Source organism: Neolamprologus brichardi, unplaced genomic scaffold (assembly GCF_056152115.1).
Source record: "Neolamprologus brichardi isolate AB-2024 unplaced genomic scaffold, ASM5615211v1 NODE_ptg000031l+_length_7269946_cov_1, whole genome shotgun sequence".
Taxonomy (NCBI): Eukaryota; Metazoa; Chordata; class Actinopteri; order Cichliformes; family Cichlidae; genus Neolamprologus; species Neolamprologus brichardi.
In genome coordinates this window covers 3,939,233-3,996,866 of record NW_028270136.1, presented here as the reverse complement: position 1 = coordinate 3,996,866, position 57,634 = coordinate 3,939,233, and the positions used below count along the sequence as shown (strand labels likewise).

The 57,634-nt window shown below is 40.4% G+C and overlaps 2 protein-coding genes and 1 long non-coding RNA gene across 5 annotated transcripts; 2 read left to right on the top strand and 1 right to left on the bottom strand.

Moving 5' to 3' along the window:
• Positions 1-2,606: 2,606 nt before the first annotated feature.
• On the top strand, positions 2,607-3,401 carry LOC148094715 (uncharacterized). 2 transcript variants are annotated; one of them, XR_015718441.1, is made up of 4 exons: positions 2,607-2,688; positions 2,803-2,909; positions 3,052-3,220; positions 3,343-3,366. It is a non-coding gene; the product is annotated as an uncharacterized LOC148094715 (long non-coding RNA). The 2 variants fall into 2 exon arrangements; XR_015718440.1 differs by having other exon boundaries at positions 3,052-3,401.
• A 1,693-nt stretch (positions 3,402-5,094) lies between these two features.
• LOC148094714 (uncharacterized) lies at positions 5,095-6,903 on the top strand. 2 transcript variants are annotated; one of them, XM_087837354.1, is made up of 6 exons: positions 5,095-5,162; positions 5,313-5,367; positions 5,515-5,626; positions 5,717-5,825; positions 5,897-5,967; positions 6,480-6,903. In XM_087837354.1, exons 3-6 carry the CDS (start codon positions 5,528-5,530, stop codon positions 6,537-6,539), a joined length of 339 nt encoding a protein of 112 aa, XP_087693480.1. In that variant the 5' UTR covers positions 5,095-5,162; positions 5,313-5,367; positions 5,515-5,527; the 3' UTR covers positions 6,540-6,903. The 2 variants fall into 2 exon arrangements, with proteins under 2 accessions (XP_087693480.1, XP_087693481.1); XM_087837355.1 differs by lacking the exon at positions 5,313-5,367.
• Positions 6,904-29,224: 22,321 nt separating this feature from the next.
• LOC118455325 (uncharacterized) lies at positions 29,225-53,464 on the bottom strand. The gene is made up of 15 exons (XM_087837303.1): positions 53,452-53,464; positions 42,161-42,217; positions 41,792-41,851; positions 41,162-41,221; positions 40,975-41,058; positions 40,776-40,869; positions 40,595-40,630; positions 40,443-40,475; positions 37,509-38,102; positions 35,399-35,416; positions 35,112-35,129; positions 34,681-34,775; positions 32,694-32,735; positions 32,429-32,476; positions 29,225-30,149 (listed from the first exon to the last, which is right to left on the bottom strand). Exons 2-15 carry the CDS (start codon positions 42,200-42,202, stop codon positions 30,099-30,101), a joined length of 1,275 nt encoding a protein of 424 aa, XP_087693429.1. The 5' UTR covers positions 42,203-42,217; positions 53,452-53,464; the 3' UTR covers positions 29,225-30,098.
• Positions 53,465-57,634: the final 4,170 nt, after the last annotated feature.

The window sequence follows — 57,634 nt, the reverse complement described above, 5'->3', positions numbered from 1 at the left end:
GTGATAAGTAAGGCGGTCAATGATTTTGTCCTTTTCCAAGTCTTGAAGGCAAGCTATAACTTTCTTTTTGTAGCTGCTTGTGGGGTCTCGCTTTAAGGCTTCGTAGGTATTGTTGTCACTGAGGAGAGTAGTGATCTTTGTATGGTAGTCTGTAGTGTTTAGGACCACGGTGCATCTTCCCTTATCCGCTGGTAAAACAGTGATGTTGTGGTCTTTGCTCAGGGAAGCGACAGCCTTCTTTTCCTGTATTGTGAGGTTGGACGGAGGGACTTTGGCACTGGAGAGGGTTGCTGAGACTTTCATCCTGATTTGCTCTGCTTCTGTCTGTGATAATTTATTAATCCGAATGGCAGATTCTGTGGCTGTGATGAGGTCCACTATGGGCAACTGTTGTGGAGAAATGGCAAAATTGAGACCTTTGGCTAATACTCTCTTTTCAGGTTCAGTGAGATTCCTGTCTGAAAAGTTCTTAACCCATTTCTCCTGACTGTCTTCAGGTGTGTTTTCTTCTATGGGTTGTGTAGGTTCAGATTCAGAATGAGGAGTGTGTGTTTTTGAAAGCAAGGTGTGAAATTTCCTGCGTTGTCTTTCTTTTCCTTTCGAGTGTTGGGCCCGCTGAGCCTTGTCCACAAACTTGTAAACCTCTTCTAAGATTGGAGAGGGTAGAAGTGTTTCCAGTTCCTGCAGAGTCTGGCTGATCTTGATCTGGAGGGCATCTATAGTGAAATGGACTATGAATCTAACGCGCACTCACACCCTGGGCCATCTGACCTCAGGAATTCGCATGATAAGGTGGGGCCAGGTTTCACAATGAACTCACCCGAAACTCTGGCTGATTGGGACCCACACCCAGTTCCACACCTTGGCTCAGGCGATTAGAGGATCATCAGGGGGTCCTTTTGTCCCTCTGTGGGGGGACACTCCCACTAGGGTTATATCTGGGACTCCCCACCATTTGACCTTAGAACTGAAGAAGCCTCTCGGATGAGAGGTGAAACGTCTTCAAGTAACTTAAAGAAGTCCAGACGCTTTTCTTTGCAAGCTCCTTTGACTACGATGACCTGGATGACTGAGAACCTTCACAGACATAAATAAATATGGTTAATTAGTGATATTACAGTAATAACCTGTAGGCCTGGCAGAGATTTAAAGACGCACACAAAGTATTGTTGCTAAATTGTTTGTTCGTTAGAGAATATGTCATTAAGTGTTTTGGTTTTTTGGGTTGTTTTTTTTACAAATGAGAATGTTGAACATTTACGTGAACTCCATAAATATTTTTACCTTAAAGATTCTGGAATGTGACCAATGTCAAAAAGTTGGAAAACCACTGACTGCTGTGCAACCGTTGCAGTGTATTCAGGTAAATATTATGCCCCGTTTACCCATCAAACTATGCTTGTAGCTCATATTCATAAAGGCAGGAGGGTTTGCCAACTAATTTTAACCATCAATGTTAATGTGTACATTATACAAATTGTTATTCAAATTATTAATTTGTCCTTGATGGGCAGTGTTGGGAAGGTTACTTTTAAAATGTATTCCATTACAGATTACAGATTACATGCCCCAAAATGTATTCTGTAACGTATTCCGTTACGTTACTCAATGAGAGTAACGTATTCTGAATACTTTGGATTACTTAATATATTATCATGCTGTTTACAACTACATGAATGTACTATTGCTGTGATTTATTACTGTTACTGAAGGTCCGCGGCTCCGAACCGTAGTAAAGGGACCTCTGGCTAATACGGTGGGTTCTGTGTCGGCTCGTAGCTGAAAACTAGCTTTACTTTGTTGTCTGGGTCAAGTTTGCTAGCAGAGACAGAGAGAGGCGTTGAAAGGCTGCTCCAACAGAACTTATTGTTTTTGGAGGAAAACACGAACACGGTGTACAGTCGAGTCTTAATAGCTTACTTACAACTGGGCTCGTCAGGCTCTCTTCTTGGCTGCAGTGGTTATTATTATATTTACATGCTTCCAGCTCCCGTTTTTGCTCGATGACAGCTCGTACTTTTCCTTTTTCTCCCTCCCTCGCTCACAGACACATAACGGGTATGGTAGTCCATTCTCCCTGCAGCATGGACTACACTGCCCATGATGCTACATTCTTTAGAGCTATACCTGTAGCATTCTGCCTGTTAGCTTAGCACAACAACAACAAAAAGGCCTCTCTCACCCAGGAAACACGCAGAGAGAGAGCGTCACCCTGTAACCATGGCAACCATAACCGTGCCGCCTGGAACAACAGAACGTAGCTGTCAAACAAAACCCAAACAGTCCTGACCCGCCACAATATGAAACAGGGAAGTACCGCCGTGTAATCCATTTATTTCAACAAAGTAACTGTATTCTAAATACCACCTTTTTAAACGGTAACTGTAACGGAATACAGTTACTCATATTTTGTATTTTAAATACGTAACGGCGGTACATGTATTCCGTTACTCCCCAACACTGCTGATAGGTGTCTGAAGTGTGGGAACTTATTGGTATAGATCTTACTGGACCTCTTCCTAAAACTTCAAGCGGCTTCCAGTATATACTTACTGCAACTGACTACTTTTCAAAATGGGTCGAAGCTTTCCCATTAAAAACAAAACCCAGCACTTGTGCTCCATTATATATAGACATGGCTGCCCCAAAAGGATTTTGTCAGACCAAGGCAGAGAGTTTGTGAATGAAGTAAGTGTTAAATAATTTTCAGTTACATTTTTTAACTTTACTTCACTGGGGTCAAAGATTTTTTCTTGTGTGCTTGTATAAGAAGTATAAGAACCTTGTCCTTATCTGTTGAAGCTCAACTCTGATCTTTGCAAGTTATTGCAAATTGAAAGAAGTGTCACAGCAGCATACCATCCACAGACCAATGGTCTAGATGAAAAGACCAATGACAACATAAAAAGGTATGCCTAATTTTTATCTATCAGTTTTTAATAACATTACTTATGTTATTCAAACTTAATTGTTACTTAATAATTTATTAATTTCTTTACTTCTAATTAAACTTTCATTACTGTCTTTACATATTTCTATGCCTGCATTTAGAGCCCTCCGAAAAATGGTGAATGACCAGCAGAATAACTGGGATCTGTATCTAGATGCCACCCTGTTTTCACTGCGGTCAAAAGTACACACCACAACAAAATACACACCTTTTTTTCTGATGTATGGAAGAGAGGCAGTATTTCCATCAGAAGTGCCTGCTCAAGTGCCGGTGAGTGTTTGTCAAATTCTATGTTAGAACTAAGAATTGAAACCATTTAAGAAAAAACCCAGTAATGTCTTTATGAATATGATATCATCTTGTTTTAATTGCTAATATCTACAAAATTTTAGATTTCCAACATCATTCTGCCAGACGACAAAAGGTACAGTGACTATGTGCAGTCTGAAAGTGAAGCGCAACATGCAGTTAATGAAACTGCACAAGAAAACATTGCGAAGTCACAAGACAAGCAAAAGGTTGCATACGCCAAGCGGGCCCTGAAAAAGTACAAAAATGTTGTGTACAATGTAGGGGATCAAATTTTGCTTCTAAATATGAGGAAACGCGGGCGAAAAGGAGGAAGACTTGAACCGGATTTTTCAGGTCCCTACACAATTGATGACTTCAGTGGAAAATGTGTTAGACTGAAAAATGCTGAGGGAAATACTTTAAAAAGTCTATACAGTATTGACCACATTAAACCCTATAGAAGAAGCCACCCTGTCCAAGTCTCAACTCCAACTGAACCTGTTGAGAGTAGCCCATCTTCTGAGATGTGGCCTTGCAGTCCTCAGCATCATCATGAAGCGCTGCAAAATAACAGATCCTCTGTCATTCAGTTTGCACCAAAAACAGCTCAGGTAAAATCAGTCCAAGCACCAGAAGAGCTTGTACCAGTGACCCCCCAGAAACCCAGCACGCAAGAAAAAGGTGGCATAGCTAAAAATCTCTTTCTGACCGGTTGGTCAATTGTTGCCAGTTTGGCTAGTCGAATGGATAGAATGTTTTATTTTTTTCTCCCCTCTTGCTAATTTTGACCTGTTGGTCCAATTTTGGCTAATTTCTGATTTACATAAAGCCACTCCCCTCTGGCATGTTTATTTTGTTGGCCCGTTGGCCCTTGTCTGCTTGTGGCCCGTTGGCCCTTGTCTGTTTGTGGCCCGTTGGCCCTTGTCTGCTTGTGGCCCGTTGGCCCTTGTCTGTTTGTGGCCCGTTGGCCCTTGACTGCTTGTGGCCCGTTGGCCCTTGTCTGTTTGTGGCCCGTTGGCCCTTGTCTGCTTGTGGCCCGTTGGCCCTTGTCTGTTTGTGGCCCGTTGGCCCTTGACTGCTTGTGGCCCGTTGGCCCTTGTCTGCTTGTGGCCCGTTGGCCCTTGTCTGCTTGTGGCCCGTTGGCCCTTGTCTGTTTGTTGGCCCGTTGGCCCTTGTCTGCTTGTGGCCCGTTGGCCCTTGTCTGTTTGTTGGCCCGTTGGCCCTTGTCTGTTTGTTGGCCCGTTGGCCCTTGTCTGCTTGTGGCCCGTTGGCCCTTGTCTGCTTGTGGCCCGTTGGCCCTTGACTGCTTGTGGCCCGTTGGCCATTCACCGTGATTTTCAAATGGCAACTGTTATTACTAAAGAAACGTATCATATTTTGTTTTTTAGTGAAGTGGCTTTGGGCTGCAAAAGACACCGGGCGTGTGGAGGCAGTCGTTGGGCCATACATATTGTATGACTCTTCTTTTCGCACACTGGAGGACAGTGGGTGGCTTTCTGATGAGGTAAGTGAAGTAATCATTTTTGGTCCTAGTGGTGGTCTGTAAAATTAATCTTCTTTTAATCCAAACAGGTCATTGATGCATACCTGCACTGCCTCATTAGGAAACAAAAGGCAAGTAAGAACGTATGCCGGTTATTTCACAAAAGTATTTTATACAATTTTGTAATCTTTAAAAAAAAAAAATCTTGCATTTTTCAGAAACCCGTGTATCAGTTGTCTTGCGTTGTTGCAACCTCTCTGTTTTCTGGGAAGTTTAAATATGTCAGCAAGGTAATGTAGATGTTATATTGGTTATATAGTGTATGTTATGTAAATAAATCTAAACCTTTATAAACTTATAAATATTCCACAGACGTTGTTTCCGGGTGAGGACATTTGGTTGTGCCCACTGAACTCTGGTGCACACTGGATCCTTGTGGTACATGTTCACACCTGGTGTGTTTTTTCTCTTTTTTGTTTTACTGTTCTTTTTAGCAGCATATTCTTATTTTGAAAATGCTTACAATTGATTATGTTTACTTAAGTGAGTGTAATACACATATTCTACTAAATACAATTTTTATTTTAGGTTGTCAAAATCTCCTCACAATCTGTACTGCTGTTAGACCCTCTTGGAAATGAAGGTTGTTATGAAAGGAAAGTTATGTGTAACTGGAGATATTCATCATTCATTAATTATCTGTTTTGGGTTGTTTGGTTTGTGTTTTTTTTTCTTTTTATTTAGAGTTTAATGCTGGCTACATTTTAAAAACTTGTTTTATTTTTATTAGGAATTTTCTGAAGATGAAAGGAAAGGAAGAGTCCCGAGTGGATTGGAAAGTGGAGACTCTGCCACACAACAAGCAGATGGACTCCAGCAGTTGTGGAGTTTTAGTGTTGAAGGTATTTAATAAGCAATTGTATTTAATTGTATTTATTGTATTTAACTAGAATTAAGTTAATCAATTGCAATTACTGTAACATGTTTTACAGTTTGCCGAACACTACCTTCTGAGTGGAGAGGTTACTAGGGTGCTGTCCACTCCAGAAGCCATTGGGCTGCACCGCACTCAAATTGCTTGCGAACTGCTAGAACATCAAAGTAAGATGAGTCATGTGCTTTTGTTTTGCAATAGCACTTTCAGTTTTGTTTAAAAACCAGTGTGTTTTTAGGTAATGCTGATGACTACTGTGTGGTTTGTTCCATGCTGGAAGCCGATCCTGAGTCCAGTATGATTGAAATGGTAAAACAAATAAACCACAAATGCAATATACAGTGGCTTGCAAAAGTATTCGGCCCCCTTGAACTTTTCCACATTTTGTCACATTACAGCCACAAACAAGAATCAATGTTATTGGAATTCCACGTGAAAGACCAATACAAAGTGGTGCACACGTGAGAAGTGGAACGAAAATCAAACATGATTCCAAACAATTTTTACAAATGAATAACTGCAAAGTGGGGTGTGTGTAATTATTCAGCCCCCTGAGTCAATACTTTGTAGAACCACCTTTATCTGCAATTACAGCTGCCAGTCTTTTAGGGTATGTTTCTACCAACTAGAGACTGGTAGAGACATTGGTCTTTCACGTGGAATTCCAATAAAATTGATTCATGTTTGTGAATGCAATCTGACAAAATGTGGAAAAGTCGAAAAGCCGAGTACTTTTGCAAGCCACTGTAGTAATTATTTTCTCATCAAATTCATAATGTTGGTTAACACACGTACACCCTCCCCCCTTTCTCCCTCTTCAGGTGCAGTGCGAGTTTTGTTCCAGATGGGTGGTCAACTACCTGTGCGACAAATGTGCATAATTTGTACACTGTTTCTTTTTCAGTTCTTTCTCCCTGTGTTCTTTTGGATCTATAAATGTCAAATATATGTATCTGTAAATATATACTGTAACTATAATGGAGTGAGTTCATTGTCAAAGTTTATATAGTCAGGTGTTCCAATCACTTCAATGGTGACAGCTGTATAACTTAAGCACCTTGGCATGCTGACTGCTTCTACAAACAAGTGCCAAACCATGCTACTGTTGTTATTATAAACTAGAAGCATAAATCTGACGGGAAGAATTACGTGCCAAAACATGCTACCTTTGTGAATGTGACCTACAAGCACACTTTAATGGGTAAAAAGAAGTGTCAAACCGTACTGGCTTTATGAATATCAGCTACAAACATACTCTGATGGGCAAAGTTGAGTGGCAAACCGTCATACCTACTTAAATTTGTGCTGGAATTATTGTTTGGCAGCAGAAATGTGCATAAATTACGTACAGTAGGACATTTTGCCAAAGTAGGGAAGTTTGTCATATGGCAGCGTAAAATTATCCTACTGGTAGGACGTTTTGCCAAAGTAGGACTGTTTGTCAGAACACCGGTTCCGTTTCAAGCGCAGATTAATAGAACTACGTTTTACTAGCGGACCGAAAGTGTTACTGACAGGAATCTACAGCGTCTTGAGCTGAATTAAGACTTCAGAAGTCATTCGTCATGTCGAATGACCAGCGGATAAACTCGCAGGTTGGTAATAAATGTATTACATGTATAAGAACAAGCATCATGTTAACAAATGATAGCCGTAAGGTAACTTTTATGCTTATTGTAGCTGCTAGCTAAAAACGCTAATTTAGCGTAGTTTGCCCTAAATTCAGCTTTGACAAACAAATCGACTGTTTCTAGTAGAATTCCAAAGTTGTCATCTTGGATCCTCTCAGAGTACCCCCTCTGTATGCTTGCAGAGACCCCTACAGTAGGGAAACATGCAAAACAGTGTCCAAACCTTTCATTTTGTTCTGTACATGTGTTCATGTGGCGCTACACCTTGTTTAGGAAAATTGACTTTTGATATGTTCATGTGGCGCAATGGCCTTTGATGTTGTAAAATAACTGTAAATAAACCTTAGATAAGACATTTTTATTGAATTTGTCTAGCCTTTTACATAGCATTACAATTTTGAGATGAAAAAGAGTTTTACTTTCATAACCAATGGCACAATTTACCCCGCACCGGGGGCAAGTTGTGCCACAAGACCACTTTTTTTCAGAAAGCTATATTTCTTAAAAACTATATTTCAGATCCACAGTGATTGTTTCTCTGGAAGTTTTGGTTGGAAGCTTTACCGTCATGGCCTCACTTTAAAGTCACTTTAAGTAAAAACTCACCCCACTCTCCCCTACAGTTTGTATAAATTCACACTGAAGACCAAAATACTCGTATGACACACATGACACACGCACTAGGAGGAGACAGGGGCTGACCTAGGATGAACAAGCAAAAGTACCAGATATACTGTATATACTCAGGATATTCAACTAAAAACTAAATATTTTTATTTTTAAGTATATTCAAATTTCATAGTACAGAATATCTATTTTACCTGCACTTCATATTCACTTCACTTGCATGATAAAAAAGTAATAGCAAAACATAAACCCAGTGTATTTAAAATTCAATACTGCATGATGTCATTTCTTACAATATTATTTCATACTAATAATATGTGTTAACATTTTCAAATATGCACTGCTTCACTGTTTAATAAATGTATTTCCACTTTAATTGCTAATTATTAAAATAGCATTAAATCCATGTTGTGGCTCATTGCTGTTGAGCGTTGCCATGTGTGATAGTCACTATTGAAAGTAATGTGCTTCTTTTCATGCCTACGTGCCGTGGATGACAAAAGTTCAAGGATCACTAAAAACACAGACAATAAGTTGTTGGCAGGAGCTCAAGAATTCACAAGCTGTCAAAAATAATAGAAATGTCTAACAGGACAAACTTTTGTCGCAATGATATTTTTACATCCAAAGGGTGAAGAGCTGAGTTCACAGTCTCATTTGAATATTGCGGTGAGAGAGAAACCTGGCCAAAAGTAAGTAAAGTCACTCAGGAAGCAACTTCTCTTCAGGAAGAGCAGTCTGAGGATTTCCTTCCTGAAAAAGGACATCAGTTATGTGAACCTAGTCTAGGTTTTTTCTTCGCCTTGTATGTAAATCAAGAAACAGACAGCTCCTGTTTTCTTGCAAAACAGTCTGGAGTGGAGTCTTTCCATTCTGCAGGAAGTGCAGGGCAGTGACCAGTTCATACTGCAAGAGCCCACTTTCCAGCTCAGCAGCCATACCTGGTGACACTTTTGGCAGTTCAGTGAGAAAAGAATTTAGGAAATCGGTGTCCCCTGTATACTCAGATTGGAAGAAAGTTTTACAGAAACCAGCAGCAAGTAGGGAATCTATTATCTTCCTCTGCCCGATTCTCCTCTCCAATTCAAAAAAAGAAAAGGTGAGAAGGAGTATCCATCAGGGTGACATTCTGAAACCTACTGCGTACCACAGCAACCCTAGCAGACACGAGCAGCAGATTCACTAAGGCGGACTTTTTATTTTTAAGGACCTCAATATGCCCTCGTTATCCTGAATCTGCTAAAGACTGCCGCTCCACTCACTCCCTGACATGAACCCGTCTCTTCCAGTCAGCAGCATTACCCTCAGTACTGTGTGGTTCCCGGACAAGGGTGGCATTCATTTTTTTAAGATTTCAATTCAATTCAATTTTATTTAAGTTTGAAGCCTAATCTTAAAAGTAGAGATAGTGTCTGTCTCCTGAATCCAAACTGGAAGCTGGTTCCACAGAAGAGGGGCCTGAAAACTGAAGGCTCTGCCTCCCATTCTGCTTTTAAATACTCTAGGAACAACAAGTAGGCCTGCAGAGCGAGAGCGAAGTGCTCTAATAGGGTGATATGGTACTACAAGGCAAGTTTATTTATATAGCACAATTCAACAACAAGGTGATTGGTTGGCCCGCTTCAGGGGTCACAGGAAGTGGAGGCACTGCTGGGCCTTTTTGGTGATGGAGGGGGTGTTGGTGGTCCAGGTGAGGACGTCTGAGATGTGAATTCCCAGGAACTTGATGCTGTTAACAGTCTCTACCATGGAACCATGGATGCTGAGTGGTCTGTGGGTGGAGCGAGTCGTCCTGAAGTCGACGATCATCTCCTTGGTTTTGTCCACATTCAGTGACAGGTTGTTTTTGCTGCACATCTACTGAACCTCATCTCTGTGCTGAGTCGTCGTTGCTGTGGATGAGTCCAACTACGGTTGTGTCGTCAGCAGTGTTGGTCAAGTTACTTGAAAAAAGTAATCAGTAACTAATTACTGATTACTTCCCCCAAAAAGTAATCCCATTACTTTACTGATTACTTATTTTCAAAAGTAATTAATTACTTAGTTACTTAGTTACTTTTTAGAAACACGATTTACAACCTGAATAGGTGATAAAGTGATAGATCTTTCAGCCCAATTCTACTTTTTCTGCATAATCATCATACAAAATGTAATCAAATGGAAAAGTCTCTTTTTAAAACTTGTTTTATTAGTTTTAATCTTTTAACTTTATGCATCAAGCAAACATTTAATTATCTGCAACATTCTCTTCAAGATTTTTTTCAAGATTTTCTTATTTAATCACTAGTGTGCATATATTTATATTTATAGATACATATATATTTAGTCATCTTTTCTCTTTACCATGTCTCTCTAATATTTTGCTCCTTTCTATTTTTTTATTTTATTTTATTTTATTATATTTTATTATATTTTCTCCTACTGTATCATGCTGCTGAGTGACTGCTGCTCGTCAAACACATTTCATTGCAATGTTGACCCTGTGCTAACTTGCATATGACAAATAAAACTGAAAACTGAAAAGAAAACAACCTTATTTTAAAAATCCTGCAGCTATTCAAATTAGCCACACCGTGGGATGTAAGGAGCTCTCTGATTGGTTGGATCCAACAGCTAATCCATAAGTTAATCCCTGAGCGAACAGGAAAAGGAAATGGAATTTGAAATGCAGTTTATTAAAGTGCAATTGGGAAAAGGGGTTTGAAATGAAGTATATTAAATTAGAATTCAAAAATGGAGAATTTATTCTACAATTCATTATTTAAGCACAGAATTCTTTATTTCGATGCACGTGGCTGTTGTGGTCCTCCATACTTTAGTAGAATGTAACAACCACCCACCAGCCTCATCCAGATGCAGGATGAATCTTTAACTGAAAGCGAGCCTTTATTTTGGTGGCTGTACAAAAAACACTTCAAAGCAACGAATGAAGGGATGAACTGAAAACACTAACAAAACTAAACTGGGTGAAGCTACACAAAAGAACATGACGAACAATGACAACCCTAAAAAAAACCTGAAACCAGGAACAAGGAGCCCGAGCCATGAAACACTGAGGAGGAAATGCATAAGCAACATGGAGGATGACGAATCAGCAACAAACAGATGGCAACAAACAGGCTTAAATACACAGCAGGACAACAAGAGAATTGGGAACAGATGGAGACACAGCTGGGGCAGTCAGATCACTTATCCAATCACTGAGAATCACAAAGCTAGAAACACACAAGACTAAACTCAAAATCAAAGGAAAACCAAACATAAACACCGGGTCACCAGACCCAGGACCATGACAGATGTGGCGTGAACCGCAGACTTTAGCATAATTAAGAGTTTTGTAGATATTAACAAGTATCTTTTACAAGGCAGTAGTTGATGATAAAGTTCCAATCATTGTTATTGAAGTTCAGCCAACAGGTTTCGGAATGATACATTAGGAGAAAAGATCTTTGTTAAAGGCATTTTATTCTCTCTTTTTGCGTGTATAGAAGCATATATGTTGAATATAAAATAAGAAGCCTTTCTCTCAGAATCAGCAGCACCAGAAAATAGTGTATGTAAGACTGCAGCAGTATCACCATGAGTGTAAAGATTTACCAGAGGCACTTTGCAGTTTTACAGCCTTAATCACTCAGGATCAAATTACATAAATGTCAGCAGGAAACCACTTAACCACATACAAAAATAATCCATCCTTCCTGCCTGAAATCACTTCCTGAAATCACTACAAACTTTGACACAATTCCTACTGCCGATGATATAGAAGATGCTGAAAAGCAAAGGCTCCTTTAATATAGCAATGAAGTCTACTCAGCGTGAAATTATTTGGTGTAAGTTACACTGCAGTAGTGTTTAAATCAGCTACATTAATCCTTTCTAAAAGGGTCATGTGAATGGCATTTTCTATGTATTTATTATCTAAATACACTTTTTCATAGTTTACAGTATAATTTCTGTTTGATAATCGTCATAATAATGGTTTTTCAGGGGGGGTTATGCTCAAAGTATATATTATGACAATAGGCACAAACCCTGATACACTGTCAACTGTTACCCATCAGATGCGTTACTCAAAGGTAACCGTGTTGACATTCCTTGCTCTCTGGCCCTGCTGCTAATATTCTAGTTGCTAACATGTGATATGATATAAACCTTGTCTGTATTTTTTAAGATCTAAGGTCTAAAGTAAGTTTACATGGACATGCTAGTAATGAGGTATTAACTCTGACAATCAGAATCAGGTGATGAGCATTTAACCCTCTCTAGGCAATAATTCTTGAATATAATAATTCTGTATTTAAAATTCCCTCCACTGAAACAATTGAAATAAGTTAGTATTGGCTGTGCAACTTTAGGGCAAACTGTTACTGTGTTGCAGGGGTTTTGCCAGTGGGTAACATGCTGGCAGAGGCTTCTCACACACAAAGTGAATAATGTATATTAATGTTTTAATGATTATTGAACAAATAATGCTGAAACTTATACACAAAAAGACACATCGCAGTGTTGGTATGAATAGCAAAACCTGACATTTAATTGGACAGCACGAAAAAAAATCTAAATCTACCACAGCTTCTGCAAAATAAATCATAGAGCCTGTTGACTGTGAAATGTGGCAGTGTATGGAAGTGGTCAGTGCTGAAATTGCTAAATAATAGCTGTAAAAATGAAATGTACACTTAATTGTAGCATAAAGAGTCTATCCACCCAGGAACTATCCTGCTGACACACCCAGGAACTCATTTGGTCAGTTATGTTGAAACATCTCCAAAAGTCCAAGTGACTTCTTCAGTCTCAGCTGACAGCACACAGCAGGTTCCACTGTTCCTTCAGTGGGCTGGTTTCAGTTACTGTGCAAATGTACTGTTTATAAGATTGGGGAAGCCTGCAGTCAGTTGAGACTGAAGAAGTCACTTGGATGATGACGAAACGGTTCTCCCAGAAAACGCTACGTCAGGATGAACAGAATCAACTTTTGGAGAATTATTTTTCCTGGATGATTGAGAATGCATCAAGACTTATGTTGAAACACTTTCTTAATTAGCTGAACTTTCAAAAGTCAGTGCTGGGACATAAAACTGTGCCTAGTTCTTAGAGAAGGGTGACAATAACAAAAACAACAACACTTTAGAAGTGACTCTGTCCAAGAATAAAGTTTTGTTTTGCCTTTCATTGTGAAAGCAAAGACGCGAACAGTATCTGATATATGAATAGTGGGAAGACAAACTGAACATGTTACATTACAAAGAGTTGACCTCTGTTAAAACTGCTGAGCAACTCTTTTATATTTCCCCATGAGTTTTGCATGACTGCAGTATTTCCTTTATTGTGTGTGTGCGGTCCCACAGTCAGGAAGAAAGCATGTGGTCACGGTTTCATGTTTTGCCCAAGGCCCTCTCTAACGCATCTGCAGCCAGATCTTTTTAAAGATCAACTAATTCCTTGGCACTGATACTGAAGTCCCGCGAATGACTGAATTCTGCTTGGAGTAGACTTCACAGGACAGCATACATGTGTCTTTGTGTTTGACACTAGTCTGTGGCACGAGATTATAGCAACCAAGCTTTCTGCACATTCCCGGGTTTCAATTTGTGCACAAAGGAAGTTTCAGTACTCAGCGGTGTGAACAGTAGCGGTTTTAGATACGGGCGACATGGGCGGTGGCCCAGGGTGGCATCGTGGTGGGGGGCGGCATCACGGGCATCGGCAAAAAAAATAAAAAATGCTCGTACTCATGCTGCCCCGACGTCAGCCAGCGCATATTGGGAATGGTACAGGCACCGATTGGTTTTCTATCGCCCATTTGCTGGGAGTAAGGGCGCCCTTCGTTTGCAAGGTGCGCCTGCTGCTTGCGGCACAGAGAGGAGAGGGCGGGGCGGCGGGGGATTCTCTGGCTGGCTGGAGCAGCGTCTAATAACCAACTCGCAAAATAAAAATAAAAAAACAAACAAACCAACAAACACGAAAACACCAGACATCATGATACAGACTTATAATTTGCACCGATGTTTTTTCGAAATTCTATACACGAAAAGTGAGCGCGAGAGCCCTCGGTGCGCCTGCTCGCTGCTGAAGTCAAAGTAAACTTTACTGTCATCTCCGCTACATACAGTCCAGTATATAGAGAGACGAGACGACGAGGCTCCAGTTACAGCAGTGCAAGTAAACAAACAATAAATATAAGAAGAGTAAGAAAATAAATACACACTTTAGGACTCGGGGTAAAGGGATCAATAACAATTTTAAATTTTAAATTTACAGTTTGATGATTTAAAGTCTCACACACAACCTGTCAAAAGGGGAGGGGGGCGGCTGCTTCCAAATAGAGCACATTTCATTTATAATGTTGTAAATCCAAGCCCATCATGTATTCATGATTTGAATCCTGGGTTGTGCGAAATCCCAGAAATAAACCTTAGACAAAGTGAATCTGTGAACTAAGGTCATGTTGTGGTGATCCTGGGGTTGAGGAATGGGTTTTCATACTGGAGTGCAAAATTATAACCAATGAAAGATGGACAAGAAAAGTTCAAAGCCATCAGGTGCTCAGTTTAGAAAAAAGAGAAAAGAAGAGGAGAAACGAGCAAAAGATGCAGGTAAGCAGATGTGTGATTGGATAATGGCAGGTCATCCTGAACCAATCAGAATCAGAATACTTTGTTAATCATTAAAGAAATGATGTGTGTTACAGTTGCTCCAAGAAGAAATGGTAAAAATTGTAACAGTAACAGACTAAACTCCAAACAATACATTATGTTACAGATTGTAATATTAATTAGTCATTGTCAGTTGTTGATGTGTCCTGTTCTCATTGTATGACGAATTATGATGGCTGTTTGGTGGCAATTTGCATACTCTCTCCCTCTTCACATGTGTGTGTGTGTGTACACAACAGTTTTATGTTAATGTACAATCCTTCCTGTGTGTGTGTGTGTGTGTGGGGGGGGGGGGGGGGCGCCAGAATGAGTGTTCGCCCAGGGCGCCAAACAGGCTAGGACCGCCACTGGGTGTGAAATTGTGATCATGGCACATACTCAGTTTCATATTCTTACAGAAGTAAAAAAAAAAAAAAACCCACAAAGATGAGCAAGAAAACTCATTAACTTCCTTTAAAGAACATCTAAAAATCTGATTTAGATAAGAAAGAAAAAGAAGAATGATACTTTCTCACACATCAAAAGAAAATTGATTTACTGTATTGGTAAATGGCCTGTATTTGTACAGTGCTTTTCTAGTCCCTAAGGACCCCAAAGCGCTTTACACAACCAGTCATCCACCCATTCACACACTGGTGATGGCAGCTACATTGTAGCCACAGCCACCCTGGGGCGCACTGACTGTAATAAATCTCACAGCTGATTTACAGTCACAGTAGCTGCAGGCTGTGACTTGCCTGCAACTACTGTGATATTATAACAAGATGGTTGTTTTGATAGCTTCTTTCTTGGCAGAGAGCAGCATGGCAGACAGATGAATAAAACACAGGTCTACTTCAAATAACTTTCCTTTTTGGGTGTCTGCCTCTCCTCACAGGTCTGTGGATAGAAACCTGTCTTTACAGAATAAAAAAACAAACACAAGTAATTTCTAAACCGCCTGCAAGGATAAATCTTTCATCAGAGAACGCTGAATGATCTCTGACTGACGCACGCAGAAATATAGACACAAACGCCCACACGGACACGCACAAGAAAGAATGAGCGAGCAACATGTTTGAGTCAGTGATGAAGAGCTGGCACTGAACACTGTGCTTTCTGTCAGGGACTGATTAAACCCAGCTTTAGGAAATCAGCCATTCTCAGCAAAACTGCGTAAAAAATCTTCTTTCTCTGACAGATGAGGTGCAGGATTTCACACATATTTCTATATTGAGTCATTTATTACAGTCAAGAAACTTGTCTTATGTTCCCTAGCTCTGTGTTGTGATTTACCGTCCCCCAAAATATAATAAGACTTCCATTGACGATTTTGCTGACCTTTTAGCATCTCTTTAATTAAATTATGATCGTGTTCTTATCACTGGCGGTTTTAACATTCACATTTGTTGTAAAGGTGATGTGTTTGCCAAGGATCTTTTAGCCTCTTTTAATCTCATCCAGTGGGTTTGTTTGGCTTCGAGGGTCCTCGACGTCTTGTTCGCATAATCAATCCTGCGACTGTGGCTGAATTTTCGGCTGCTTTCTCTAAATCTGTTCTTCCTGACATTGATCGCTCTACACCCTCTCCAGTTGATGATTTTGCTAACTCCTTCCTCTCTACATGCTCTTCTTTACTGGACGTTGTGGCCCCTATAAAGGTAAAACGGCTTTGAAGCTGCCCTCAACCATGGTTAAATGACTCTTTACGTGCTCTACGACACATTTGCCGCCAAGCTGAAAGACGGTGGAAAAAAGATAAGCTCCAGGTGTCTTTTGACATCCTTTGCAGGACCCGCCTGGAATTCCAGAAATCTGTTAGGTTGCCTAAGGCAGGTTTCCTGTCGGCTGTCATTACGGATCACAGTCACAATCCTTTGCTGTTCCCTTTATACTTGTTATCCTTGGGCCGTATCTTTGATAAATACAATATTTCCTTTCATTTTTACACGGATGACATTCAAATCTATTTTGAACTTGCTGAGGATGTCACGTCGTCGTTGCAACACTTTTTTGATTGAATTTTTCTTTATTTGAATTTGGGTGAAGTTGAAAACTGGCTACTGAGCAATTACCTCATTTTAAATGATAAGAAGACAGAAATTGTAATCTTTGATCCTCCCTTCCCTTGGGCTGAACTAACTGGTATATTTGGGCCCTTTGCTAACTGCCTTTCTGATACTGGCAGGAACTTTGGTGTTGTCTTGGACAGTTCCTTCAAGTTGGACAAACATCCTCTGTAGTTGTATCTGGTTTCTATCAATTACATCTAAACTCCAAGGCCAAGCCCTACATACCACGTAAGGACCTGGAAAAACTTATCCATGCCTTTGTTACATCAAGATTATATTACTGTAATTCCCTTTATACTGGTCTCCATTCTGCCCTTATTCATAAACTGCAGCTCGTTCAAAACACTGCTGCACGTCTCTTAACTGGAACTGGTAGGTTTGAGTCTATTACTCCAGTTCTCTCCGACCTGCACTGGCTCCCTGTTAAATTTCGTATTGATTTTAAAATCTTATTGCTCACTTTTAAACTCATAAATAACACCGCGCCCAGCTATCTTAAGGATCTCCTCAGCTTTTATACCCCTAGGAGAGCGCTTAGATCAGCAGGCCAAAGGCTCCTGGTGCAACCTGGATCCCGCCTTAAGACCGGAGGTGGCCGCGCATTTGCCTCTGTTGCACCCTACCTCTGGAATAATCTTCCCCAAGCTATCCACGCGTCTGATTCAATTCAATCTTTTAAATCTCGATTAAAAACGTATTTATTTAGCCTTCCCTGCCTGCTAGACCTTGCATTTTTAACTGCACTGTAACTTTTTTTGCTTTTATTAATGTTTTTATGTTTTAACCTTAGCCTTTCGACTTGTGCCTACTATGCCTGGTATCATTGGTTAGTTATGGCTCCCACCTGTTAGTATATTCTATTTGTACTTATATTATTTTTTTATTTATTTGTATTTATTATTGCTGTGAAGCACTTTGGCATACACCTTGTTTTGAAATGTGCTATATAAATAAAATTGTATTGTATTGTATTTCAGACTTTCCTTTCCTCTCGTCTTTCTTGATCATTACTTCCTCATACACTTTCCTTTTTGGGTCTCTGCCTCTCCACACAGGTCTGTGGATAGAAAACCATCTTTACAAATAAAGGCTGCTTTTCACAGCAAAAGCAGCAAAACATAATAATAAAATAAATAAAAAATAATGCAGACTTTAGTGACTCTAAAACATTAGTGTAAACAAATAAATGTGCTGTACATTTACTCTGGATGTCTGCATTTCCAGGTGGGCTTCAGCTTATGACAAAGTTCGACTGCTTTACATACAGGACATGTTTATGACCACAAATCTGCAAACCTTTGATCCAGTTTGAGCATTGCTCAGTCTGACACTGGGGAGAATTTGCTGGGGCGTTCATTCTCTGGGAAACTTGCAGCTGTTTTTAATTCTTTCAACATGTAGAAGTGTTCTCAGTGTAGAGTTCATAGTATTTGAAAATGGCCTGAAGATCTTTTTCCAAACTGATGACTGACAACAGTTGCTTATCTAAGATAATCTGACGCCTTTGGCCCACATGCCAATGACTCACACCAGCCACTGGGGATTATGTGGCTGCTAATGGAAGCAGCAGAATGAATCCTAAAGTGTTCAGGGCTGTGCTCTCTGCTCAGGTTATGGGTAATAGCAGTAACTGTGATATATTTGTTGAAGGTGAAAAAGTATTTTTTTTAGAGATGCACACTATTAAATTTAAATATTACTATTGAAGTTTATAAAAGTGTCTTATTTTAAAAACTGGCATCACTTTATCAAGAATTTCCTGAATACACATATTGTCATCAGCGCAGCCACATTACATTTTTATAGTTTATAATATAAGTTTATAGTTGAGGTTCTGCTTAAAAACTGCCTCCAAATTCATCAACAGTCTAAAACTAAAATCCATTTTTTGTTCAGCTCGGTTTTTTTTCTGTCAAGCCACATTTTAGCACCAATATCATGCTTCCAAAACCAAAGCTGCCTCCGTTTGATGTGGATAGATAGCTGGTCAAGCAAGATATTTTTTAGGGAGGGTCTCCTATTTACTTACATTTTGATATCCAGCTCATGCTTCAGCCTTGCTTCCTTCTCTAACATAAGAATTTTCTCACAGAGTCATTTTTTGACACTTTTGAATTCAGCTTTGGACATATGCCACTGATCAAACAACTTCACGTCTTAAGGTTTTAATTTGAGTATGGACATTGAGTCTCAGGATAAATGGACTATCAGAATCCTGAGACTCAATGCCTTGTCCATACTCAAATTGACTATCGGAATCTGAGCACCACAGGAGATGAGGACAATAGTGTCGCAGGAATTGGATCATTTTCTCGAAGGTTTGATAAATTGAGTAAAGTGGACACAAGCTCAAAACAAAATAAAACTTTAAATGTTTAACAAAGTTTATCAAGCAATACGCTGGGAAGAAAACCCCCACTTGAGTTCCTCTGTGATCCATTTTAATACGGATCCCTGCAAGGGACATGGGAGGAAAAAAATTTAAGACGGTGTTCCTCCCGGCTGTAGTAGGTCTCGACCTCCCGTTAGCTTCGAGATGGTGGGTGTCAGATCTCCGAAAATGTCGGAGCACTTTTGCAAATATGTGATGTCTTGTAAACCGAGCAGATATCTGACGTTTACACAACTACATTCACGCCTCAAAATATCTTAAAAGTGTATTTTGTGACCCAGAAAGAGTAATATTACAACTAAGTAGCTGCTGCCATTGTTGGAATTCAACTTTTGTGAGATCTCGCAAAAGTTCATCGTAATTTTTTTTCTCCCATGTCCCTTGCGGGGTTCCGTATTTTAAGCATAGAATCCCCTGAGTAATAAAACAAAACGTGACCTCCACAGCAGAGTATTTCAGACTCCTGGCACACTGATCCCAATACTGAATACTCCCTCCACAGCTTCTCTCTAAATATTTACAAAGTGGAAACTCTCATCAATGTCCCGAAAGATAAGAGCGCCAGAATATGCACACACACACACACACACACACACACACACACACACACACACACACACCAGTGTTGGGTAAGTTACTTTAAATTAGTAACTTAGTTACATTACTAGTTACTTCTATCAAAAGTAACTCAGTTACTTCAAGTTACTCGTTACTTTCAAAGTAACTAGTTACTAGGAAAAGTAACTTTGGTTTTACTCAGAATTCTCTTGTTAATGTGTTGCTTCCATAACTTTGCCAGTCTTCTAGCTTGCTTACTTTCCACAAGTGCACTGTGCCACCTACCAATAGAAAGGAAAAGATAATGTGCATATTTCCACGAGAGAAATCCCAGCCCTGGACCGTCATTGACTGCTGCCATGATTCTAGCCTATGTCACAGCATCATGTGCGCCTTTTACATCCAACACAAAAACTGCAGTCGTGGTGCTTTGATTGTACTCAGAACTCAGAAATTCTGCCTTCTGAATAGGAAGATGTAGGTAACACCAGACTGCAGATGAGCTGCATACAGGGCTGGACGGGGACAAAAAATTGGCCCGGGCGTTTTGACTAGAGACTGGCCCACCATTATAGGAAAAATCATAAAGCCTTTGAATGAAAACAAACGCTGTTGTGACAGTGATGTACACTGTTTTGATGGTATATATGTATCAATCTATCAGTCGTTTGTTGTAAGATTCAGATAATTATTTAATAACAGCTAGACATTTTAAATGAGAATAAGAAAGAAAAGTATTTCTTTGTGCCCACCTCTCCCTGTTAATGCCCTACCTGCCCCCCTGGCAAAACTTTGCTAGATCCGCCCCTGCACAGTTACCAGCTGTCAGCTACTTAGAAAAGAATCCTGGTGTTATTTGTCTCTCAGAAACAGTTCATAACTTCCCTTCAACTCATTCATGTCACCTAAAAGGTAAACCTGTTTCTCCATCACCTGTTCAGCTCTGATGATTCAGTAAGGACATCTCCAGGTTTCATCTTCATGTTTCCCTCTCACCAGATATACAAACCGATATCATGACCAGCAGCTTTACAGCTGTGGCTCCAGCAAACATCAGCTGATACTAGAAATTAATATTAAATAAATTCTAACAACAGCTGATCAAGCTTAAACGTGCTGCTGTTGTTTAGCGTGACATCCGCTGGTTTCCTCTTTCTGGCGCAAAGTGGGCGATAAATAAACAAGAGAGAAAAGCCGATCAGCTGATCATTGATCAGTTTCATGATTGAAGTAGAAACAGGAGAGGGAGGGGGGAGAATGAGAGAAGAAGAGGCAGCTGTGCAGCAAAGACACAGAATAACTCCAGCTTTGTGTCTTTTTCATTGTAGCTGAAGTCCGGGACAAACTGTGTTCCTTTTCAGCTCAACACGAAACACGCAATATTTTCTCTGAATACAAGACGATTCCATTTTTTACAGGACGGTTGGAAATGGACGGTTGGAGGTTAATAATTAACCTTATGAACAAAATAAAGTTCAACATCATTCATAGCACCCACCCAGCTGTATAGAAACTCCGTCATGCTAGCTAGTACGCAGCAGGAAAAGTCAGCATAACGAAAATAAACTCCACCTAAACTTGGTTTATATCTGACCCAGATAGACTGCAGGTCATAACTTCTTACCTGAAGTTCAGTTCACACTCGGACCAGCGCCCGCCTCGGGTCTCTGCTCCAGCCTCCCCTTTCCCTCATCCACCTGCTGCCTCCACCACTTGCTAATGTTACTGAATCTGTGGAAGCTCTGCGATAGGCACCACACGAAGTAACGAGTAACGACCTTATCTAAATCCCAGTAACGATCAACGCGTTCCTGATTTTGGCATAATAACTAGTTACCGTGCTCGTTACTACAACAATAACGTAGTTACTGTAACGCGTTACTTAATAACGCGTTAGTCCCTACTACACCGGAGCCTCATGCGGTTCTTTAGTCCTTATGCTGCGGCTCCACGTGGTTTGGAAAAAAATTACAAGTATTTAACTGAAGTGTATTTTATTTGCGTTAGTTCTTTTTAAACTTGTAGTTCTAAATTGGAAGATTATTGTGATCTTGAAATATAAAAATAAAACTATGTTATTATTTTTCATCGCTCAAAATAAGCGTCACACTCGCATAAACCATACCCGCCGAAATGCCGTGCATTTATCAAGACTTTCAGGCAGGCCAAGTGGTAAAAACGAACATCGCTCACACCTCACAGATGACAGCTTAGTGACTTCGTACAGCCCCGGTCTGCAGATGCTATGCGCAGACGGTCGGGAGCAGAAGTCCCCTTGTCAACATACCACGGCAGACCCGACGATGTTCGCATGAACATGCTTTTTTCTTTATTGACTACTTTTCCCACAGCCAGCTGTAGTTTTACAGCTCACAGCCCGATACAGACCAACACAACAGCAGAAACTGGGTCCAAATGGCTCTTTGGGTGTTAAAGGTTGCTGAGCCCTGCCCTACACTGACACACACATACAGAGAGAGAGAGATAGTTGAGGGAGAATGAGCTTGAGGAGGAGAGAAAGGCAGATATGGCAATAGACCGGCAAGAACAGGACCACGACACAAAAGCGCAATCACACAACACACACACTTGGTTGGTGGCATAGCCTAAGGCTTACCAGCACAAAAAGACTGTGTGTAAGATACAAAGACATTTTTGTCAGTCAGAAATTTAAATTCTACACAAAGGCTTTAACTAAAAATTCTTTTTTAAGGCTGTCATTACATGGGTCAAACTTAGAAGGCAACATTACTGTCTGACAGAACAATAATTGAAGTGTATGGAAAAGTCCCCTTCTTGAGGCTTAAATACCAGTTCATCTGTTTAAGGTCAAAGTTCAAGTCAGTATTTAAATGTAACCTTAATTAGCTGATTCTGACCACCCTCGACTGAAGGTGTTGACCCTCCACTTTTTATTTGCCAGCTATACAGGATATTAGGATTTGATAAGGAACTTAGTATTACAGAAAGCATCCTGAGGGTTGTTTCTGGCTCCTAGCCTAAAAGACCTTCCAATGTGATGCTGTTTGGGGGTTGTCAGGTTTTTCTACCTTTGCTTGATTGGCTAGTTTGAACCAACAAGGAAGTCAAAAATGCTGTTTAACCAATGCAAATGTACCAAATGTTGGCACCTGGAGAGAGACAGACAACTTTCAGAGGCAACAGCGATGAGTGTTGTCGCAGCATATAAACCAACCCTCACATTTAGTCAGTATTTGTTTAAAATCAAATAAACACACTTAAGGCACAGGATCAAACAATAGATTCCAGGAAATCCAATTACAGGATCATATGCTCCAGTGTGTTGTGTAAACCTGAAATCCTTATCCTTAGCACAGCTCACATTTCACAGCCATAATGGAGTGCAGATCTGTTTCATCATCAGCAGTCACTATGTCTACATCACTACCACCACTCCCAAAGCTGTATTCTGCCAAATGATAAACATCATCCTTTCCTTTTTGCTAAAGCATATAGTTAGGGCTGGACCAGGTGACCCTGAATCCTCCCTTAGTTATGCTGCAATAGATGTAGGCTGCCGGGGGATTCCCATGATGCACTGAGTTTTTCCTTTCCAGTCACCTTTCTCACTCACTATGTGTTAACAGACCTCTCTGTATTGACTCATATCTGTTATTAATCTCTGTCTCTCTTCCACAGCATGTCTTCTCTCGCCCCTCCCTGAGCCTGGTTCTGCTGGAGGTTTCTTCCTTTAAAAGGGAGTCAAAGGAGCTTGCAAAGAAAAGCGTCTGGACTTCTTTAAGGTTAACTCGTTGTGCTTTAGAGATGTGTATATCTTAATAACTTACTGCTCTCAGAGCCTCGAGCTGCTGACCATTAAAGTCAGGCCTTTTTACGTCCCGAGGGAGTTCAGCTCAGTTCTCCTCTCAGCTGTTTACATTCCCCCACAACTGATAAAGCTAAAGCTATGGACGAACTGTATAACATCATTATTGGACTTGAGAACAAAAATCCAGAAGCTGCCTTTATTGTGCTGGGAGACTTCAACAGAGCCAACATGAAGAAGGTTCTCCCCAAATACTATCAGCACATCTCCTTCCCCACAAGAGGTGATCAAACACTGGACCACTGTTACACTCCATTCAAAGAGTGCTACAAACCCCTCCCCTGCCCAGCTTTTGGTAAGGCAGACCATTGTTCCTGCTGCTGCTGCCTGCATACAGACTGTTGAGACAACGCCGGTCTCTGCGATTCTTTTGGTCCTGGTAGAGATCACGCTGAGATGTTTCCATGTTTTACACAATCCTTTTATTACCCATTATTCTTACAGATGCATCTGGAGATCAGCACACTGCATTCCTATGCAGTCCTATGCTAAAGGCTGATCTAAAGAACTCCACACAACAGTTACAGTTATAACCTCTGGTCTCCTCCCCCCTACAGTAAACACCCCCACAATGGAAATACACTAGTACAGTGGCCAAGGGTGCTGACACCCTGACCCCCATCTCCTTTTAAGGTAGTGTCCGTTTGCCCTTTGTCTGCCCCTCACCCTCAGTAACTCTTGCTTCATGCCCTGGGGGTGGGGGTTGATTGTCCTCCTGCCCTGATCCTCAGTTCTTTGTTCCTATCCCAGGCCTTTTTTTCTATTTTGTATTCTTACACTCATTAACCACAATATTATAATGTTGCAAGCAATCACAAACTATATTCTCTTTAACTCTGATGTATATTAAGGAATCTATTCTCAACAAGACAAAGGCTAAAACAGGAAAAAACAGTTTCCAGGGTCATCTACAAACGGGACAGTGAGGCTGAGGAGGTCCTACAGGACTGCTTTGACACAACTGACTGGCAGATATTTGTGGATGCAGCTGATGGCAACATCAATGAACTCACAGACTCTGTCATTGGATATACTGGAAAGTGCACGGATGATACCATCACAAAAACCACTGTCTGCATATATCCAAATCAGAAACCCTGGGTAAATAAAGACGTTTGTGCGGACCTCTGCCTTTAACTCCGGGGATGCTGATGCTTATAAAGCAGCCAGGTATGACCTCTGAAAGTCCATAAAAAAGGCCAGAAAGGACTACAGGAACAAATTGGAGTCCAGCTACCACAGCTTTGACACCAGGCGACTGTGGGATGGACTGCGCTGCATCACTGACTACAAGAAGGTCAACACAGTCAGTGTTCAGCCCACGGCATCTCTCGCAGACGAGCTCAACAACTTCTATGCTCGTTTTGATGCAGACAACAGAGAGCAGATCCTCGACCCTCAGGAGGACAGTGAGGCTGCAACTTTAACTCTGAAAACAGAAGCTGTGAGATGGACCTTTAAAAAGGTAAATCCTCACAAAGCTTCAGGACCGGACGGCTACTCAGAGTGTGTGCAGACGAGCCGACAGAGGTGTTCACCAACATCTTCAACCTCTCCCTGAGGCAGTCAGTGGTCCCCATGTCCCTCAAAGCATCCACCATCATTCCCGTTCCCAAAAATTCAGTGGTCTCCTGTCTGAATGACGACCGTCCTGTTGCACTGACATCAGTTATCATGAAGTGCCTGAAACGGCTGGTCAAAGGTCACATCTGCTCCTCCCTCCCTGACACACTGGACCCTCTTCAGTTTGCCTATCGGACAAACAGAGCCACAGAGGATGCCATCGCCCTGGCAACGCACACCACCCTCACTCACCTGGAGAAATATGCAAGGATGCTCTTCATCGACTACAGCTCGGCATTTAACACCATCATCCCCTCAAAACTTGCCCCGAAGCTCGTTGACCTTGGGCTGGGAACACCGATCTGCAGATGGATTCTAAACTTCCTCACAAACAGGCCCCAGGTGGTGAGGGTTGGTAAGCACACCTCCTCACCACTCGTCCTAAACACAGGTACGCCACAGGGTTGTGTGCTTAGCCCCCTCCTTTATTCCCTGTTCACACACGACTGTGTTGCTAAACACGAGTCCAACATCATCATCAAGTTGGCGGATGACACAACCATCATAGGCCTCATCACAGGCAATGATGAGACGGCCTATAGAGAGGAGGTGATGGCGCTGTACGAGTGGTGCCTGGAAAATAACCTGACTCTCAACATCAGCAAAACTAGAGAGATGATAGTGGACTACCGGAAACGACCAGTCAGAGAACACCAGCCCATCCACATCAACGGTGTCAAGGTCGAAAGGGTCAGCAGCTTCAAGTTCCTTGGAGTCAACATCACCGAGGACTTCTCCTGGACCCTTCACACAGACACTGCTATCAGGAAAGCTCGCCAGCGGCTTTACTTCCTGAGGAGGCTGAGGAAGTTTACCATGAACGCCAACATCACCTCAAATTTCTACAGGTGTGCAATTGAGAGCTTGCTGACGAGCTGCATCACAGTTTGGTACAGAAGCTGCTCTGCCAGCAGCCGTAAATCACTACAGATGGTGGTGAAGGCAGCAGCACATCACTGGCACGAGGCTTCCTGCCATTCAGGACATTTATCTTCAACGATGCCTCCGTAAAGCACACAGCATCATCAAGGATGTGTGGAGTGCAGAAACAACAAAAACAGCCTTTAGTCAAAACCCTGACAGTGAGGACATTTGTAGCACAGTAACACATCGATGCTAAGTAAAACAAACACATTTAGTGGCGTGTGGTGCTGTGGATCCCAATAATGAATGCCTCGATTTACCAGCACAGAGATGTTAGAGCTGTTCATGAACTAATTAACACTGATGAAAGGGGGACATGGATCACCTTGTTATACTGAGCACAGGGGCGGTCCATCCTAGCCTTCAGTCAGAGACTATATAGAGGCTGTATCCCAATTCAGGGTCTGCAGCCTTAAAGGCCGCATTTTAAGGCCGATTACGTCACAGCGACGCGACGAAGACTGTCCAAATACAAAGGCTGCTCGAAATGCGTCCTTCATTTCCCTGAATTTTAAGGACGTGGCGGTGTAGACTTCGTGGCCCAACATATCCCAGAATGCATAGCGCGGCGGTGGGTGTGGATAATTTTGGCGAAAAAAACGGCAGAAGAGGGGCGGCTGAAGAGTAAACTTTTAAAGTAAGCACTGAATATTATGTTACTTATTTATGTGCAAATGTTTAATAACAAAGAACATTAAAACATTACTGTTGGCCACATGCAAAGTCATGTGACGTTAGTGACGTTTGTACTAACTTGGTTTTAAAGCCTTTACTTTAAATATACGCCGTTCAATAGCTGAGCTTAATCTTACAGAGAAAGTGATGATTTCATGGATATTTAAAGTCAGCACTGAGACAAATGTAGTAATGCCACATATTAAAAGAACAATATTTGTCTCTTATATATAATACATATATATGCAGTGTCAAAGGAATCTGTCTTTGAATGAAGATTTAAGGTGACAGGAAATATAAATAAATACTGAAGCTCAGTATTTGAAACAGAGTCATTCACTGCTGTAATAACTAATAATGATTGAAATAATAACTTTAATATTGGCCATATTATATTTACATTACCAAAGTGAGATGACTTTAGTCTCGTGAACAACATTAGCTAATTGTTATTTACTAACTAATCTTAAATGACTGTTCAGTACAGAAGTGAAGCCCAATAATCATGTTTCACAGTCCTGTGGTCTCAGCCTCAGATACTGATCAAATCAAAGCTCATGTAGAAACAAACAAACGAACAAAAGATTTTCTCCTTTATTTCTGTCAAACAAAGCTGTATGAAACGTTTCCAGCTGTTAGTATCATGGTTGCTGGGCAACCTGGGCAGCGCGACGGAGGCTAGACCGTCCATTTCACTTCTGGCCTCAGCGGTCTTTGAGTACGCGGCCCGTGTGGACCGTTAAGGCTGCAGACCCTGAATTGTGATACAGCCAAAATGTCCTGCAGTTCTCCAGAGGGCTGGTAATGAACTAATCACGTGATTCAGGTGTGTGGACCCAGGGTGAGATCTAAAACCTGCAGGACACCGGCCCTTGTGGGGTTTGGGGACCCCTGGTGTAGATGATTCCTTAATGTGGCTGTTTCACTTAAAGAAATGTTTTTGTTTGATTTTTCTTTTTTATTCATTTCTTATTTATTACTTGGTTTTAAATATAGTTTTTTATACACTTTACAAGTCTGGCTCCTGTGCTCAGATATGTTCACCGGGTCCGCTCTAACAGTTGTGCCAACCAGTGACTCTATTATCTGCTTACATTTTCCCTTTTTCTCTTTTCAGTCTGGACATTTTTGTTCCACACCAAGGAGTATGTATGGGAATCATAGATGCCTGTCTAAACTCACATCTACACATTCAAAAAAAACAAAAAAATACTCCTACTCAGTCTTTATTACAAACACAATAAATAAAGTGGTTGGCTTAAAAAATATATAAAAATATAAATTTTTACATCAACAAAAACTAAAATATATTCCACAAATGCATCAAAAGCCAAAAACTGAAAACACAGAACCATGTCTACAGTCTTCCATATGTGAGGCACAGATATGTGGGATAATTACACATATATAAGAGTGGACCAAGTAAAGCGCTATACAAATACAGACCATTTACCATATAAGAGTGAAATAACGTGACAATATGAAAATGAAAAAGTGCAGAGAAGCTTTTTTCACATCTGTTTGTTTTTGCAGTGATTTATGAAAATAATAAAAGCATTGTGGTAGGAAATTTTCTATTTATACTTCCATGAAACACAAACACATTCGATGCATGTATGAAGACTGTACAGTGACAACTTATCTAGAACAACTGTTAACAGATAAGATCACATTTTAGGGGTAAAGCTAACACAGCTGGCTTAGAAAAAGGTAAAAGTTCAATTTTTTTACAGTGGCTTAGCTTAATGTGCATCGTGCAATAAAAAAATAATAATATTTAATTTTTTTTAGGCACCTTTAGCTTTTCAGCTGAAGCGTTATCACAACATAGCTATTAGAACCTGGTAGAGAATGAACAACACTTTGGCATTGCTGTTAGCAAGCTTGGCTGGGCTGAAGGAGACAATATCACGAAGTGAATACTGAGTTTGCGCATTTGCGCAACATCTCTAAAGTTAGAAATATCCTGTCTCAGAGTGACGCTGAAAAACTAGTTCATGCATTTATTACTTCCAGGCTGGACGACTGTGATTCATTATTATCAGGATGTCCAAAAAACTCACTGAAAAGCCTTCAGTTAATCCAAAATGCTGCAGCAAGAGTCCTGACAGGGACTAGAAAGAGAGAGCATATTTCTCCTGTTTTGGCTTCCTGTTAAATCCAGAATTCAAAATCCTGCTCCTCACATACAAGGTCTTAAATAATCAGGCCCCATCTTATCTTAATGACCTTGTAGTACCATATCACCCTATTAGAGCACTTCGCTCTCGCTCTGCAGGCCTACTTGTTGTTCCTAGAGTATTTAAAAGTAGAATGGGAGGCAGAGCCTTCAGTTTTCAGGCCCCTCTTCTGTGGAACCAGCTTCCAGTTTGGATTCAGGAGACAGACACTATCTCTACTTTTAAGATTAGGCTTCAAACTTTCCTTTTTGCTAAAGCATATAGTTAGGGCTGGACCAGGTGACCCTGAATCCTCCCTTAGTTATGCTGCAATAGATGTAGGCTGCCGGGGGATTCCCATGATGCATTGAGTTTTTCCTTTCCAGTCACCTTTCTCACTCACTATGTATTAATAGACCTCTCTGTATTGAATCATATCTGTTATTAACCTCTGTCTCTCTTCCACAGCATGTCTTTATCCTGTCTTCCTTCTCTCACCCCAACCAATCACAGCAGATGGCCCCGCCCCTCCCTGAGCCTGGTTCTGCCGGAGGTTTCTTCCTGTTAAAATGGAGTTTTTCCTTCCCACTGTCGCCAAAGTGCTGCTCATAGGGGGTCATATGATTGTTGGGTTTTTCTCTGTATCTATGAAGCGCCTTGAGGCGACTTTTGTTGTGATTTGGCGCTATATAAATAAAATTGAATTGAATTGAACATACTTAATACATACAAGGAATAGAAAAAAAGCCACCAAACCTTTTCCCAAACATGCACACGAACAGGCAATTAGTCCATTAGGCATAAAAACGTAACGTTTTCTTTTTTGCAGTCACACTAAATATAGTAGTCTGCACAACACTTTAACACACAGAGACACACACATATATATGTTTACTGACTACATGCATAATCTGTCTTTGTGTTTAAAATTATTCTAAATATGACAAAAAACCAACTCGTTGCTCGTGTTAAAACAGATTTCTGCAGTGCACTTCTTCTGGTAAGACCTTGGTCACTTAAAACCAGCACAGCAGTAAAACATTTTGCATGAGGCGGACAGAAAACCATCTCGATGTGCGACTGCAGAGCAGTTACATGAACAGGCGTGCTGCGGCTTGTTTGGTCTCACTCTTCTTTACATTGGAAGCGTATCCACCTTTGGGCGCAGAGGCCTTCACAGATCACCTTTACTTCACCTGGACTGTTACGAAGCTGTGTACGGCAGATCCTCGTATCCAGATTTATCCAGATTCTCAGCAGCTCAGAACTTCTAATGGTGTCTATTTGGGCGAGGGCTTTAAATGATGGTGTTTTCAGGTGAATTTATGATGATGGAACTCTCGGGCGTCTGTGTGACAAAGAGCAAGAGAAAAGCATTTAGTCTGTGTGTTACCAAGTCAAGTGTGTGCTTGACTGGCGAAACACATGGCTGATCATTTTTAATGGAGGTTTCTGTGGGAGAGTGACTGTAGTCAGCTCTTATCAGTCCCAAACATCTGACTGAGTAGTCCATATCTTTGGGTAAGCTTTCAAATGGAGCATCCTGGGCTGTGTATTTGAACTGTGGTCTTTTCCCAAAACCTGAGTAGTTTTGTTGCTTAGACCTCCATGTATCAGACAATACAATAGAAATAGAGAAACAAGTGAAAGTACATTTAAAATAAAAAGTCCAAAAGACTTCAAACAAAATGACTGTGTTGAAAGTCTTTTTCACATCATGATTTCTTGGGACTGTTATAAAAGCATACATCTTTTATAACTTTATGAAAACAAGTATTTGGTGCACAAGTTTGAATTTATTTTGGACTTTCTCTAATCCGCACCGTGTCAGAATTATACATGGATGCTCCAATATATAGATCAGCCACTCTTATTAATATTAATGTAAATGTCCTTTAGCCACATCAACCAGGTGCTTTTCATAGCCAAGAACCGTCTAATGGCTGAATGTTTGAACCCTCTTCTTGGCTGAACTGGTAGAGAGTCATTCGTCTCAAATTCTGTAGAATTTTAGCTTTAAATATCACACATACTTTACATACTACATACTGACATTTTCAGTGGCCCTATCAAAATAAACCTGGATCTGTAATTTGGGACATTTAAAAAAATGTCTGCGTGCTGACAAGTTGAAAATATGAAAAAAAAAAAAAAAAAAGATATTTAAACAGACACTAGTAAAAAAAATAGTAAAGTCAGCTTGTGATCATCTCTGATCAACAGCCTTATTAAATGCAGAGTAGTTTGGGCCCATTAGCAGGATTCATCATGTCATCACTTAAAGACCAGATGTGATGGCTGCACTTACAGCCACACAGTGGTAACACCCACCATGTTAGTGTAGAGGCTTATAAGTAACATTGCATTAACATTTGTCTTTCTTTAAATATAAGAATTAATTTACAGGACAATAAATAACTGGTTTTGGTTTAGAGTTCATTCACATATCCACATAACACTGCATTCTAAAATAAGTGCGCACATTTTAGTTTACACTGTTATGTGTGATTAATCTTTTGTTTTCTGAGTTACCTTAGTTGCAGCTGTTCCAGTCCCTTGATTTAGGAGCCAAGAAAAGAGACGGAGCCAGCTTTAAAGGAAGACTACAAATTGGTTCATGCCATAACTCGGGACCATGGAGGGGGGAATTTTTAGGTTTAGTTAGGTTTTGTGTGTTTTACCCCTTCTCCTGTTTTTGTGGGCTGATCAGCCACTATTTAAGTTTCCCCTTTGTCTCGTTAAGTTAGGTCAGTTTGTTTGAGTTATCAGTAGTGTTGTCAACTTTGAGTAGAGTTTTGTTATTTTGACCTCTTTTATGGGCCCAAGATTTTGATTCTTTTTGCAGGATTTAACCAATTATGTTATTTGGGTTAAATAAAAAATCTTTTTTTTGGACTTTAACCTGTGCCTAAGTTTCCTTCACTGCTCGGTCCATCACAAATACAGAGGTGAGAGTCAAGTTACAAAAAAAAAAACAAAAAAAAAAAACAGTTAAAATGAATGTGAAGTCCAAAAGACACGCATCAAACAAAATATCTGTGTTGTGTCATGTGGCCTAAATCTTTTTTCACATCGTTGGCAAAGATGTTGTGAAAATTTGGGGACTCCTGCAGAAACCCATATTTGAACAGACTCAATAAAAAAACTTCAGCTACCAGCTGACTTAAAAAAAAGTCAGCTGGTGATCATTTCTGAATGGTGTATTGCTGAATTTCACAATAATGCAAAATAAAACAGGTAGATTATTTTTCAACGTGAAATTGTTAGTCACAAAAATAAGAAAATGCTACTTTTGTCTAACTTTCATCGTCTTTTTAATCAGCTCCTCACAAAGGAAACTTAACCCAGTGATCCAGCTGACAGAAGTCCAGTATCGAGCACATAAGCACACCCAGTTTTTTTTTTTCCTACAGCTGTTGGAAAAATAGATTTTTGTAGTTTCAGCTGGACCTCTGCTGACCAAAAAAAAAAAAAAACAAGCACACTTAGTGGGATGGATATCAAATCAGTCAAGGCTGTGTTTCCATTCGGTCTTGTCTGGTCTCATCAGTCAAGGAAACCACATGTGTGAAACATTAAGTCTTTTAAAGGCACCGTTTATGAAAGTAGTAGTACAGTAAAAATTACCGTTAATAAAATGGAACCCTCTTCAACATCCCTGGGAAATGTGTTTTGCTAAAAAGAGAAGAAAATAATACTGTTAAAGCAAAAAACACGCTGACCAGGGTTTAACACAAAGTTGACTCTCCACAAATGTTAACAGATAAATCACTTCTGTTGTTCTTATTAATGAAATGTAATATCTCAGTAAGACTATCAAATAACTGCAAGTTTAGTTGTATCCTAATCCTCTGTGCCTCAGTTACAGTGAGTTAGCATTCTACAGAAATACCTGTATCTCTGTCTTTCTTACTTCTTCCCTCAAGTTTGGAATCTAAAGCAGAAATGAAACATTTCCTCTTCAATGTGACAAATTTGTGCTGTTACATAAAAGGTTTAACACTCTGTCATAAATGTTCTCACAGAAACTGATACAAATCAAAAATCAACGTGTAAAACTCTCAAGTTCCCTCGCTTGCGTGTGACTTTCAACAAGTACAAATTCGTTTAAGCCGATTGGTCTTTGGATTGTTAAATTTGTCGTTGCCATGACAATCAGAAATCAGATGGGTTTTGGCTTACTCGGCTTTACTGAGCTTCAGGTCCTGGAAGGGTGATACAGTTTGAAGCTGGAGGATCTCTATACGAATATCCCATGAGGCTCATACAAGCTAGGTCCCTTAACTTTCGGTAGCTGTTGGAAAGATAAAGTTGTGCTATACCAGTCAGAAACACCATTATTACTTTAGTATTACGTTAACACAAAGTCAGGGCTGACCCGGGACCTTTGCTGTGAGTCACACGGTGCAGCATAAAGGCCCTTTTACAACGGATACGCTAACTAAGAGTGAAGGATCCAACATTTGTTGCGCTGGCCGCTGTCGTTTTTTTGCAGCAGCTCTTCGTGTACTAGATGCGCCTCGTTTCAAAACATGTACCTCTCTGACTTTATATCCTCTACAAGAATTTGTGTTGTATTATGTTGAAATGTTCAATAAAACATGTATCGCTCATTCATAATGAAGAAAGCTTTGTAATTGTCCCGACTAGTGAGGAGTCTGTTGTTTCCACAGCACTGCTCTCCCCTTGAAGTGAGCAGTTGAAAAGGCTCTGGGTCTGTATGAACACATAAACCTGTGACACAAAAAATTTACCGAACTCAGACACGCACAAAATGTTCTCCTTCGTGGTGATGAAGGAAAACACTGGCACATGAACGGGCATTTACCCTTCAAGGGCCTGAGGCTAAGTAAAGCCCACCCAACTGTTATCTGATTGGATTGTTAAATTTGTGACATGACATTGACCAATCAGCTGAAAGGAACCGGGTCAAACTTCATAACTGCAAGTTGAAAGTCACACACAGCTTTGAGAGTTTTACACACAGTTTTTTGCTTTGTATCTGTAGACCTCAACAAAAACATTTGTAACTTGTGTAAATAGTTTTTACAAACTCATAAATTCTCATCTATCACAAACATAAAATTTTCAGATATTTTGGTTTACAAAGTACTCAGTCCACAACTACACATTGTGATTTACAAGTACAAAATATTTATGACCACAATGTGAGCCCATATATGTCTGGGTACATGCTGCTGCACGATCTGATATCCTCGTGTTGGTGTTGTTCCCAGATCATCATACTAAAGGTTGTTCCAGGATCAACATTGCAAGTGACCAATCAGAATGTTGTGATGTCATACTTTTGCAACTTCGGGAAAAACCGGCGTAAAACAAAAAACTGTACTTAAGCTGCGAGAAACCGCCTTTGTCCGCCGATCAACGGACCCTAACCCCGACCCTTTAATAAACGCTAAGCAGAATTGATATTGTCCTTGCAACATTGGAATTTCATAAATGTACGAATGGGTTGGTGCGCAAAAGAATAACGTCGCAATAATGTGATTGGTCACTTGCAATGTTGAACTTGGAACAACATTTTCATGATGATCTGGGAACAACGCCAACACGACGATATCAGATCATCCACATGCTGCTACACCCTTGTATTCTTTAAGCCACATGTATCACACACACGGCCCAGAATCAGTCTGGCAAAGACTCGAACCAGAGTCTTCAATCATTTTGTTTTTTGTTTTTTTAAACAGGAAATGTTGGTAAATTTATGGGAATTATCCTCTTTTATCTGGAATTTTACACATTTATTTATTTTTATCAGCATTTGCTGTCCTGCTTTATTGTATTAAATTAAATGTGTAGTTGAGCATCCTTACATCCCTGCATTAAGCAGCATTCACATCTGAGCTGCCACTCACCTGTTGAATCTTACGCATGTACAGATAAACAGCCATGGGGATAATGAAGTTCGTCGTGATAAGAACTCCTATTAAAATCTTTTGGATGTCACTTCCTGTTTAAGAAGAGGTTGAACATGTATTAATTTTCAAAGTAACACTCCCTTGATAACACATATTTATGCATGAATAAAGTGCATGAATTATTAATTTTTGTCTTGTTTTCTATAGTGTGGCCAATCTGTAAGATTCACACATTTAATAAATATCGCACATGCTATATGTTTGTTTTAAAACAATTATGTTAAATTCTGTATTTGTTTTATCAGTTTTTGGAACCTGAAAAAGAAAATGAGGACTTGTTGGGCTCTTTTGGAATGTCGGTGCTACAACAAACTTGTCGATATACATTTTACTGAAGCAAAGAATAAATAAATAAACAAAAAGCTTACCCGTTTCTTTTTCTGAACCTATGAAAAAACAGGAAAGACTGTATGAGAACATCTGCACACTAAACGTGTGTCGAGAGTATTGCGGTTTGTTTCTTTCAGTACATAGCTTGTTATGGAATGTTAAATATAATGACAGTGCAATCTTGTTAATATATATATAATTGTATCAACCCAAATAAACACTAAAATATTAATAAACAATAAAAATTAACTAAAACTATACAAGTACAACTGCAAATTAAAGTAACTCTTAATTTCAGTATCAAAAGTATATTCAAAAAACTTACATATTCCTTCCTGTGGACCTACGGGAGAAAGGAAAGACTGTGAGTACAACCGCAAGGAACAGTTTTTAAATCAGAGTACAGCATCAAGTTAGTTAAACTTGTAGGTCACTGATCTGTTCAGCTGTAAGTACCAGAGGGGGGATGTTGATCAGTTTCATCTGCTTTAGTGTTAATGAAATTGACGACAGGTGCACTACGAGGGCAGCAATGAGAGATATGGTTTTACATGTGGGGGACACGTTTCCCTTCTCATCTTTTCTTACTGTTTGTTCACTAGTTTTGGTAGCATGAGGCAATATGGATACAGAGGTTGCACAGGCAGTTCATCTCATCCAGGATACGTGTTATTGTCAGAAGGTTTGCTGTGTCCCAGCACAATCTCAAGAGCATGGAGGAGAATCCGGGAGATAGGCTGTTACTCTAGAAGAGCTGGTCAGGGACAGAGAAGATCCTTAACTCATCAGCAGGGCAGGTATCTGCTTCTTTGTGCCAGGAAGAACAAGATGAGCACTGCCAGAGCTACAAAATGACCTCCAGCAGGTCACTGGTCAGGAATCAGGAACAGACTTCATGAGGGTGGCTTGAAGTTCTCTAGTGGGCGTTGTGCTCACTGGCCGACACTCCGGAGACTAATCATCATTTCCTCTATAACATCTCACGTCATTAGATGTTTCCAGGTCCAAACTTCTCTTCAGCTGCCAAACTCAAACAAATACTGCGGGCTTCACTGAGAGTTAAAATCTGTCTAAATTATTTCATCTTCAATAAAATGATCAGCGTAGCTGCTCTACTAGATGCAACAATAAAGTTTAACATCCAGGCCTTAAAAACAGGATTCATGACGTTTAACAGAGTTAGAAGTTAGCAGGGAGTTGGGGTCAGGGTAGATGGTTAGTTTCCATCTAAAGATGATACACCATGTTCTTACTGAGGGATTTTTGAAAAATGAAAATGTACAGCTCTGCTATCGCTTCAGACATACATAAAGACAGTAAAATAAACAGCAGTAAAGTTTGTGGGGTTACTGAAGTTAGCTCTGTAGCCAGCCACCATTATATGCCAGCAAGCCTATGGATAGCATAATATAAACACATTACCACAGTAATGCTGGAGGATGAACAATTCCCCCCAATAAAAGTGAAAAAAACAAAACATCGGGTCCCTGATCCCAATCACATAACAGAAAAAAGATGAAAAAGGACCAAACTTCAGTCAGGAGATAACCTGATATAATCTATCCACAATACGAGGTTAGTCATTAATCAAAGGAGCTTGGAAAGAAAAGCGTCTGAACTTCTTTAAGTTGCTTGAAGACCTCTCATCCAAGAAGATTCTTCAGTTCTAAGGTCAAATGGTCCCAGATTTAAACCTAGTGTAAACCTAGTATTTGGGACTCTCCACCATTTGACCTTAGAACTGAAGAAGCTTCTCGGATGAGAGGTGAAATGTCTTCAAGCAACTTAAAGAAGTCCAGACGCTTTTCTTTGCAAGCTCCTTTGACTACGATGACCTGGATGACTGAGAACCTTCACAGACATGTTAGTCATTAATATACTGCTGCATGGTTTCGATATAATATAATTCCTGATCCTCAGCTTCATACCTATTCAAACCTTTATTAGCCTCAGAGTGATTATTTTATGACACGTTCAAATATTTGCCGTCTGGCAAACCGTCAGCCGATGGGCTGCCGTTAAGGTTTCAAAAATGGAGCTTTAAAACATGCTGCAGATGAATAGTAAAACCTCAGAGGCCAACAGTGATTGCTGACTATTTTTCAAGGCCTGTTAAAAAGAAAATAGCCTTGTTGAACACTGTGTAGTTTGCACCCAGAACCTGGACCGCGACTTGAACACAAAAGCGAATCTGAGTCCCTTCCCTCACCTACAGTCATGAGCTTTGGATTGTGACTGGAAGATCGAGACTCCGAATACAAGCAGTGGTAATGAGCTTGCTCCAAAGGTGGCTGGCCTATCAGATTAGACTCTCTACTGTCCATGTGGAAAGTTTTTCAGAATCATCGTTAAACTTAGGTTATTTTATTTGAACTAAAACTATTACAATATATTTTCCACGACATATTAAATGAAGTTTTATTAACGTAACTTACAACTCTTCTGATGTGAATTCACCAGGAATGATGCTGCTGTTGTACTTGTTGTTGACGATGTTGTTGATGCTGTTGTTGTTTTTGTTGTTGATGCTGTGCTTGGGTTTTTTGTTGTTACTTCAATGGTTGGTGTTGCTTCGATGGCTGGTGCTGTTGATGATGTTGCTTCAATGGTTGGTGCTGTTGATGATGTTGCGTCAATGGTTGGTGCTGTTGATGGTGTTGCTTTGATGGTTGGCGTTGTTGGCAGTCCCGTTGGCGTTGTTGGCAGTGGTGTTGATGGTGTTGCTTCGGTGGTTGGTGCTGTTGATGGTGTTGCGTCAATGGTTGGTGCTGTTGATGGTGTTGCTTCAATGGTTGGCGTTGTTGGCAGTCCCGTTGGTGTTGTTGCCAGTGGTGTTGATGGTGTTGCTTCAGTGGTTGGTGCTGTTGATGGTGTTGCGTCAATGGTTGGTGCTGTTGATGGTGTTGCTTCAATGGTTGGCGTTGTTGGCAGTCCCGTTGGTGTTGTTGGCAGTCCCGTTGGCGTTGTTGGCAGTGGTGTTGATGGCGTTGCTTCGATGGTTTGTGTTGTTGGTGAAGGTGTTGGTGGTGCTGTTGGTGGAGGTGGATTGAGTAAACACAAGAGTTTGTTGCTATTTTTTTTCATGTGTTAATTATGTTAGCGGTCATAAAATTTTTGGGGAAATTCCAGACTGTCTCCAAATTAATTATTTAAAATTCAATCTCACTACTTATATTTAGTTTGAATAGAAGGTAATTTAAAAGGCTGGTGTAAGTACTACAGAAACTGCATCTATAACTGTCTGTAGGGATCACAGAGAGGACCCTTCTGTGAAGGGCTGCACACTGACCAGTACATTTAAAACATGACACAAATGACTGTTGTCCACTCGAAGAGACCAGATCCTTAAAAAACTAGAACACACAGTTTACACAAACACCCGTTGTAAACACCCGTGGCAAGAGGTACTAGCGCACGCAGGCTTTCAATTGAAATCAGTTACACAGCGATAAAAAGAAACACAAAAAAATGGCAAGAAGCTGTTGTATTATTAACTGCAATAGCCGGTCGAATGACAGCCACGGGAAGCCGACGGGTAAAGAGATCGTTTTTTTATCGGATTACGTCGTTGAAGAGAAATTGTTCGAGCCATGTTTTCGAAGTAACAAAGAGGCGACGGATGGCCTGGATTGCAGCCATTCAAAGACCAAATATAACGTCCCAGAACATCCAGCTCACATGTTAGTCTGCTTCAAGCATTCCCACAAAGGTCAGTCTTCTGTTGTAGTTAATACGTGATTTTTCATAACATAATTGGTGATATAGGTTACAAGCAAGTCTGGTGCTGAACAGAAATTGTCGCGCTATGCTCCTTTGTTTATTGTGCATAAATAGTGAATTGTCCTGACACAATATTGCGTTTCGCTTCTGTTATTACCATGGTACATTGACAAAAACATATACTTTTATTCACAGGATGAAACAGTTGTTTTGTATCACTAATTGCCCAGTACGATTGCAGCATACAATATTATTGTCACTGCTACATTTCTGTGATGAACCAGAAATTATTTCCACTGCTAATTGTTAGTTTTTGTAATGTTGATTGTCATTTATGCTTAGAAATATCTACTTATATATGCTTAGAGTTTTATAATTAGTTTTAGATTGGTAGAGGTGTATAATCGATTGTGTAGTGATAGGATGTGTGATCCTTAATAGTCTGCAAAGGCTTTGTGCACATTCCAGAGTGTTCTGGCATCCACACCCACACTCTGGGAGCATGGGAGAGGTCGTACCTTCTCTTATTGTTTTATGGTAGGATAAACGTATCTATATCTGTTTTAGTCTAAGTGCCTTTTGTTTAGATGAACTGCTGGACTTCCAGACCAGCAGGTTTAGGGAAGTCATTTATGGGGTCACACTCTGACCCCACACACACACACACACACACACACACACACACACACACACACACACACACACACACACAGGCAAGGTACTCTTTGTTTGTATGTACACGTCGTATGTTAATGAACCTATGCATATTCATGTAACCTCAATAAAAGAGCAGTGTTACGGGGGAGCGGACGAGAGCAACTGGGGTCAAGCGAAGGAACGGCGTTTGTCCGGTTCTCTCCCGTGCACGAGAAACATGAAGAACTTTGCCTACTCGTGTCTTGCTTTGCTGTGTAATTATATTGTCTTCAACGTTCCAGCAAATAGGTTCAAGCTACAAACCTATCATTAATTAATTACCATTGAGCTCAAAGGTCCTATTAATAAACGGTTAACGAATGTGTATTTATGAAGACGATTTGTGAGACTGGTAAACTTACGATGGTCTTTCGTTCTACATGGTGCATTTCATGGTCCTGTACCCATCCGTCGGTAAACTGTACCTGGGCTTGTTGCAGTGACCTGGAGTTACTGAACTTCATGAGTGTATGCACTCACTCCAAGAACGTATGATTATAAATATGAGCGTGGTGAAAGTTGGGCAGCACGCTAACGTATTTTATCCATTCTGTGTGCTCGTAAGGGTCTAAACTTTTCACTCCTTTGATTTTTTCCTCGTATCTTTTCTTTGCCTTTTCATCAAGTCTGTCTTTGTACAGACCGGCATTGTTCTCCTTCGTTTTGTACATAACTTTTTTGGGGGGCAAAGAAAAAGCAAGAAGGTACTGGAACCGGAGAATGAACGTTTTGCGGTGCTGCAAATGCATTTGATGCGGTACTTGGATTGTTTTGCCACGAGTTCCCGGCATGCAATGCGCAAAAGTCACGTGGTCTGTCAATCTCTATATCCAGTCCAAGCCAACTTTATTTCTGGAGCACTTTAAAATCAACTTTGACCAAAGTGCTTTCCAGTAAAAAACTATGAGATAAGTAAAACTATGACAAAACTATAAATAAAACGTGTTTCCTACCTGGGGTGGCAGAATCTTCCCCACAGACTTTTTCTAAACAAAAAAAGAAAAAAAGAAAGAAAAATACAAACAACAAGTTGTGAATTTTAAAATCAGCACACCGAAACAAAACAAGAGTGTGTGTGTGTGTGTGTGTGTGTGTGTGTACTTACTGTACACTTCACAGACTTCAGGTGGTTTTGTTGTGTCTTTGGTGAAAAGAAGAAAAATGTTAGCAGTAAGAACCAGAAGTTCATTTTAGGTTTGTTGTAGGAGATCCACATTTTACGATTCGAGAAAGACCTGCTCCTTTTCTTTCTCTGAATTTCTAAAACGTCAAAAATGAGGTGATACCTTGTAGACGCTTGGCTATATTTGTCAAGCACATGAAGTGGTAGAAAGGGACACTGATGCTCTCCTCCATCTCGTTACATGTCGGTTTATAGTCCTGCAGGACAAACAACATGTTCATCAGATATAATCCTTGTTTAACCTGAGCAGGAGCAGAAAAAACAAACAAAACTTGAAGAAGAAGAGATTTTTGTTTCCTTGCCTTAAAACATTCCCGTAGAAAGCAGGTTTCTTCGGGGTTTTTATTACAGTCTTTTTCTTTCGTTAAACTACATACAACGATGTCCTGCAATGAAACAAGGGCACATTTACCATTAACCAAATATAAGTCACTCCAACATAAACTTAAAAACATTTTCTAGTTTTTAAACAACGTTTCACAGAGTTACCTTGGGCTTGTTCATTATTTTGACAGGAATATTCTCTGGCAGCTGACTTAATGCGTTTGCCTTCCAAGTACAGAGAGATGGTAAAGAAGCAAAAGACATCATTAGTTATATATTTGTTTATTATTAGTGAGTGATCATCACAACTAAAACTGCAACTTGAGTCAAACACACAAATCTGCTGGGGTTAGAGGCTCCCAGAGGGCTGCAGGTTGTCAAAAGCCTGATCCCAAAAACCAAATCTGATTTACATCATCCTCATATTACCTTTTATCTTAGTCCATAACATGCAACTGTTTCAATTAGATTGATTGTCATTTTAACTGATTTATTTATTTTTATTTGAAATTTATTGAATTTTATTTTATTTTATTTGTATTCTTTCACTTATTGTTGCATGTGTGTTGTTGCTGCCTGTGTTTGAGTAATGTCTGTAGCTGTGAGACACCTGCTGCTGCTGCCTATCTTGGCCAGGTCTCCCTTGAAAAAGAGGTTTTTAATCTCAATGGGATTTTCCTGGTTAAATAAAGGTTAATAAATAATAAATAATCTTAACACCCTTGTCATCCAGCATTAGAGATCAGCCTATTAAGAAATTATAATAATAAGGGAAAAGAACATGTTTTTTCTTACCAATCCTTTTTTTGTGAAGTAGTCCATACAACCTGCTTCTGACGGCTCGATCAGGATTACCTGGTAGACAAAAGGTTGTTTAATTAGATGGACAGAATTACCACTGTATAATGAACATAACTTGTATAACACTATATAAACTACACTAATGCAGATCTAAATTTAAGAAGGACAGGCTACCAAAAAAATTACTAATGAGTACTTTAGGTCTCGTAGCTTTTTAATAAAACCAGAAGTTACAGTAATCAACAAAACATTAAAACTAAAAACATTCGAGCTCCTCTTGAAACGATTACGTTCGGATCACCAAGAGCACATTTTACAGCACTTATATAAAAGCAAAGAGAGTAAAACTGCAAAGAGACTCACACTAAAAAGCAACAGGCAGAGATAACAGCCGTGTGACGCCATGATGCCCTCTGTGATCTTTGAGGGAGAAAGGTATATTATGGACACATAGACACAGAAGATTTAAATAATAAACAATAATAAAACAAAACCATTAACACTTGTTTCCGTGGCCAGTGCTTTGCAAATGCAAAGTGTTCACATTTTAAACATCATCTTGATGACATGTTAAGGCTTTAGGGTGGAAGAAGAAGCAGGATTTGATGTGCCATACGAAGGACAAACTAGTTGTCTTTGAGGATGCTGATTTCATGAAAGTAAAATGTCAGCAGTTAATAGACAAAAGCTCAGACGACACAATCAACAGGCAGGTCAACAATATCTGAGACCTTCTCCCACCATCCCATCGCAGGGGGGATCTCCGCTGGTCTTGCACATGATAAATATTGTTTATTAAAAGAAGCTAAAGTTTAGCGCTTAGACCAAGTAGCTACAATAACACTGATACGATCTCTAAATATGCCCCATGATGTTATCACCACAGCTTTTCTCCAAACTGCTTTCTCTTTCTGTGAACGGCAAGTGACTCTGAGAGCTCTGCACTGTGAAAGCTATGCACTGCAGGCATTTCTTGTTTTACAGACAGCTGACTGTCACACTCTGAGAATGGCTTAAAGGTAAGTGTAGTCAGCTCCAGGGCTGGACTGGGACAAAAAATCGGCCCGGGCATTTTGACTAGAGACCGGCCCACCAAAAATGTGACGTCATTCAGGGGTAAAACCGCAAAGGATTCTGGGAACTTGTGGCAAGCGGTACTAGCGCATGCAGGCTTTCAATTGAACTCAGTTACACAGCGATAAAAAGAAACACAAAAAAATGGCAAGAAGCTGTTGTACGATTAACTGCAATAGCCGGGTGTTTGTCAAAAAGTGATTGTCTGCCAAAAACTGATTTCCGGTATTTGCCAAAAACTGATTGCTCGTATTTAAATTGCTATAAGTAACTTGTTGGGCTATAATATGTGAAACATATGTCAAATGCATCCCTCATGGATGACATAAAGTCATATTGAGCTACAAACAACATTAGTGTAACAAGGTAGAAGCCGCAATCAGTCTTTGGCAGTGACTTTTATATAACCTTTATTTATGTCGTTAAAAAAAAAAAAAAAAAAGTCTAATTAACATTAAAAATGTCTTTTGTAAGAAGTAGTTGGACAGCAGAAATGGCTCAAATATTACAATAGTTCTGTAAAAATATTTAAAGTGGGGATAAAGGACCGGATTGGTTATAATGTAAGTACAATAACACAGAGTTGTAAAGATACTTGAAAAAACAGATAATTTTTTAATTCCATATATAGCCCCTTTGTAAACGCCGAAGTCTATTTACCAACATAGATATTACACATAAAAAATACACGCAAACATTGGAAATCAGTTTTTGGCACAACACCTGTTGCATGACAGCCACGGGAAGCCGACGGGTAAAGAGATCGGTTGTTATCGGAGAAATTGTTTAAGCCATGTTTCTGAAGTAACAAAGAGCCGATGGATGGCCTATAAGATTGCTAAACAAGGGGGAGGGTGCATCCGACCTCCTCGGCTGTAATTGGTCCAGCCCAGAGTCGATCATGACCAATTGGCCAATCCAACACCTTTCATTATTTATACCCTTCCAAAAATAAAAAATAAAAAAAATCGATCGGCCCATAAAAACAAAAAATCGCCAGCGGGGTCAGCTCCACAAATCATGAAAAATAGCATTTACATTTATGTACATGAAGGGCAGAGAAACAATCAGTTCACGTTGTATTGGGCTGTAGTATAGGCTGAAACCTGCGGTTAACATCCAAAACTAAATCATATAATCATTTAATCATGAACACATGTTCAATCTGAATTCATCCAAGGACGAGGGATCAGGAAGGCTGAACAGATGTGAATATGGATGGTGTGCCAGGAAGAGGGGATCAGGCAAAAGAAGGAGTCCAAGTTGAACCGAGGCAAGCAGAGGAAGAAGAAACAGGCGTACAATCCTGAGCCAAAGAGACGATACAGCCAGGACGAGATTATTCCCAGTGGTCCCCGTATTAAAATGTAAGAAGTTCAATAAAAGTTGGAAAAGAAAATGCTGTGTCATGTAAAAATGATAAGAATATTTTGAACTATGTGTAATGAGTATTGAGCAATGTCGCTTAAAAATGCAATGAACTAATTTGTGCTCATCAGATTTAATTTAGCAAAGAGGATTTTTTCCAGTGCACTGTTGTTTTTGGATGTGCATTTAGACAAGTTCAGCACAGCTGCATGAGCGGCGTTCACACTGAATGAATATTAGCTGAGTAAAGACTTTTTTTGTGTTTTCTTCTTTGATGCCTTTGACCCAGTATTTTGAGTTTATTATGTTTTGGTTTAATTTTGCATCACGGATTGTTTTCTTGTTCTCTTGTTGTGCTGATGATGATGATGATGATGATGTTTATTATTAGAGTTTCATGTTTCTGTTTATCCATGTTTTAGGAATTGTGGTCTCATGTATTGTTTGAGTTTCATGTATTATTTTCTGTCCGCCCCTCTGTGCTGAGTCCGTGTCTTTGAGTAGTGTTTCCTGTTTTATTGTGAAAGTCTTTGTCTTATGTTAGTGTGTGCAGCTTTGCTCCCCCTGTCTCGTTAGCCCTGATCTCTCAGCTGTGTCTCCCTCCTGTTGCCCTCATTACTACGCGTCGCACCCTCAGATCCTGCCTGTGTGTTCCTGCTTGATTTCATGGTTTGGTTTCTGCTTTTGTTTCATGCCAGCAATAAAAGCTGTGTTTTTCAGTTACATTTCGTCTCGGAGTCCTGCATTTGGATCCACATTTCCACCTGCCCGCACACAGAGCCCTGACAGTAATAAACAGAGGACATCCTGGGCTTTCAGTTGATATCTTTGGCGTTTGGGTGGCTTCTTTCTGCTCTGAAAATGAAGGAAATCACAAAAGGTTAAAGGAGGATTTGATGTGGGAAGATTCTTTTTTCCTCAGTTTTCAGGAGGATATTACAATTGGAAGAAATCCCAGTTAAAAGACAGGATGTCAGAGCTCAGAATCTTAAAACTGCAGTTAGTCCCACAGACTAATTAAAGTTCCACATCCACAATATCTGAGACTGCAGAGGCGAAGCAGGAAATAATAAATGCAGTGTCCTCAAAGCACATTCCACATGTGTTTTGCAATTTTCCAGCAGGCCCATGATTTAAAACTAACTACATAAACCGATAAGTGACCTCTTTGTTTTTAAAGTGACATGAGTCTGGCCTACTTAATATTCACTCAGCGTCCTCATCAGTCCCACTGCTTACCATGACTACTGAAGAAGGACCTTTTGGTAATATGTGTTTTTAGGTTTTTCATTATATGTTATTAACTTATAGTTGAAGTATATCTGTACACGAAGGCTAAAAGTTACAGAAAATATAGACGATATAAAGGGTTGCACAACAGTTAAGGTAAGCAAACACAATATATAAATATTAAGACAATCTCAGAAACGTTAGTCTTGACCTCTTCAGAAAATTTAGTTTTCACTCGATCATATAAAGAATCAGTCAGTTTAAAGGTCAGTAAATCTGAGCAGAGACTAATACAATACATGAGTTTCCTGGGTTTGTCAAGACACAGAAAATTATCATTGTTTTGATGATCTGCTGACAGATATTGTGCAGAAGTGAAAACAGTGGCATCTCATCCAGACTAGAGATGGACCGATCCGATATTAGCTATCGGTATCTGTCCGATACTGACCTAAATTACTGGATCAGATATCACAGAGAAATAAAAAATGTAAACTGATCCATTAAATTTCACAAAAGCACCTCACAAAACTTGCGACATATCGTAACCCAGCTCATGACCGTAGCACGTCGGAGCAGGATCCCTCACGTGATAGAGCGGCTGTGGCGTGGAGACCTGTCAGCGGTCACTCCACGGAGCCTCGTTACGTGCTTCCAAACGGCTTTTCATCTTGGAGAAAGCTATGAAATCATGAAACTGATCTGTCATGGTCCTGGGTCATTTTGACCCAGCGTTTGTGTTTCCTTTTGTATCACCTTGTGTTTTGTGTTAATTCTGATTTCGTGTGTGTTTTTAGGGTTGGTTTTGGTGTTTAGTGTTTTATCATCCCTACCTGTCTTTCCTCTGTGTTAACTGAAATTCATTCCACGTCTCTCTGCCAACATTCTCCGTGCATTTTGCTCCTTCTCCCGTGTGTTTGGTTTCAGGTTAGTTCTTTAGTTTTCCCCAGTTTAGGTTTGTTTACTCCCCGCTCTGCTCTTCCTGTTTCTGCCACTTTGTCACTTCTGTAAATAAACACTCACTCGCACTCCACCCAGTACCTGCATTTTGGATCCTTTTTCTCAATACACCACACGACTGCTGCAACAGCCGTGACATGATCAATGATCAGCTGATCGGCTTTTCTGTGGCGAGTCCGTCTCTCTTGTTTGTTTTTGGCTCACTTTGCACCACAAAGAGGAAACCAGCGGCTGAACAACAGCAGCACGTTTAAGCTTGATAAGCTGTTGTTAGAATTTATTTAATATTATTTCTACACCAGGATCTTTTTCTATAGCTGACGTAACTGTGCAGGGGCGGAGCTAGCAAAGTTTAGCCAGGGGGGCCGATAGGGCATGAACAGGGAAAAGGGGGCACAAAGACATACTTTTCTTTCTTATTCTCATTTAAAATGTCGAGCTTTTAATAAATAATTATCTGAATCTTACACCCAAAGTTTTAATCTGATGTAAAATGTATAGAAGTCCATTACTGTATATAGTAACTGTTAAGTCAAATTTATGACCTAGTAAGCTACAGTACTTTTTCCTTTGGGAACCATCTGTGCAGTCAATTCTGTTGAAGAAAGATGTTGAATCTATTTAATTATTGTAGAAAAATTATTGATTTCTGTGCATTTTTTTATTTATTTTTTACACGTGCATTAAATTAAAGTTGATTACATCAATTAAGCATTATGAGGTGGAGGGTGGGGGTGGCTCCCTATACCAGAATAGGGAGGATGGAGCAGGTTTAAGTTTATTAGATTGATCAGTTTTGCTGAACTATGAAATATTTTGGGTGCAGTGTATTTTTTTACATACCGGTATAACAGACTAGCTTTAGTTTTGTTTTGTTTTTTTAAACTTCAGTTTGAACCGCAAGATATTAAAAAACAACAACAACATTTTATTGATTATAAAAAAGGCTATATTGGATTTATATCGGCAGACATCCAAATTTATGATATCGGTTTCAGACATTCAAAAGTGGTATCATGCCATCTCAAAACAAGTCCACGCAGGAAGCAACAAAACTTAAAGATTGCCTCCTTACTTCTACTCTTATTCCTAACTTGACATCTGAAATACCTCAGAGCTGACAAGTCTCAAAAGAGTGATGCTTCCTACCGCTCCCCCACAGTGTGGGAGTTTTTCAGATCATGTTCGAACAGTTCAAGCTCTCTAACTGTGGCGTTGCCTGTCAGCAGTGCATCTTATGAAAGGCCCTTTTCTGCTGAAAGGATCATCAGAAGTCATTTGTGATGAACAGTGACTGAGGACAGACTATCCAATAAGTGGAATAAGTGGAAGTGATTATGAAAGAAGGGGTTGTTATCAGTCAGGATTTGGCCCAGAAGTTTATTGAGAGCACGCCCAGTCGAACTGCAGAGGTCCTGAAAAACAAGGGCCAACACTGCAAATACTGACTCTTTGCATAAATGTCATGTAATTGTCGATAAAAGCCTTGAAACGTATGAAGTGCTTGTAATTATATTTCAGTACATCACAGAAACAACGGAAACAAAGATCTAAACACAGTTTAGCAGCAAACTTTGTGAAAACTAATATTTGTGTCATTCTCAAAACTTCTGGCCATGACTACATTATTATTATCATTGTTTTATGTCACATGACAGGACACTCCGGCAGGACTCCTGCTTTCACAACACTTTCTAATGATAGTTTATCTTTGTTTTTACACACGTAAAAAAGCAGATATGTGAAACATTCTGGTGGTTACTTGTAGTTTGCTCAATCAGTAGTGCTTTTTGATATGGGCGAGATGGGCGGTTGCCCAGGGCGGCATCACAGGCATCGGCAACCCTCGGTGCGCCTGCTCGCTGCTGAAGTCAAAGTAAACTTTATTGTCATCTCCGCTACAGTCCAGTATATAGAGAGACGAGACGACGAGGCTCCAGTTACAGCAGTGCAAGTAAACAAACAATAAATATAAGAAGAGTAAGAAAATAAATATACACTTCAGGACTCGGGGTAAAGGGATCAATAACAATTTAAAATTTATAATTTAAAGTTTGATGATTAAAAGTCTCACACACAAGCCGTCGAAAGGGGGAGGGGGCTTCCAAATAGAGCACATTTCATTCATAATGTTGTAAATCCGAGCCCATCATCTATTCATGATTTGAATCCTGATTTGTGCAAAATACCAGAAATGAATCTGTGAACTAAGGTGTAGGTCTGTTAGGTTATGTTGTGGTGATCCTCGGGTTGGGGGATTTGTGTTCATACTGGAGTGCAAAATTAAAACCAGTGGAAGATGGACAAGAAAAGTTCAAAGTCATCAGGTGCTCAGTTTAGAAAAAAGAGAAAAGAAGAGGAGGAGAAACGAGCAAAAGATGCAGGAAAGCAGACGTGTGATTGGATAATGGCAGGTCATCCTGAACCAATCAGAATACTTTATTAATCCCTAAGGAAATTATGTGAATTACAGTTGCTCCAAGAAGAAATTCTAAAAATAGTAACAGTAACAGACTAAACTCCAAACAATACATTATGTTACAGATGTTACACATTTAAGAAATAGCACTAATATATGCAGATAACTCAATTATAATTATGAAGGATTAACAGAGTATTACATATTAGATATTACAGAGTAGAAAAGAGCGTGTGTAAAAAGGATGTAACCATTGCAGTGTTTACAGTGTGTTCGATGGAGGAGCTGCACAGGGAGATCGCCACGGGCAGGAATGACTTCCTGTGTCGTTCAGTGGTGCTTTTTGGTAATCTCAGGCTGTATCCCAATTCAGGGTCTGCAGCCTTAACGGTCCACACGGGCCGTGTACTCAAAGACCGCTAAGGCCAGAAGTGCGAGGCTTGTGAAATGGACGGTCTAGCCTCCGTCGCGCTGCCCAGGTTACCCAGCAACCATGATACTAACAGCTGGAAACGTTTCATACAGCTTTGTTTGACAGAAATGAAGGAGAAAATCTTTTGTTCATTTGTTTGTTTCTACATGAGCTTTGATTAGTTGAGTATCTGAGGCTGAGACCACAGGACTGTGAAACATGATTATTGGGCTTCACTTCTGTACTGAACAGTCATTTAAGATTAGCTAGTAAATAACAATTAGCTCATGTTGTTCATGAGACTAAAGTCATCTCACTGTTGTAATGTAAATATAATATGGCCAATATTAAAGTTATTATTTCAATCATTATTAGTTATTACAGCAGTGAATGAACAGCAAAGACAGATTCCTTTGACACTGCATATATATGTATTATATATAAGAGACAAATATTGTTCTTTTAATATGTTGGCATTACTACATTTGTCTCAGTGCTGACTTTAAATATCCATGAAATCATCACTTTCTCTGTAAGATTAAGCTCAGCTATTGAACGGCGTATATTTTAAAGTAAAGGCTTTAAAACCAAGTTAGTACAAACGTCACTAATGTCATAACTTTGCCGACATGTGGCCAACAGGAATGTTTTAATGTTCTTTGTTATTAAACATTTGTACATAAATAAGTAACATAATATTCAGTGCTTACTTTAAAAGTTTACTCTTCGGCCGCTCCTCTTCTGCCGTTTTTTTTTCGCTAAAATTATCCACACCCACCGCCGCGCTATGCATTCTGGGATATGTTGGGCCATGACATCTACACCGCCACATCCTTAGAATTCAGGGAAATGAAGGACGCATTTCGAGCAGCCTTTGTATTGGGACAGCCTTCGTCACGTCGCTGTGACGTAATCGGCCTTAAAATGCGGCCTTTAAGGCTGCAGACCCTGAATTGGGATACAGCCTCAGTCTCTCGCTGAAGGCTAGGATGGACCGCCCCTGTGCTCAGTATAATAAGGTGATCCATGTCCCCCTTTCATCATCACCACCGATGGGCTGTGGGGGTTGAATGGCACCATAGACGTATCACAACAAGATTTGCTGAAAGTGTTTGGCTGGATAAGTAAAAGCAACATGATTTTAAACGTACCTAAATCCAAATCTATGTTAATTGGAAGTAGATTACGCTTAGTCAACAGCCCACAACTGAATCTTTCCATAGCTGTTCCATCATTTGGTCAGCAGCTAATAAGACAGATCTGAACTTCAGTTAGTCGAGAACAAGGCGACCAGATTAGTGTTAAGGTGTTCATGCTATACAAATATCAATAAAATAAATTATTTTATGGCTTAGTTGTATTTTTAAAGTAAGCAATACTGTTAAACACACCACATTTTTTCTGCTCAGTTGCAGCATCCAGATAAAACACATAATCATACTGATTATTAACAAACCGCAATTTAGTAATTCCTCGAGTTAAAAGCAACTTTTTGAAAAACTCTGTTATATTTAATGCAATTAGAGAATTGGCTTCTATTCATAATCTCAAAAATCACTTAAAAGCCTATTTAGGCAGCTTTTAATTGTTGTAAATATTGTAAGAGGGAGATGTGATTTGTAATAGAAATTTGTGTATTTTGTCTCAGAGTTATTAATATTTATATGCTCACATTATGTGGATATTTTGCATCCACTTAATATTTTATTTGATTGTATTTCATGGCTTGGGCCCCAGGAAGACTGGCAACCACTGTTGTGGAAGCTAATGGGGTTCCTTATAAATAAACAAATGCTGAAAGCTATATCTGCAGGTTTTTAGAACAACATCTCCTCCCATCCAGTGACGCCTCTTTGAATATTTCAGCAAAATAATGCTGGACCACACACACTGCATCTGTTACAGCAGCATGGCATCGTAGTAGAAGAACAGCCTGCCTACAGTCCAGACTTTTTACCACCTCAAAACATTTGAAGCGTCATAAAACCAAAAATGTATAAAAGCCGACCCAGGACTCCTGAGCAGCTAGAATCCTCCAGGACTCTTGTGTCCTACAGGACAAACATTCATCTCCAGCATCTGCATGTTGTTACAAGAGGAGCAGATGTTACACTGTGGTAAACGTGACACTGTCCAAACAATTTTGAGACACGCTGCAGTTATCGATTTCCAAATGAGCTCTTTTTTCTATATAAATAAAATGAGTGAAATGTCTCATTTAAACATTTTTTTCCTTGTTCTGTTGTGTAAATCAGATCAGTAACTGTCAAAGATCAGTCCCAACTTTGGTTTGAGAGGTTTTAATCGATCATCACATAAGCATTTGTTCTTAAACGAGCAAAGTGTAGTGGCAATTCCTTTTGTTTGACAAACCAAACATCCCACAATTAAAAGTCCACAAGCCGCTGCTGCACTGAGATACTATTTCGTACGCAGGCAAAAGAAGTCCACTGTCCAAACTTGAAAGTTGCGTTTTTATGGTTTATTTTATCCAGTTTGGCAATAACAAGATCCATTTTTTGTTACTTCCTGCTGCTTCTCCTGCTCTGGTAAAAAACCATAGCCCCACCCCAGTGCATGCTGGTCCTCTACCAGTGTCTTTATTTATAGAAAGAAAAATGGCCCTACAGCTCTTCCTGACTAATTTAACAAAGTAACATCAAACAAACATTGAAACAAAATATTAACCAACAAATAAACTTGTAAATAAATCCCAAAATATAAGTAAACTAACAACAAACTTTAACTAATTTCAAAATAATAAAAAATAAGAACAAATAGCTCCAACACAAAGATCAGCTGAAGAATCCTCATTTACACCTACATAAAATTTACTTGGGACAGAATATTAAAATTAAACCTTGTTTCACAACAGCTGGACTTTATTTTGAAATTTCTTACTTGGTTACTGCGTTTACAAACATTTCAGAAGCAATGACTGAAATCCAAAAATCCCTTTTCCTCCCCACCAGCACAGCCTGCAGCTCTACTATATGGTAAATTTTGACCTTTTGCTGATAACTAAAAATGGTCTTCACTGAGCTTTTCTACAGATAATTGAATAAATCTACGCAGAGTAGTTCCTTCAAATGCTTAGCACCTAAATGACAGCAGAGAACAGCAGTAAACAGCAGTAGTCAGTTCCTATAAGGCTGCAACAGGAAGAAAAACTGTGTGCTGTGTGACACAGACCATAACGAAAGGAGGGGGGACATTACCCTGGACATGCGAGATATCTGTCTAAACATAATTTCCATTCACAAAGGGGAAAAAATCAGCTGTTAAATAAATATTATTATAAATAATAACGCAATTGTTTGTTCTGCTGCTCTGTGTGCTACACTGTAATCAACCCAATCCTGTTCGGTCACTAAGAATATGTTTTTATTACTGTTCCTAGCAATTTGAGCTGCTGACCGCAACTCTCCTTGCCAAAGGGACTGCAGCTAATCAGTTGATACCGTGTGTGTGACAAATTCCATCACACCCAGTTTTACCACCAATGCCAACAAGAGAAAAGTTCTTTTCCCTGCTCGGATTTAATGTATCACCGAGTGATTGTTAATCATTGTCTTGACATGAGGACTCAAAGCGGCCATCAAATTCCTCCAGGGAGACCACCGAAACAACACGAATGTAAAGGACGTGGGAAACTCGCGGGACAAACGTGGCTGAGGTGCCAGGATTTTACTGCTTTAACCGCTTGGACATGACCCCAAACTGATTGTTCCAACACGGGAAACATGCAGCAGAAGCATGAATGCTGGTGACCAAGTTCACCGCGTATGTGCGTCACGTGGGAAGCGATAATCATGCTGGTAGTTATGATACCGATATCCTCATTGACGGTGAACGGCAACGGGATTTACCCCTTCCCCTCCTGCTCCCCTGCTCCTCGCGCTCCCGTGTGTGTGTCATACATGAGAAACAGCTGACCGTGAACACAGCATGGTCTGCTGACAGCGCACACATTGTATGTCTGAGTCTCCCCTTTGCGCAAATTCCACATTACTTTGGTCCGTCACGCTGAGCACAAGATAACCTCACAGCACCTCTGTACCACAGCTCAAGCACATTTCTGTCACCACAGTCCAACTAAGACATGCAAAAGCGATTTCGCAGAAAAGCTAAAGACGGCACGTTTCAGCGACACACAGTGAACACACATGCAGAAAGCTCTCTGCAGCCTACCTTGCCTTGGAGAGGTGCAGATCCATTCTGGCATCTTTACTTTCACTTTCAGCTTATGTAGTCTTAGATGTCGTCATCCTCCGGAGTTTCCATACTACTACCCGGGGCCTATTTAAATAGACTACCCAGTTATGTATGCATACATTTATTTTTAACAATCAATGGGGATGCGCTTTTGGAAAGTTATGGAACTTCCAAATACTTACTCGGCTCCATCATCTCTATAAGATCACAACCCGAACACTACTAGACATTTTATACAAATCAACTCTTCCAAGTTTGTGTTTTTCCTTCTGACCAGAGCAGCTCTGGATGCAGCTCTTTGTGTTTATCACTGTGTTCATGTGTCCTTGTCACTAAAACAGACTCTGAAGAATGATTTCGCCAAGTCAGAGCAGCTGTGGCAGTTTGTCTTCCAACTTCTTTTTGAAATAAAATTACGACTTTAATCTCGAAGTTTCGACTTTATTCTAAAAATTATCCATATTTTTTCTTAATGTGGCCCCAAGACTCCTTTATAGTTATTCTTTATCTCACAGCAATGTGCACTCTTCCCTCCATGGAGGAGCAGCTGACCTAACCCTGCCGTATGTATGGAGGAACATTTGTGCCAGTAAGAAACAAACAATAAAATCAGAATAAATCTGTAGTTTTTGCTATCTTATTATATTTTCTATTTGATTCTGTGGAATGAAGGATGAGGGAAAGACCTTAAGAATGTGTGTCTATGCTAATCCACTAGTTGAAACATACACTGCTCCAAATTTACTTTACAATGCCCATGTGATGATGATGAGAACAATAAAAGCAGGAAAATTAGTACTAGGATGGTTGGTTTCTTCCCATTGTTTGCTCCGGCCTCCTTTTGTGACCTCCTTGGTGAGTTTTTTGATGTCTTCTTGAAGTAATTTGTGTAGGCTGGCCCACATTCATTTCCATTCACTCCAGATGTGGCTTATTTGGTTTTTTGCTCAGCTGCAAGTGAGGGACGGAGGAGTGGGTTCGAAGTTTGGTGTCAGGGCAGGTTGACCCACACACCTGGCCTCCATCCAGTGTCTCCCCCTTTTGAGGTTGTTTCCGAGGCCAGAGAGGAGAGCGGTGTGTGGTTCTGAGCTGGGAGTGCAGCTGGAAAACTGGACCGTAAAATGCACACAGAATAAAAACGTTTGATTTAAATAAGGGTATCGCTGTGTGCCTCCGTCCTTTATCTTCACAATTCACACATATACACACACATACACACCACCAGTCTCTTTGAATGCTTTTTCTTTATTTTTACTACTTTCTACATTGTAGATACTTACTGAAAACATCAAGTATATATGGTATGTTTGATAAGTTTGGTTCCACCTGCCGTGTGTGTGACGCAGAAAAGGCAAACGGATGGCAACGGCTTTTTTAGCCCACTTTATTTATCCTGAGGGAAATGATTATGTCATGAGCATGCTCACAGCAGCAAGAGAAGAAATAAAAGAGTGCACAAGAATAGAATAAAATAGAATACAATAAAAATAATGATAATATAGCTATCAATAAAGTGGCATACGTTGTGCAAAATAAATACCAAAAAATCGCAATACATCTTGTAGTAAATCAGGCGTGAATTGGCAAAACTGAACGGAGATTTCCAAAAATGTGGTTAATGAGCGAATTTCTGATGGATCAGTTTTCTAAAAACTGTGTTTTTGTTTAACTACTTTTCCATGTAGGACCTGGTATGTTTGTACAGAACTTGTTTGATTTCACAAATGAAATAATAGTTTTAAAATCTGCCGTTTGTATTTACTTGGACGCCCTTGAATAATAAAATTTGCCTGATCTGAAATGTTTAAAAATCAATAAGAATACTTGTTCACAACAGTGAATTAGCTTCTGCCTTCAACTTCAGGTCTTTGCGTTGAGATGGTCTTTCATCTCTAGTTACTATTTAAATCTTTATCAAACGTCATGTGACTTCTGAGTAATAAACACCTGGTGCTAATTATAGCAATTCTGGGCTTCTTGTCCAGAGAACAGTTGGGAGCAATTTATGATACATTCATAATATTAAGACATCACACACAGACACACACCAGTGTGGACAGTAAATGTTTTATTTTACACAACACACCAGATCCTTCTGCTGAAGGTCTTCAGAGTCCACATGTTAGATTTAAATTAATTTTAGAAAGAAAACAACATACAGAGAAAAAACAAAAACAAACCTCCAGCAACACAAGAAACTGAGGAAACAACACGAGTAGAGACATTTACCAGTTTACACACACACACAGACACCGACACACTAACAGTAGCAGTTTTAGATACATCAGCATCGTGGTGGGGGGCGGCATCACGGACATCGGCAAAAATAATAATAATAATAATAATAATAATGCTTGTACTCATGCTGCCCCGACATCAGCCAGCGCATTTTAGGAATGTCACAGGCACCGATCGGTTTTCTGTCGCCCATTTGCTGGGAGTAAGGGCGCCCTCCGTTTGCGAGGTGCGCCTGCTGCTTGCGGCGCAGAGAGGAGAGGGCGGGTCGGCGGGGGATTCTCTGGCTGGCTGGAGCAGCGTCTAATAACTAACTCCCAAAATAAAATAAAAAAAAACAAAAAAACAAAAAAACACGAAAACACCAGACATCATGATACAGACTTATAATTTGCACCGATGTTTTTTTCGAAATTCTATACACGAAAAGTGAGCGCGAGAGCCCTCGGCGCGCCTGCTCGCTGCTGAAGTCAAAGTAAACTTTATTGTCATCTCCACTACATACAGTCCAGTATATAGAGAGACGAGACGACGAGGCTCCAGTTACACCAGTGCAAATAAACAAACAATAAATATAAGAAGAGTAAAAAAATAAATATACACTTTTGGACTCGGGGTAAAGGGATCAATAACAATTTAAAATGTATAATTTACAGTTTGATGATTTAAAGTCTCACACACAGCCCGTCGAAAGGGGAGGAGGGGCCTGCTGCTTCCAAAATAGAGCACATTTCATTCATCCATCCATCCATCCATCCATCCATCCATCTTCATCCGCTTTATCCGGGGCCGGGTCGCGGGGGCAGCAGCCTAAGCAAAGAGGCCCAGACCTCCCTCTCCCCAGCCACCTCCTCCAGCTCATCCGGGGGAACACCAAGGCGTTCCCAGGCCAGCCGAGAGATATAATCTCTCCAGCGTGTCCTGGGTCTGCCCCGGGGCCTCCTCCCGGTGGGACATGCCTGGAACACCTCACCCAGGAGGCGCCCAGGGGGCATCCTTACCAGATGCCCAAACCACCTCAGCTGGCTCCTTTCGATGTGGAGCAGCAGCGGCTCTACTCTGAGCCCCTCCCGGATGGCCGAACTTCTCACCCTATCTCTAAGGGAGATGCCAGCGACCCTTCGGAGGAAGCTCATTTCCGCCGCTTGTATCCGCGATCTCGTCCTTTCGGTCACTACCCACAGCTCGTGGCCATAGGTGAGGGTAGGGACGTAGATCGACCGGTAAATTGAGAGCTTCGCTTTTACACTCAGCTCCCTCTTCACCACGACGGACCGGTGCAGCGTCTGCATTACTGCAGCTGCAGCCCCAATCCGTCTGTCGATCTCCGGCTCCCTTCTCCCATCACTCGCGAACAAGACCCCGAGATACTTGAACTCCTCCACTTGGGGCAGGACCTCATCCCCGACCCGGAGTGGGCACTCCACCCTTTTCCGGCTGAGAACCATGGCCTCAGATTTGGAGGTGCTGATCCTCATTCCCGCTGCGTCACACTCGGCTGCGAACCGCTCCAGTGCGAGCTGGAGGCCCTCACCCGATGAAGCCAACAGAACCACATCATCCGCAAAGATCAGAGATGAGATCCTGAGGCCACCAAAGCGAAAGCCCTCCGCCACTTGGCTGCGCCTAGAAATCCTGTCCATAAAAATTATGAACAGAACCGGTGACAAAGGGCAGCCCTGGCGGAGCCCATCACCCACCGGGAACGAGTCCGACTTATTGCCGGCAATGCGAACCAAGCTCTTGCAACGGTTGTATAGGGATCGAATGGCCCGTAGCAATGGGCCAGACACCCCATACTCCCGCAACACCTCCCACAGGACACCCCGAGGGACACGGTCGAATGCCTTCTCCAAGTCCACAAAACACATGTAGACTGGTTGGGCAAACTCCCATGCACCCTCAAGTATCCTCGAGAGGATGA

Excerpts from the sequence above, each read along its gene's own strand:
- LOC148094714 (XM_087837355.1), top strand. The coding sequence starts at position 5,528 with ATGAAAGGAAAGGAAGAGTCCCGAGTGGATTGGAAAGTGGAGACTCTG. Across the intron at positions 5,627-5,716 it reads GTGGAGTTTTAGTGTTGAAG|TTTGCCGAACACTACCTTCT; the intron begins GTATTTAATAAG and ends CATGTTTTACAG. Across the intron at positions 5,826-5,896 it reads CGAACTGCTAGAACATCAAA|GTAATGCTGATGACTACTGT; the intron begins GTAAGATGAGTC and ends GTGTGTTTTTAG.
- LOC118455325 (XM_087837303.1), bottom strand. The coding sequence starts at position 42,202 with ATGGCGTCACACGGCTGTTATCTCTGCCTGTTGCTTTTTAGT. Across the intron at positions 41,222-41,791 it reads ACTTCACAAAAAAAGGATTG|GCAAACGCATTAAGTCAGCT; the intron begins GTAAGAAAAAAC and ends TGTACTTGGAAG. Across the intron at positions 40,631-40,775 it reads TATAGCCAAGCGTCTACAAG|ACACAACAAAACCACCTGAA; the intron begins GTATCACCTCAT and ends TTTTCACCAAAG.